This window comes from Homo sapiens, chromosome 14, assembly GCF_000001405.40.
Source record: "Homo sapiens chromosome 14, GRCh38.p14 Primary Assembly".
NCBI lineage: Eukaryota > Metazoa > Chordata > Mammalia > Primates > Hominidae > Homo > Homo sapiens.
Window position 1 is genome coordinate 26,349,146 of NC_000014.9, and position 72,089 is coordinate 26,421,234.

The 72,089-nt window shown below is 37.9% G+C and overlaps 1 long non-coding RNA gene across 3 annotated transcripts, besides 1 other annotated feature; it reads right to left on the minus strand.

The window, feature by feature from the left end:
* Positions 1 to 33,088: 33,088 nt before the first annotated feature.
* On the minus strand, positions 33,089 to 48,179 carry LOC105370418 (uncharacterized). Of its 3 annotated transcripts, XR_001750673.1 has the most exons (5): positions 48,008 to 48,179; positions 44,436 to 45,943; positions 42,377 to 42,548; positions 36,345 to 36,612; positions 33,089 to 33,323 (listed from the first exon to the last, which is right to left on the minus strand). It is a non-coding gene; the product is annotated as an uncharacterized LOC105370418 (long non-coding RNA). The 3 variants fall into 3 exon arrangements; XR_943640.2 differs by lacking the exon at positions 44,436 to 45,943; XR_001750674.1 differs by lacking the exon at positions 36,345 to 36,612.
* Positions 45,121 to 45,814: an enhancer, noted in NCBI's record as "NANOG hESC enhancer chr14:26863472-26864165 (GRCh37/hg19 assembly coordinates)". NCBI's record gives its function as "activates a minimal SCP1, AML or CMV promoter by ChIP-STARR-seq in naive H9 embryonic stem cells {active_cell/tissue: H9 hESC(naive)}" and the evidence as "EXISTENCE:reporter gene assay evidence [ECO:0000049][PMID:30033119]".
* Positions 48,180 to 72,089: the final 23,910 nt, after the last annotated feature.

Below are 72,089 nucleotides of genomic sequence, written 5' to 3' on the forward strand. Positions count from 1 at the left end.
CTTTATACATTTACCCAGTCTCAGATATTCCTTTATAGCAACTCAAATGAACTAACACACCTTCTTAGTGTGATTATGGCTTTTCAAGTACCGGTTGCCTCCCTCAAATGCCTTCAAACAGTTGTTTATAATATCTTTTTCTGATGTTCTAATTGCTCTCATTGCAAATTTTTGTTTGATTCCAGATACTTTTTCACGGTTACATATGCAAGTCCAAAGTCTGAACTTCTCAGAACCTCCACCTTCTTACATCATTTATTTTTCCAGCGTTATCTCCCACTACTTCTAATATCATATGTAAAAAATGCAGAACACATTTGTCATGTAATTTCAGTACTAAAAGAGCATATCCTCTGACACAAGTGTCTTTTTCTCCAGATGAAGAAACAGAGACTCCAAAAGATCAAGTGTCTTTTCTCAGACCACGTAGCAGAGTTGATACCAGAGCCCAAGTTTACTTCCTCCTGCATACAAGCAAGCAGAACAAGGCAAAGAGCAAAGCAGAAGAACCCAGAATGGCAAACTTATCTTCATGTTTCATGTAAAGAAATATTCCAACTCCTTTTCCCAGTGAATAAGACTTATTGCCTCTAAAATACACTTCTTACTGACACCACATTTCTCTCCTAGCATAAACTATGACATTTTTCCCAAATTATTAATTATAACTGTCATTTCTGAGCCCAGAGCCAGAGATAATCATACTGCTGAAAACCAAGCTGGTTCTTATACTAAAAATGAAGAAATGTGGGAAAACATCTATAAATCACCCTCCAACCTATTTTAGTCAAAAAGAAACCTGTGTATCTCATAGTTGAAAGTCAAACTTATAGGATTACAAGCAGAACCATCATCTAATTTATTGTCTAAATGGGACACCTTTTGAGAGTGATGGAGAAAGCTATTTATAATTACTCTACAACAAGAACCATAAACCGATACTAGTCTGGGCACCCTAGCTATCAGATAATTTATTTCTGAATCACAAAAACAGTCCTTCTCTAATATTTTCTTAAGAATCCAATCACTTTCATATGTGAAAAAATTCATTGCTAGAGAATGCATTTTAAAAAAATTAACAGACTTTAACTTTTAGAGTAATTTTAGGTTTATAGAAAAACTAGCACAAAGTACAGGGTTCCTATATGCCCCCTGATCCACTCCTCCCCATTTTCCCTTATTATTCACACCTTGCACTGGTGTAGTACATCTGTCATTATTGATGAGCTAATATTGATACATTATTATTAACTAAAATCCATAGTTTACATTAGGATTCATTCTGTGGTGTATATTCTATAGGTTTTATCAAATGTGTAATGACAGGTATCCACTGTTACAGTATCATACAGAAGAATGTCACTGCCCTAAATATCCTCTGTGCTCTGCCTATTGGTCCCTCCCTCCCGCCAAACTGCTGGCAATCACTGGTATCTTTAGTGTCTCTATTATAGTTTTGTAAAGAATGGCACATGGTTGAAATCATACAGTATGTATGTAGCCTTTTCATACTGGCTTCTTTCCAGTCATTTGTTTTTTAAATTTCAAATCCTTATTGTTAAGTAAGAACACAACATTATGAAGAAAGAAGTGATTATTTTAAATATACCATACGATTTAAAGACTCCTGTGCAAGAGCCGGGCACGGTGGCTCACGCCTGTAATCCCAGCACTTTGGGAGGCTGAGGCGGGCGGATCACAAGGTCAGGAGTTCGAGACCAGCCTGGCCAACGTGGTGAAACCTCATCTCTACTAAAAACACAAAAATTAGCCAGGTGTGGTGGTGGGCGCCTGTAATCCCAGCTACTCAGGAGGCTGAGGCAGGAGAATTGCTTGAAACCAGAAGGCGGAGGTTGCAGTGAGCCAAAGAGATTGTGCCACTGCACTCCAGCCTGGTCAACAAGAGCGAAACACTGCCTCAAAAAAAAAAAAAAGAAAATAAAAAGAAATTCTTGTGCAATAATATAGGGAGAAAGGAGAGGTTTCTTAAAAAGAAAGTATAAAAACCAAGGCTCCTAGAGGGAAAATTTGATAAATACTACTTTTAAATTAGAAACATTCGTAAGACAAATAAAGTAAAAAGACCAGCCACAAAGTAGAAAATATTTTTAAAACTTATATGTAAAAGAAGATTGTAATCCAGAATATAAAATTGCTTCTATATTTTTAAAAGACAAGTAACCCAATAGAAAAAATATGGCAAAAGTTTAAAGAAACAGAAAAAAAAACCTGACTTGTCAATAAAGCATTAAAACTGCTCAACCTCACAATAATCAAGGAAATAAAAATTAAACAATGAAACACCACTCCATATCCATTAGTTTCGCAGAAATACATAGGCTATTAATACTATGAAAATAAGGGTATTCGAAAATGAAAATTCGGACAAGAATGTAAATTGATACCACCATTTTGGTGAGCAATTTGAAATTATCTTATAATGCTGATGATACACACACCCTAAGACCCAGCAATTTCACATCTTAGATACCTACTTTAAAAGTCTCTCTATTGTATGCCAAAGGAGACAGAGAGAGGATATTTACTGTAGCAATGTTTGTAATAGGGAAAAAGAGTAAATACCCAAGTTGCCCTCAATTAGACAATGCAGTGTAGCTTATTCATACAATGGAATACTACATAGAACTGTAAATAAATTAAATCTTTGCATCATGATATTGAGTTGGAAAAAGCAAATTGCCAATTAAAATATGTAACATAATGCTATACACACACACATTTTTAAATAATAGTATTTGTTATACAAGGTTAATAAGCAGGGTGTAAAAACATGGGAATAATATATTACAAGTTCAGGATAATTATGGGGTGAAAGGAGGGTAAAGGAAAGAGACAGAGAGACTTAGATGAAAATATTAGACAGTACTAATTTACGTATTTAAAGATAGAGATGTGAAATGCAGAATTTCTGCATCAAATGGTAGTTCTGTTTTAAGTTCTTTGAGAAATCTCCACACTGCTTTCCACAGTGGCTGAAATAGTTTACATTCACAACAACAGTGCATAAGAATTCCCTTTTCTCTGCATCCTCACAAGTATCTTGTTTTTGACCTTTTAACAATCATTCTGACTGGTGTGAGATGGTATCCTATTGTAGTGTTGATTTGCATTTCTCTGATAATTAATGGTGTTGAGCATTTTTTTATGTTTGTTGGCCACTTGTATATCTTCTTTTTAGAAGTGTCTGTTCATGTCTTTTGCCCATTTCTTAATGGGGCTATTTGTTTATTGCTCGTTGAATTGCTTAAGTTCCTTATGGATTCTGGATTTTGGACTTTTGTAACATGCAGAGTTTCTGGATAATTTCTCCCGTTCTGTAGGTTGTCTGTTGATAGTTTATTTTTACTGTGCAGAAGCTCTTCAGTTTAATTAGGTCCCATTTGTCAATTTTTGTTTTTGTTGCAATTGCTTTTCAGAACTTATTCATAAATTTTTCCCAAGGCCCATGTCTAGAATGGTGTTTCCAAGATTTTTCTCTAGGATTCTTATAGTTTGAGATCTTATATTTAAATCTTTAATCCATCTTGAGTTAATTTTTGTATATGGTGAATGGCAGGGGTCTAGTTTCATTCTTCTTCTTTTTTTTTTTTTTTTTTTTTTTTTGAGACAAAGTCTCAGTCTGTTATCCAGGCTGGAGTGCAGTAGCACAATCTAAGCTCACTGCAAACTCCACCTCCAAGGTTCAAGTGATTCTCCTGTCTCAGTCTCCCAAGTAGCTGAGACTACAGGTGCACACTACCACACCTAGCTAATTCTTGTATTTTTAGTACAGACAGTGTTTCACTATGTTTGCCCGGCTGGTCTCAAACTCCTGACCTCAAGTGATCTGCCTGCCTCACCCTCCAAAAGTGCTGGGATTATAGGCACAAGCCACCACACCTGGGCTAGTTTCATTCTTCTGTTTATAGCTAACCAGCATTCCCAGTACTATTTATTGACTAGGAAGTCTTTTCCCCATTACTTATTTTTGTTGACTTTGTTGAAGATCAGATGGCTATAAGTGTGTGGCTTTATTTCTGGGTCCTCTATTCTGTTCTGTTGGTCCATATGCCTGTTTTTATACTGATATCATGCTGTTTTGGTTACAGTAGCCTTATATTATAAAGTCAAGTAATGTGATGCCTCCAGTTTTGTTCTTTTTGCTTAGGATTGATTTGGTGATCCAGGACCTTTTTTGGTTCCATATAGATTTTAGAATAGGTTTTTCTAATTCTGTGAAAAATGATATTGGTAGTTATCTGACAGGAATAGTATTGAATCTGTATATTGCCTTGGGCAGTGTGGCCATTTTACTGATATTGATTCCTCCAATCCATGAGCATGGAATGTTTTTGCATTTGTTTTTGTCACAGATTATTTATTTCAGCAATGTTTTGTAGTTCTCCTTGAAAAGAACTGTTACTTCCTTGGTTAGATATATTCCTAGATATTTTATATTGGGGGGCTACTGTAAGTGGGATTGCATTTTTTATTTGGCTCTCAGCTTGAACATTATTGGTGTGTAGAAACGCTACTGATTTTGTACATTGACTTTGTATCCCAAAAATTTACTAAAGTCATTTATCAGTTCCAGGAGCCTTTTGGCAGTCTTTAATGTTTTCTAAGTGTAGAAATGTATTGTCAGTGAAAAGAGATAGTTTGACTTCTTCATTTCCTATTTGAATGCCTTTTATTTCTTTCTCTTGCCTGATTGTTCTGGCAAGTACTTCCCTATGTTAAAAAGGAGCTGTGAGAGTGGGCATCCTTGTCTTGTTCCAACTCTTAAGGAGAATGGCTCCTGCTTTTGTCCATTCATTATGATGTTGGCTGTGGGGTTGTGATAGATGGGTCTTATTATTTTGAGGTATGTTCCTTCGATGCCTAGTTTGTTAAGGGTTTTTATCATGAAGGGATGTTGTATCTTATTGAAGTCTTTTTTCATGTGTATTGAGATCATCATATCATTTTCATTTTAATTGTTTATGTGGTGAATCACATCTATTGATTTGTATATGCTGAACCAACCTTGCATCCCAGAATGACGCCTACTTGACTGCAGTGAGTTAAGTTTTCACTGTACTGCTGGATTTGGTTTGCTAGTATTTTGTTGAGTATTTTTGTGTCTATCTTTAGCAGAGACATGGGCCTGTGGTTTTCTTTTTGTGTTGTGTCTTCACCGGCTTTTGGTATTAAGTGATGCTGGCTTTGTAAAATGACTCAGGGAGGTGTCACTCCTCCTCAATTTTTGGAAATAGTTTCAGTAGAATGGGTACCAGTCAGAACAGATTTGGATTCCCTCATGCTATCTTGCATACATTTCCAAGATTTTTTAACAGATAATTTAGACATTTCTAGATATTTGGAAAACAAACACAAAAGTTTTAAAAATATCTTTCCTGTGTTTAATTAGATTCTTTATATTTTAATTTAAAATAGTGCTACAAAACTTAGTTTTTGACTTTTTGTCAGATATAATTGGATTTTCATTGTTTATGTATCATAATGCATGTCATGGTATAACATTTTGGAAATATAAGTAAAAACAAATAAGAATATTAAAAGAACCTGAAATGACAGCTATACTCTGCAGTACTTCAGATTTAATGTGTGGATAAAAATGAAAGTTATAATAGGATAAATTTTTAGAGAAGAAAACTTAATTGATTCAACAGGAATCATTAAAAGAATATGTCTTTTGGCATGACATCCACTTGATTCTACCTTTTACATTTTTCTTCACCACTCCCATTCTACTGCTTGGTTCTAGTATCCTCTAGGGCAATGACCTCAAAACTAGGTGTGTGAACTCCAGGAGTTTCTATGATGAATCCCTGGGGTATGGGAAGAAAACACTATATTTAAGTTATTTTTACCTTAAAGTTAGAAAACAATTGAGCTATATTTCTATGTAATATACAAATTTGTCTTGTAACTTTTCTTAGTCTGCACTTCAGATGTTCAAATATCATGTCAGGTTGTCAAAGGAATCTTTCAGAAAGAGTGAGAGTTCTACAATATGGAGGACTGATATTATACCACATCTTTATTTACATTCAATTTTTCCTAAGCATCACAGTAATTAGTGAGTAGATTTCCACATTAAATTATTTCATTTTAACAAAATCAGCTCTCACTGGGTGACTCAGGTCACCCAGTTATCTAAGGATAACTGCAAAAAACAAAACAAAACAAAACAAGACAAAAAAAAACAAGACAAAAACCATAAACTAAGGATAATCCTGAAAATGCAAGCACAAGCAAACCTAAGCAAATGGAAGCACAAATCATCCTATGTATAGAGCAAGTTTGTTGTTAGCCACATTATGAAGTATAAACAATGAAAATCTAATCATATCTGACAAAGCTTCAGAAAGTTTTGAAATCATAAAGACCCTTCAAAATAAAGATTTCTACCCATATCTTCCCAAAGTGTGTATTATGCCTTGAAATTCTAGTTAATTATAGTAAAAAGTAGCATAACAGAAAAATATTGGTTTTTTTCAAATTCATGGCATCATTTTCTAATTTCTTTTTTCATGGTTTTATGGTATATATAGTATATTAGTACAATACATGTTCATAATTCATAACAAGCAAACATGTTTTGGGCTATGTTGAGTCAAGAGTTTTATTCTGTTGTGGTACAATCAAAAGTTTTTCAAGATGATTATACTTAATTGTGTCTCCCGCCTTACATTGTTTCAACCAATCTCCTACAGTGCAAAGAGGGTGTTTTCTCAAATCAAAATTTAACCATGTTAACTTGTTCTAAAACCTCTCCATGCTACTTTGCCATCTTCTAGACAACACATACATCTTGGGCCTAATGGGCCTAATGGGCCCTTCATAATCTGACTGCTTTCATTCTTCTAGCTATTCTATCTTCCCCACCCCACCAAGCATTCTTGGCCTTGCCCTTTTCAATTCCTGGCCTCTTCTAAATCACTCCACATTCTCTCACACTACTAAGGCCTTAGACATGAATATTCTCTCTCTTTAAATGCCTAAGAACATATCCTGTAAAACACCAGTTCAAGTATCTCCTTAGTAAAGCCTCCCTAAGTCAGAATGAGGCCTCTCTCCCCTAAGCTTCCCCTGCACTCATGTGTGCCTCTATTGGAGCATCATCACAACACCCACATTCACCATCATTTGTGGGGCACAGTCTAAGGCCAAGCAAACATTGTGCTAGATTATAAAATCTGTTCTCTTATCAAAAACAAAACAAAGACTTAACAAACTCAAGGTTACCCAGGTAATAAATGGTAGAAAACTACTCAAACTCTGATTTCTATGACCCCAAAATTCCATGCACTCCACTGTTTCTTAGCAACATGATTCCTAGTATACTCTTTTATGTTCTCCTATGTGATACCCTGAAGGTATTCATATTTGCATCATCAGTGTTTAACACAGTATCTGGCATGTGATGGGCACTCAACAGTTATTCCATTGATAAATAATTGAATGGAGGAATGAATGACTAGGGCAGTGAGAGAGTATAAGAAGTGAAAAGTGGAAAGACTTTTGAAGACTTGGTAATTTGCCTATCAGTTCTAATTTCTAATGAGTGGAAGTGAGTCTCAATTACATGGGCATAGGGAAAAATAAATATTTATTTTAATTCATATTTTTTCTTTTATTTTTAATTGATAAGAATTCTATACATTTGTGGGTATAATGTAATGTTTTGATATATGTATACATTGTGGAATGATTACATCAAGCTAATAACATATCCTCACATACTTATTTTTTTTGTAGTGAGAACATTTAAAGTCTACTCTTAACAATTTTAAATATATATTTTTAATCTATTAAAACTTTTTTATTGTGGTTTGATGCACATAGTATATTCAACAAGTATTCAGTGTACCACTGGATTAATTTTTTACATATATACACTCACACATACGGTCACTCAGGGACCCATCTTTGAGATGAAGATAATAGAAAATTTCTAATAGCTCAAAAGGCTGCCTTATACCTACTCCAAGGCAATATCCCCAAAGGTCACAAATGCTAAACTTTATTGCCACTGAATGGTTTCACCTGTTCTTGAACTTAGTACAAATGGAAACATACAGTATGTACTATTTGGTGTCTGGCTTCTTTCACTCAACATTATGTCTGTTAAATTCATCTACACTATTGCATATATCAATTGTTTGCTCTTTTTCACCTCCCAATCACCCCATTTCCCCAGCTCTAGGAAACCACTAATCTACTTAGTCCCTATAGATTTGTCTATTCTTAGCATTTGATGTAAATGAAATCACCCAATATGTCGTGCTTATGATTGTCTTCTTTTACTTAGTGTGTTTGCAAGATTCATTCATGCTGTAGCATATATCAATATATTTCTTTTTACTGCTGAAAAATATTTCATTGTTTGAATATACCACATTTTATTTATCCATTCATCAGTTAATGGGCATTTGAGTTGTTTCCACCTTTTGGCCATTAAGAATAATGTTGCAATGGAGATTGATGTAAAAGTTTCTGTTTGGAGAGTAGACATGTTTTCATTTCTCTTGGGTGTATACCTAGGAATAAAATTGCTGGATCATATGGTAAACTTTATGTTTAAGTGTTGGAGAAATTGCCAAACTGTCTTCCAAAGTACCTGCACTATTTTATATTCCCACCAGTGGAGTGTGAGAATTCCAGTTTTTCTACATCTTCACCAATGCTTGTTTTCTGTCTTTTTTATTCTAGCCATCCCAGTACGTGTGAAGTGATATCTCATTGTGTTTTTGATTTACATTTTTATGAAGGTTAATGATATTGAACATCTTTTCATGTGCTGGCTGTTCATTTTGTATCTTCTTTGGAGAAATATCTATTTAGATTACTTGCCTACTTTAAAAAAATGGGTCAACTATAGTCACCACAGCCAAGATATGGAAGCAACCTAAGCATCCATCAATAACAGATGAATGGATTGAGAAAATGTGGTATAAATGCCCACCATAGAATACTATTCAGACTTTTAAAAAGAAGGAAATTCTGTCGTTTGCAACAACATGGATAAACCTGAAGAACAACATGCTAAGTAAAATAAGTTAGGCACAGAAAGACAAACACTGCATTGTCTCACTTATATGGGGAATCTACAAAAGTCAAATTCACAAATGTATAGAGTAGAATGGTGGTTACCGGAGGGTGCTGGGGTGGAAGAAAGCGGGGCACGGGGGAGATGTTGGTGTCACAGTGTACAGTTTGAGTTAGACAGAGGATATAGGTTTTAGTGATCTATTGCATGACATGGTGACTATATTTTAATATATTTTAAATTAAGGCATCATAGAAATTAAAATTGTTGATTTGGGATGAGAATGGAAATCAAATTAAGCAGTCAATAAGTCTTTCTTGGATGCCTGTTGAACAAAAGTGGACCCAAAGCATGAGAGAAGTAATCGTCTAAAATATAGGTTTAAAAGAATTTACTGTACTTTTCTTCCTATGTCCTTCTATTCTTTTTGTATGTGTGTATTCTCTAAACAAAATGTTTGGTCAGACTTTTATAACATTAATGTAGTACTTCCCACTTACCTCGTAATTCACTATTGTTTCTCCTGTTTTTGCCTGCCAGTTCCTTTCTTATTTATTCAATTGTGGTTTGATAAAAAGGAAAACAATATCTCAGCTGTTACTGAGCTTAAAATCCGATGATTTAGTTAGTAGTAATTAAAGATAATAAAATTAAAGCCTAGTATTCTAACTGTCTTGGTCACAAAAAGAAATCTTCTTTGAGTGTTCAGAACTATGTCAATGGAACCTTTATTCTGCAACTGTACATTACTTCCTTTAACCTGATGTTCACTCAGCCACTGATTCAACAAATGTTGACTAAGTACTTATTGTGTATATAAACTACTTAGACACTAGAGAGACATCAGTGACAAAGCCCAGCTTTGCCTTGATAGGCTCTATGTTTTGATGGAAGATAGACAAAGTTTTGTCAGGGAGTCAAAATTGGGAAGTGAGCACTTTTGCCATTACTCTAAGTTTATTTTCTCCTTTTTTAAAAATTGAGTTATTTCTAACCACATTCTATTTTATGTTATTCCCATTTTCTGCTAATTACCTATTAAAAGTTTAGGTGATAACAGTTCTATCTATCCTTAATATATATTTGATTTTTAATAAAGGCGCTTATGAAATGAAAGCTACAAAAATTAGAAATGTATGCACTAATCTCTGGTCCGAGTGGATACTTTAATGTATATAGCTTGTGATTCTGTAGCTCAGATCTAAACGAGGGCTCTGCTGATATTTGTTGCAATGTGAAAGTTGGGAAGTCCCAAAGCAGAGAGGAAAATGGAGCAGAGAGGAAAATATGAAGGCTAAGGGGAAGCATTTAATTTCCCTTCTCCCCAATCCTCCCAGAATAACAATAATAAAATAAATGCTTTGGGGTACTTGGAAGTAGGGGACTCAGGGGAACAGGCCATAAACCCCCACATTTTGGGCTATGTATGTTCTTGCCAAGAGTCCAAAATAAGAATTGGCAGTGACCTAGGCCAGAGTGTAGTCAGTACATGGAGTGAGAAGCTGAGTGGAAAGGACTCCAGGTTCCCTCAAGGTAGGGAGGGTGTCGAGAAAAGGCTAAGGCCTGGCTCGGTGGCTCACTCCTGTATTCCCAGCAATTTGGGAGACCGAGGTGGGTGGATTGCTAGAATCCAGGAGTTCAAGACCAGTCTGGGCAACATGGTGAGAAATCCCGTCTCTACAAAACAATATTAAAATTAGCCAGGAGTGGCGGCATGCGCCTGTAGTCCCAGCTGCTCGGGAGGCGGAGGTGGGAGGATTGTTCGAGCCTGGGAAGTGGATGGAGGTTGCAGTGAGCGAAGATCACACCACTGCGCTTCAGCCTGGGCAACAGCAAACTCCTCTCTCAAAAAAAGAAAATAAAGGCTCAATGGCAAGAGTGGCCCTGGGAAATCACAGCTATAGACATCAGCATGTTCGTGCTGTCCCACCTTTGCTTTGAATACCAGGATCCTCCACCCACCAGCAGCTGTGCTAGCCAGCACCGGACTAAGGTTCTTTAATGAACTCAAGACCCTCCTGTGTGCCGCCGCTCTGCCCAATGAAAATCTATCTGCTCTGCATCTTATTATACCAGAATTTTCCTTAGCTTTCTTCCACATTCAGAGGATCTGGCAAACTGTCCAGAAAAAAATAAACTTGGATGATAACAAGTTATCCCATTCAGGGACATTTTCATTTGTGACGTTACAAAAAAAATCAGTCTCTGCTGAGTCAGTTCACATTAGTGTATAAAGTAAAGCACAGATGAGGGTCTTCCTCAGTTCTCAAAATGCGCTGCATTGGCAAAAATTCAGGCTTCTTATATCAAGCCAACCTTCCTCTGGAATATGATCAGTAGAAAGAGAGGAAGATAAGAGAGCAGTCAGAGTACAACCTGGAAACCAGTTCAGATGATGCCTACTGAATAACAGAGTACAATACACATATTTACAGTGTACCCATCAGAAATATTGTGCACCATCTGAAATGGTTTATCTTTCCATGAAATAAAGGGCAAACTGTACCCATTTGTCAATTTTCTGGACAAAGTTCATATGGAATCTGGTGATTATGAGTTAACTCTGTCAATTGCATTTGTATTCATGAAGGAAATTGCAGCTAAATTGGTTGCTGCAACTCCTAATCCTAAGAGCAAATATTGTTGCTAAGATGCCCACATTACCTCATTCCCACAGTCCAGAATAGATTTGGCGCATTTGCTTAGAAACAAGAACACTGCCTAGGGCAAAATTCTAGCTCAAAAGCAATCAGGTCCAGTAGATGAGGGGATCACTACAACCATAAAATAGAAAGGTCAAATTAAGTAGAACATTTCTAACCCTCACAGGAATCTTATGAAATATTATTATCCCCATTTTTCAGAGGAAGACACGGTGGTTCAAAAAGTCAACTTACTACTAATTGAACATACAACTTATTAGTTGAGTGTGTGAACTCACACATCTCCATGAGGTAGCATCACAACATCTCATCCACCTAGCTCAGGGGATAAAGCAAGATAACACAGGTAAAAACACTTGGAAAATTAAACTGCCTATACCCATGATAAGCATTATTATTATGTACAAACTTTCTTGGATGGGAATAGACATTAAAATCTTGGTCATGTGCAAAATTGTTCTTAATTTGAGAAGTTGTTCAACCCTGTTTTTAGCCCCAGGATTCTCTGCTTCTATGTATGAAGTGGGAAATGAAATATAGTCATGCAAGAGGCTATTTCTTTAATTTTCTGGATTGTCACATTCATTCAGCATGAAATTTTGTACAGAAAGTCAATTTTGGAAAGTTCCAAACTTAATTAGATCTTGCAGTTTTGTGATCTTCATTATAATTATCAAATACTGAAGAGCTAATAAAGGATCAACCTCTGGGCTGCAGAATAACCTAATATATTCATACCTCAATGACATCCTGAATTAGAACTGTGGGCTGATGAACTCCAGTGAACCAACCAGCCAACCATAGTTGGCAAATTCATATTGCAATACACAACTGAGACTTGATCAGACCAAGATGAATACATGATATGTAAAATAACCCAATAAAGTTTATCAATAATACACGGGCAATTCAGATGAGACATACACTGGTGTAGCAAGTCTAATTAAGAGCATTTCTATGATAAACTGAAGCTCTACCTTCTGCTATCATGCAATGATTCATTTGAGTTTATTGTCACAAGAAGAATGAGCAGTGAGCATCTTCCTTATTACTGGTTCTTCTTCCTATACTTGCAATTTAACCAAATAATACATATCACCCTTTTAATATTTCAAAGGATGTTTCAATACCCAGACATTTTTCTTAATGTAGATTCTGTGGAAGACAGAGTGGTGAATTCTGGATTATTTCTTTTGGTTTTTTTGTTTTTTGCTTTTTGTTTGTTTGTTTTATTTTGTCTTTTTAAAAAATTGCTGCAGATACTATTCAGAAGCCTTTCTATAACTTTTTTGGACTAGTAGTATCTTAAAAATAAATGCTACCACAACAGAGCCATGATTTTAGCAATATTAGAAACTCCATTAACTCCTTCAGGTCCTTATCACCTTGATTTAGTATCATCTCTACAATTATCTCCTAGACTTTTGCTGAAATTTAACATTTGAAAGCCAAAGAAATAACCCAGATATTGCATAGGAGAAAAATTCTAATTTAACTAAATATATTGATGTACATTGGTAGTAACTTTGATCCTAATTTTGTGGGGAACTTTAAAGATAGAAGCTGGGGAAAAACCCACAATTATTTAAAAACGTACCTCTTTTCTTTTCGAGGTATAGACTTTACATTTGGAAAAACTGTTTTATTTAAATCCCTTGCATGAGTTTCTGAGTTATGCATGCGCTAAATGCTTTTCTAACTTATTTATTCTAAAATAAGCAAACCGAATTGTTTGTAATACAGGTGAACAAAGGCCAAGCCAGAGCCAACTCCGTATTATTTTAAGCCTTTTAGGGGTAACTGAAAGGAAGAGGTAAAAATTCTTGAGGACAAGGGTCATCTCATGTTCTTTGTCTGTAAATGGATAAAGAAAGCACTGTGCCTGAACTGTTGTTTGATTCTGTGAAACAAACAGGGTTTATTTTGTGTTGCTTGCATTTGTCCATCTGTCTATTTATTGGAAGCATTCAATTTTGTTTGAGAGAATCATTTGAGAGTTGCTTGCATAAGCTAAAGAAAGAAAGAAATATTGAAAGGGCTGCTTTGAGAAACTTTGAGAAACTCCGAGCAACTCCGAGCTTTGAGAAAGTCAGATGCTGAGCACAAGCAGTATTGTTTTGGTTCCAAGAAATAATGTATGCTTCAGAGTCAGGTGGAGGAACGTTCTCCCATCTACACAAAAAATCCAGCTGTGTGTAGCACCTTGATGAGTGGCAATTTTGAAAGAAAATAATAAAGCATTCTTGGCATAGACACTGGTGATCTCATGAAAGCAATATCAGAAATGGCAAAAATAGAACTTTTGCTCTTTTGAGAGAAGATGACTTTGGCCAAGGGCAGATTTGGTAGGAGCAAAAGAACATGGCATACCTCCAAGGTGAAAGTCATAGGCTTATTATTATATAATCATAGACTGGTTTAATTATTGATTTCAAACTGGGTTTTTGGCTAGTCTTCTATTCATTTTTACTTAAATAAAAGAAAATTCTAAAAGAAAGTTAACCTATTAGGTCAAAGTAATTGTTTATCTATTTCTTCCAAAGTGTGACTTTCCAGATGTATTTAAAATGCTTTCCAGAGAATGTGCCTTCCATTTACAGTCATAAGTTGCTTAACTATAGGGATACATTCTGAGAAATGTGCTGTTAGGCTGTTTCATCATTGTGCAAATACCATAGAGTGTACTTACACAAACCTAGATGATATAGCTTACTACACATATAGGTTATGTGGTATAGCCTATTGCTATATCTAGGCTACAAACCTGCACAGAAGGTTACTGTACAGAATACTGTAGGTGATTATAACACAATGGCAAGTATTTGTGTCTCTAAACATATCTAAACATAGAAAAGGTACAGTAAAAATATGGAACTATAGTCCTATGGGACCACTGTCATATGTATAGTCTGCTGTGAACCAAAACATTGTTATTGGGGCATATGACTGTAGTTAAAGGTGTTTCACTTTTTTATGAATAGGCCATAAAAATAGTTGTTTTGTTGTATTCAGGCAAACTGATTAGCTTGCAGTTTCTTGAATTGAACTTATAATTTTGCACTCTTGCTGGAAAGAATGTTCTTCTTTACATCTGTCTATCCAAGCCAATTCTTACTTAAGATTTCAATTTGAAATTCTAACCCATTAAAAAAACTCCCAGGGCCAACTGAGGACAAAGCCCTTCTCTCTCCTCTTAACTCATTCATTTATTTGTTTGGTATATATTTACTGTGGATGACAATGTGCAACTCATCTATTAAGCACTCACTTATGCTTTTGGATTGTCAGTTATCTTGTTACGGGTCTTAACTTTGTCCCCTATGACTAGGATAAACAATCAGGAAATGGACAGCATTTTACATATCTTTTCTCTCTGGTTTAGTGCCTAGTTTCTTAAATGTAGCCGGCATTCAATACATGTATGATGGATTTGATTCAGATTCAAATCTTTAAATAAAAGAAAATGTCAACTGAATTATATTCCTTTAACAAGGGCGGAAAGACAATATCATTGATTGAATACCTGTTGTGTGCCAAGGTGTTTTTATAAATGATCTCTAATCTTTATGATCGTCCACTAAGACAGAATTTCAGTCATCCTCAATGTGTCTATAAGGAAAGAGATACTGTGAGATACTGTTAAAACATTTCTCTGGGATATTCTGCTGGTAAGTTGTAGAACTGGCTCTGAAACTCAGGCTTATCCCCTTGAAAACCAGGAGGGTATTCAAGTGGGAAAAGATTCTGCCTCTGCAGTTGTCACCCTAACAGTTTCCTTTATAGATGAGCCAAGAGACATATATCTTAATATTATTCAGAAAATGTCATATTTGTCCAGCTCCTTTTGTTCTTTCACCTTTGTGTGTTTCCTTAGCTAAGATTCTAATGAGATTTATCTTTTTTAGAAAATTGAAATCGACCAAACAAAAAACATCACTTTCAGGCTGTAATATAAAAGCTACTGGGTTAATTATTTTTATTTTAAAAAGAAAAAAGCTTTATTTAACTGCAATTACATGCTCAATAACGGAGTGTTTTTCTGTGTTGCTTTGGTGTAAATGTACTCAAGACTGCTCAAATGTATCAAAATATTGTATCTGGGTTTTAATGATTGGATTTGTTAGACTTGCTTTGATACTGCAGAAACATAGGAAAACATATGATTAAGAAGTATACATTGAAAAGAAGGAAGACACTAAACTGATTTTCAGAGTGGCTGCTGCTCGTTATATATGATAATACAGTAATAAGAGCGAGATCAAGGATAGCAAGAATCTTATCAATTCAAAATAATTGTTTATTACTTAATGATATTTTTAGTGCAGCATTTGTATAGATTTTAGTGTGTTTCTTTATAAATGATGACTTTTTAAATGATTTCTCAACTATTGCCAACAACTACAAAAGCTCCCTTACAGACTTGTGATGCCTTGAAAGCACCTAGAAGAAATGGGCTGTAACAGGAATAAACTTGGTTTAGTGGGAGAGGGAAAGTTTCTACAGTCGTTTAATCATGACATCTAAGGAGGCACAGAGAACTATGGCTCTATTCAAGTGGGTTTTGTTACTGAAGGACTAAGACTCAGTGGGTAAAACTAGAAAATATGTTTCTCAAGGTCAGTGATTCTTAAATAAGGGAAGAAGAAGGTGGCATGTTGGAATTGCCTGGGGATATTGGGGGCATTTTTCTAGCTATTCTTAGTCCTCTAGAGATTTTGGTACGCCCGCCTCCCTGCCAGTAGCTATTCATCAGTAGCTATTTATTGTCATAGTGATTCACTGTTTTTAGCCCTCTGGTACGTTAGAGATAAAAAAAATATATAGCTAATAATTGCTAGTCTAGTCACTGGGGAAATGTGTAGCAATATGGGCAGTATAGGTAGTAGCATCCACATAGCAAGAGATAATTCTGGTTTGAAGTGGGTGTATATCCTTAGTCCATCCCCTAAAGTGGAAGAATTGGCAAAGATTAATAGGACACTGGGCCAGAATGAGAGGACTCAGGCAAGGATCAGTTTTCAGCAGTTTGTTTCTCAAAAAACAGAGGGTTTTAGAGGAAAAGACCGAGGATCAGAGGCTTATACCACAGGCTTGGGACAATTTAATTTCCAGCTCACCAAGTTCTGGGAATGGCATTATAATATATTTCTGGACTTGGTTGTAGAGAAATAGATATAACTGAATTCTATAAGTTGGGGATAGCCAAGGACTGGAGAAGGCAGAAACAGAGATAAACAACATGTAGACTTCATTATGAATCATTACTATGGCAACACAAAATCTCTGGGCAGTAAAATATTATTGTAAAAATGTGTGTTAGGGAATAAAATAATGTGCGCTGTCATTGCCTCTGTGCAAAACTTCCCTGGAGGTCCCAGCCAATGCAAAAAGATAAGAAAAAAAATGGAATGATATATCAAGATTCAGAAAGAAAAGTGAAATTATTCTTTACAGACAAAATGACTTTCAATATAGAAAATCAGAGATACTCTAGAAATAAATGATTATAAATAATAAGAAAATTCAACAATGATACTAGATACAAGATAACTATACAAAGAACAACTGTGTTTCTGAATGCCAGCAACAGTCAGATAGGAAAGAAACAATAACAAGTATTCGTTCATGAGAGAAACAAAAATAATCAGCTATATAGAGAAAAATATTAACAAATAAGGTGAAAAACATGTATGGAGAAAATTAGAAACTTATATTTAAGGTTGAAAAGATAAATAAGTAAAGTTCTTCACACACATTATCATGAAGAGGTCAATATTTTCCAAACTAACCTCAACATTAACAAAAAATCCAACAAAAAATTCCAAAAAGGAATTCTACATTTCCTGAAGGGCACAGAAAAGCCAAGAAAAGTTTGAAGAAAAATAAGATATGAGACAGTTGAGGACTCTTCTATCATATGTAAAGACTTATCATAAAGTCTTAGTAATGAAGATAAGTTTGTATTGGCACAGATGTGAACAAATAAGCCAATGATACGGAGACAAACTACCCACAAACAAACTCTACTGGTATGAACAGTGCCCCATACCCCCAGCCAAATTCATGCCCACTCAGAACCAGAGAATGTAACCTTGTTCAGAAATAGTGAGCAGATGTAAATATTAATAGTTAAGTCATACTAAATTAGGGTGGGCCCTAATTCAAAGACTGGTATTCTTATCAGAAGGCCACATGAAGACATGGAGACACACAGGAAAATGGTACACGATGATGGAGGCAGACACTACAGTGATACATCTGTAAGCCAAGAATATCAAGATGGCCAGCACGACCAGAGGTTCGGATAAAGCGAGGCTCTGCCAACACCTGAATTTAGAACTTCTCACCTCCAGAACTGTAAGATTCCAGAACTGTAAGACAATTTCTGTTGTTGTAACTCACATAGTCTGTGGTAATTTTTTTTGACAGCCTTGGAAAACAAATACACAAACGCATACATTAGAAATTTATACAGGGCTGCCACATTGCATAGTTCCAAGGGATGCCATTTACATTATATTCTATGTGCTCCAGAATTGTGCCATTCATCTTGAAAATGATGTGAATGGTGCCGCTTGGAATTGTGCAGAGCAGCAGTCTTCTTTACCTAGGAGAAAAGAGGCAGAACAAATTACTGGGTAGAGGACTAATTTTTCAATGAATCATGCTGGAACTAAGGGCTAATCATGGGAAAAAAAGATAAAGTTACAACCTCATCTCGTGTCATACAAGAAAATTAATTCTAGATGGATTGATGGCCTATATAAGGAAGTAAAAACTGAGAATTACTTTTTAAGCAAAACCAACACACACACACACACACACACACACACACACACACACACACAAACCCAAAACAAGGTTTTGGTAAGATTGACTATTTTCAAATGTAAAATTTCTGTATAACAAAGGACACCATAAACAAATTAAATGTACAAGGAGCAGAAGAGGACACATTTCCATTATGTATTCTTTATGAAAAATTGATATCCAAAATATTTAACTCCTACAAATCACAAGAAAAATAAAAATAGTACAAAAGTAAAGGAACCCACAAAGTATATGAACAGGTATATGAGGAAAGCCATCATATTTATGAAAAGATTTTAACTCTGTTTGTATTTAAAGAAACACAGATTTAAATCCATGAGATTCTATTTTATACCCTGAAGATTAGGAGTAATTAAGAAGTCTGATAGGCCAGGCATGGTGGCTCACGCCTGCAATCCCAGCACTTTGGGAGGCTGAGGCGGGCAGATCACAAGGTCAGGAGATTGAGACCATCCTGGAGAACACGGTGAAACCCCATCTCTACTAAAAATACAAAAAATTAGCCGGGCATGGCGGTGTGCACCTGTAGTCCCAGCTACTCAGGAGGCTGAGGCAGAAGGATGGCGTGAACCCAGGAGGCAGAGCTTGCAGTGAGCCGAGATCGCACCACTGCACTCCAGCCTGGGCGACAGAGGGAGACTCTGTCAAAAAAAAAAAAAAAAAAAAAAAAAAGAAGTCTAATAGTAGTAATGGTTTGCAAGAATATGGACACATGAGAATTCTCATGCATTGCTAGTAGAGGTGTATAAACTGCTACCCTTTTGTAAGGCTATTTGGCAATATCTGGTAAAGTTAAAGATATCCATTCCCTATCATCCAGCAAGTCCACTTTCAATTATCAACCTTAGAGGAACTTGGACATGGGCACAAGGAATCACGCAAAGTATGTTGACCACGTGCCATTTTTAATAGGAAAATTCTGTGCATAATCTAAGTGTCTATCAGTAGGAGAATGTATAAATAAATTGCTTTATAATTATATAATTAAATATTTATGTATTCTATATGTAATCATTGTACATCTATAAATAAACTAGAACTACATTTACATTAAAAAATCTCTAAACAATAGCATGTATTTTTAAGATGTGAAAAATACCTGCTGTGTAACATCACCATGTAAAATTTTAAATCTCACAGAATAATAATAAGTATTGCAAAAATATATGTTGTTTTTGAATAAATACGTATGTTGTGATGATATAAATAGGGACTATAAGAATACAGTGGCTGGGTGCAGTGGCTCGCACCTGTAATCCCAGCACTTTGGGAGGCCGAGGCGGGCAGATCACGAAGTCAGGAGATCGAGACCATCCTGGCCAACATGGTGAAACCTCATCTCTACTAAAAATACAAAAAAATTAGCTGGGCGTGGTGGTGCATGCCTGTAATCCCAGCTACTCGGGAGGCTGAGGCAGGAGAATCACTCGAACCAAGGAGTCGGAGGTTGCAGTGAGCCGAGATCGCGCCACTGCCCTCCAGCCTGGGCAACGGAGAGGGAAATTCCATCTCAAAAAAAAAATGCAGTGTATACTAAATTCAGGATAATATTCACTTGTTGGAAGATGAGAAAGGAATGAAATGGGACACCTTAATCAAATATATAATGTTTTGATTATATTTTTAAAATCCAAAGGAAACATGACAAAATGTTAATATTTATGAACTCTGGTTTTGGGCAGTACATGGATATCTTATATATTATTTCCTAATATTTTAGTAGGCTTGAAATATGTGGTAAACAAAATAGAGACAAAGAAAGAAGAAAAAAGGGTCAAAGAGAGAGGAGAAAAGAGTTGGAGATGGGAGAGATGAAGAGGAAGAAAATGAGCATGGTCTTGGAGACAAACCACCTGCATGCTAATTGTGGCAGGCAGTGTGGTTTAGTAGAAGAAGCTTGGCAGTGTGCTCAGGTAAATTTATTTAATTCTAGCTTATTTCAACTTGGACAAGTTAACTATTTTAGGACTCTATTTACCCATCAGTAAAATGGATAGATTAAAATTTAACTGAAAGTGTCCTGTGAAGAATAAGCAGAAGGAAATATGTAAAATGCCCAGTGTTGTGCCTGCTGGGTATTGACTGAGTCTGCCATGAATAGTAAAGCCCTCTCTCTCTTCCTTAAAGCAGTGAGAAACAATAAAGTCTGCAGAAAATGTACTACCTTAACTCGCTGGATGGAATTGAATTCTTCCTTCTCATATAGCTTTTTTTTCTTCATCTCAGTAAAAGTAATTTTGAAAGGAGATTAAATGCCTTTTGCATAGAGAAAGATGCAGACTATGGAGAAAATTGTAGGGCTTCAGTTTCCACCAAAGTATCCATTAAAAGGGTAGGTGAGGAAGTTTCCATGGCTCTGCATGTAAGCCCAAGTTACTTATTTAGGGGATCATGGTTCAGGCCTTCACCCTTAGTTGTTAATGACCTTACATTGAAGTACTGAATGGAATACGCAGTAGGGTCAATTGCAGACTCAATGACAAGAATTAAAGCGCAAAGCTCCCTAATGAGATCTGTGCTTATTCCTTGTGGTTCAAGGAACACTGTGGTTAATAGTTTACAGCCTGCAGGGTCAATCCCCTTGCAGAAGCAGAGTTAACTTAGGCATTCCCTGGGCTGTATAAACAACCCTGTATGTAGCTGGAAGCTTCACCCTCCTTTCATCATGCCAGAAAATTCTTGGCATGCTGCCATGGTCTGATATTTATGGTTCTATAAGCATTTGACTCTGAAAAGTCTCTTATTCTGGAAAATGGCCACTGGTCAGTTGCTAATACACAAGTGGTAGAAGAAAAAGTCACCCTTTAAGGAAGAGAACGAAGAGAAAAGCTCATGAGAATAATAGTGTCATGTCCACCAATAGGGTAAATGTATATGTGTGTTTAATACATATGTATGAAAACCCTATATGTGTATTTCTACACAAAAAAGCTAAAATGGTAAAAGAAGTGCTTTTAAAAATTTAAAATTACCAAAAAAAAAACCCCATTTCCCTTTTATCTCTAGAAAAAGAGAAAAACTGTGGCATATGGTATTTATCAAAGTAGTGGAATAAAAGAGCCAAAACTTGTATAGGCTTCTGTCCCAGTATAAACTCACTTTCTCGAGCTCTATGGGCAGAAAGGAACCTTAAGTAGTTCTTTCATCTATGTATTTCTTCTCTGAACTAAAATGGCTTCTTGGAGCAACCAAACAATTGTTTATCCTATTTGTTAAATGGGGAAAATATTTAATAAACATTTTTAGACATAGTGTCTCCATGTCTAAAAAAAAAATTTCTGCATTTTTAAATCCATTATGACCCTTTCTAAGGATTTTTAAACTAAGTATAGAGAATCACATATCTAATAACTGAATCAGGTGTAGTGGTTACATACATTTTCTAAATGTCCTGTCTCCAAGGTAACCTGTTTTTTCCTGACAGGCTGGAGGGGCTAGAGAGAAGTGAGATGAGGGAGACAAGATGAAGTCGCATCCAAAGATGAGGTGGCCACTGGCTGATGGATCGATTCCGACAAGAATAAAACAATTCATAGAAATCAGTGTCACCGACCCGCAGATGCATCTCAGAATTGATGCCAAACACAAGGGGTGAGTTGCAAACACTGCACTGTTTCAGTAACACTAGCACCTGATAGCCAGATTAGAAACTACCTATTAAAACTGAATCATATCATTAAAAAGTCACCCAGAGACCTTCAGAATGTTCGCCTGATCTACAAAATCCAGGCAGGTGATAGAGAAATCAAAGGCATCTTGCTGGAATTTACTGTATCTTGCTATGAGTTTCTGATGTTATTCAAGGAAGAGATGGAATCTCATTTCTAGAAGCGCTTGAAAATATCCAACTTGCCTGCGCAGGAATGCTCTCACCTGGGTAGTGGCCCAGGCTCAAACAGAGCTGACTGATTATTGCAGGCCCATTCAAGGTGGAACCACCCCAAACCTGGGCCAGCCTTGTGCATTATGTGTTGCAGAGGTTAAAAAATACCAGGCAGAGGCGTCTGAATATCCAGAGCTCACAACAGAATGAAACTCAGTTATTCGCCCGATGGGGCCCAGCAATTAATGAACTTATACTTGTTGGTCCTTTTCTGCTTCTATCTCCTTCACAATGTAACACCTCATTCCTACCTGTATTACCACCAGCAGCATGAAAACACACAGCTCCCAAACTGAAGGAGCTGTAGCATCTTGAAGACATCTGGCCTGCAGAAACAGAATGCTCAATAATACCCGTTCGTGGTTACTGAGAAGTCACTACACGTTGAGCACTAGGCTACATGTTGACATTTAAGAACTATAACATCCTAATGAGTAAGTGTTAATATTCTTATTCTTATTTTAAGGTTAAGGAAACTGAGGTTAAAGAAACTAATTTATTCAAAGATATGCAATGAGTAAATGGCAGAGCTGGAAATCCAATCTTGGGAGTCTTATCTTGAAGTTCATGCTCTTAATGCCATATCCTGCTCTTAATACCATATCCTACTGCCTAAGATTAACTAAGACTTTGCCACTTGCTAGATGCAGAAACTTGGGCCAGTCATAGTCTCTCTGAATGTCAGTTTTCCATAAAATAGTATAACTATCCATTCTTTTCTCCAAAAAAATTTTACTAAGTCTCTTTGAGGCACTAGTCTAATTACTGGGATACATAATTTAACAAAAGAGGGAGGGGGAAAGGTAGAAAGATTTTTTAAAATTAGAAAAAGAAACATACAAAATAATTTTTTGGAGTGTAAAAAACAAACTATGAAGAAAATAACTAAGGGGATAGTGTAACACGGTTGTGCATGACGAGTATCAATTTAAGTGAGGTGGTCAGAGAAGCCCTCTCATGAAGGTGACATTTGACTCACTGAGACCTTAAAAATACAAATGTCCCCTGCATGTGAAGCCCATTTCTAGCAGTGGGGACATCACGTGCAAAAGCCCAAGGAAAAAGAAGAAGCAAATGTGGCAGTGTCTTCAAGCAGGGAAGTGAGGAGAATGAGGTTTGAGGGCTCTGGAGGCTAATCTGGGGAGTTTGGACTCAAGTCTATCCTATTCTATTGATTAAAAAAATATTTATCAGTCGGGTGCAGTGGCTCAGGCCTGTAATCCAAGCACTTTGGAAGGCCGAGACAGGAGGATCACTTGAGCTCAGGAGTTTAAGACCAGCCTGGGCAAGATAGGGAGACTCCATCTCCACAAAAAAAAATAAAAAAAAAAATAGCCTGGAAAGGTGGTGCATGCCTGTGGCCTAAGCTACTTGGGAAGCTGAGGTGGGAGGATTACTTGATCTAGGGAGGTTGAGGCTGCAGTGAGCTGTAATCATGCCAGCACACTGAAGCCTAGGCCTTTCTCTCTCTCTCTCTCTCTCCCCATATATATATTTATATATATGTATGTATATATAGCCTAAATTTATTGATTTGTAAGTGCAAACAAGGAAGACTAGATTCCTGTAAACAATAATGAAAAGTCTCCAATGTAGAAATCTAGCAATGTAGACATTGAGTGACGATGAGGTGTGAAAATGCTTTGGGAAAGCTAACGTTTTAGAACAGTTGTTTTGATAGGGGTGGAGGAGGTATGTGTTGTTGTTTGTTCTTGTCCCTCTCTCTTTCATTGGAGGACATACGCAAACTGAGGTGGTTAATGGTGAGTGTGCATCTTATTCCAAGAAGGAGCCTGGAAGATGTTGTGGAGCTCTAATGTCAGCTCTTAAAACCTTTGTTAATTCATTTAACAAACTTTAATTAAGTGTGTTGCAGTCACTGACACCAATTGCCCTGGTATTTTTTGCTAATGGTACCCCAGCTTTTTTTGTGACACCAAATGCTGAGCCCCAAACAGCGTGCTCAGTTCCACAATTTCCCAGACTCCTTTCCAAGTAAGGAAGATCATATGCCCGGGTTCTGGACAACAAGGTGCCTGGTACAATTTGGATATGTGGCCACCCAAATCTCATGTTGAATTGTAATCTCCAGTATTGGAGGTGGAGCCTGGTGGGAGGCAACCAGATTATGGGGGTGGTTTCTCATGAGTGGTCTAGCACCATCCTCTTGGTGCTGCCCTCACCAGAGTGAGTGAGTGCTCATGAGATTTGACTGTTTAAAACTGTGTGGCACCCTCTCCTCTCTTGCTCCTTCTGCCATGTGATGTGTGTGCTCCCCATTTGCCTTCCACCATGATTGGAAGCTTCCTGAGCCTCCCCAGAAAAAGAGGCCTCTATGCTTCCTGTATAGCCTGGAGAACGGTGAGCCAATTAAACTTATTTTCTTATAAATTATCTAGTCTCACATAATTCTTTACAGCAATGAAAGGATGGCCTAACACAGTGTCAATGGAAAAAACCTCTGAAAACAACATAGGCTTTCTGATATAAAAATGCCTTGCAGACCTTTAACTACAGGGCATGCAACTGATGGAGGCCCACAGCTGCTGTGTTCGGAAATCCATTTAGGACTTTCCTAGGAGTGTATGCATCCTTAGGTTGCTCCCAGCCAATGAACGTGGCAGGAACACTGAGGCACGCTGATTCCTGAGAGATGAGGGATTTCTCTGACAGGTGGCTCTCCTGAGGGCTCCAGGACAGTCTTGTCAAACTGGATTACAGTCTAAGATACATCCACTTGGTAGAGTTTGAATGTTTGTTCCCTCTAAAACTCATCTTAAAGTTTAAGCCCCAATGTGCTGATGTAGGTAAGTGGGGCCTAGTAAGAAGTGTCTAGGTCATTAGGGTTCTGCCTTCATACATGGTTTAATGCCTTAACCAAAGGACTTTCATGAGTGAGCTCTCTCTTGGCTCTCCCGCCCACCCCCGCCACATGAGAAACAATGTGTCTTCCATGCAGAAAATGCAGAGTTCACCAGGCCTTCACCAGACACCAAACTGGTGAATGCCTTGATGTTGGACTTCCCAGCTTCCAGAACTGTGAGCCAAGGCACTCCTGTTTATTATAAATTACACAGTCTCGAGTATTCCATCATAGCCCCACAAAACGAAGCACCACTCAGCCTTCCTCCCTTCTCTTTCGCTCAGAGTCAGATTTGCACTGTGGTCTGACAAGTCTTCCAGCCTCTCATGGTCACTTAGTGTTTTCCCTTACAGACATTTCATACTGTAATTCTTACATGTTGGATACTATCTTGGCCTCCGCTTCTCAGAGCACCTGAACTAACACAAGAAGTGTATCATTTATATAACGTTATTTTAAAACTCCCAAGGTATATTAAGTGAAAAAATCAAGGTTTAGAATAGTATGTAAAATGTGCTACCTGTTGTGCTAAAATGAAAGAAAAATGAGAATATGAATGCATGTTTGTTTTTATATGCAAATGTAATTTGGGTTTATATGTATAGGGGTGAGTTACAACAGAAACTAGAAGACAGGGAGATATATTTTAACTCTATATCTTTGTTTACATTTTTAATTTTATTGAAATGATATTACATATATGATTTTTTTAAATAAAAGATTCAATGTTGTAAGAAACAAATAGAGACTTTCTGGGTTCTGGTTGCTTTGGAACTTGTGACACATATTCTCAATAAGGCAATTTAAGAGTTAGAAAAGATTTTCTGTAAGTCATAATAAGACATCAATTATTCAACTTGGTTACTTGCTAGAGCCCTAGAGCAGCGACACTCCTTATGAAGCCGTGAAAACTATTTAACACCCTTCTAACAGGATTCTACCACCACTCACAGCACACACAGCCACATCCACAGAGACTCCATTCAGAATTCGAAACTAACATCTGAATTGATTCGTACCTAAATTTAAATTTAAAAATAGGGCTATACATCCCGATTCTAATCTACAAATTCTAAAGATGACAGGTTTATATAGCACCACGATGACCCATTGTAACTTCCACTCTAGAAGGTGGTTGTTTAATAAGGCAAAACGCTGTTTCCCATGCTTGGCACATCATTTGGAGCCGAAAGAGGAGCTTTCATCTACCCTAAACCAGCTTGCAAGATTATGATACTTATAAGAATGGAAGCCAAATTATTAATAACACTTTATTAATAGGTTCAATAAAGGCTTTATTAAAGCTTGAAAAATAGAATATATTTCAGAGGTAGACAGTTTGGAGAAAAAAAGACATTTATGATTTTCTGTGCCATTTCACACTAGGATTGATAAAAAAATTATTTGACCATGATTTGGGGAAAACATAATTTGCAGTATTGTCAAGCATAAATGTTTCAAAATTTCAAAATTTTCAGAAATCCATCCATTATATTTGGGAGAACACTGAGATAGTTTTAAGAGCAATGGTGTGGGAAATTGAGATCATACAATTTCCCTGTATTTCAAGTTTCCAAAAGTTATCTGTCATGTCTGTAAACACAAATTCTTATATTACAGAGTATATGTGTTCTGTAATGAAAATGTTATCCTCCAGAGCCCATTTCCCTACTAACTCTCATGAGAACTTGAGAGATATCTCAGGGATAGCACTGGGAGTAAGGACTATTCTTCATTGAGCTCCCATCATGTTCTAGATCTGTGTTAGGGAATTTACATGTATCATCTCTAAATTTCATGACAACCCTATGAACTAGGCATTATTTTTCCTTTTTACAGTTGAAGTTCTGAGATCCATTAACCCAGATGAGGCAGAGCAAGGACTCAGACTCAAGTTGGTCTGCCTGTGAAGCCGATGCCCTTTGCCCTCTGTGAATTCTCACAGCACAGACAAGGGGAAAGAATCTTTCACTGTAGCCTTCGCAGAGCATATGACCTGCTAATCTCGATTTGTTACATGTGTTTTATTCTCTACGTACAGAATTCACTCATCTGTCCTGAAGTTGTCCAAATAATTGTATTTCCATCCGCTCCAAATATGGATATGTGGCAGGTCTAGGAAGCCACACAGGAGAGCATTGCTCTTTCCATGACATTGAGGTCATATTTTCCAGCCAGACTGGGTCCAGTGAAGGTGAGTCTCGCTCGTTGAGGGGAGACTCCACCTTGTAGGCAAGACAGCTGAGCCTGTGTTACTGTCCAATGCTGGCCCCGTGGTACTTAAAGGGTCGGAAGTTACCCTCCAGTGAGTTTTTCTCTGCCGATACCAGGAGACATGCCATAGCAAAGCAGTTCAGCACAGGTGGGCATCACCGTGGTCCAGCTCTGGTTAATGTCCACCAGGCCTTCCAAAGAAAACTCAGTTCATATGAAAGTAATAGGAGCTCCAGAGAATTAAAAACCTCGGAATAAAATATCTTACAATTCTGTGGTCAAGTCAGGACACTGGGTACCACTTTATATTATTTATTTACTGTTTTATTAAACTATACAACACATTGCTATGTAGCAATAAAAAACACAATACCATAATACAGAAGATTTGTTCAATATGAAAAGTAAAAAACATTATTAACAATTTTTTGTATACCCTTCTATCTTGAAATGTGTAATCGTATACAAAGATATATCCTCTTTTGCCCCATGTGTGATTATACTCTTCTCATTATTCTGCATCTTGCTTTTCATGAACTGTATCTTCGAGATTTTGCACTATGTATACATAAAGATTGCACCAGGCAAGGTTGCCAGTTGTAAGCAACAGAAATCTAGCTGACTAAGGCATAATGGCATTTATGTAAAGTACCTGGGGAGCTTTCTGAATGAGATGGCGTGAGAACAACAGCTGGAGACGTCACAATGGGAAGTACTCCCAAACTTCATTCTTGAGCTGCTCTGCTAAAGGCACCACCTCTGGGTGTGGCCACTGCTGCTACTTCCTCAACTGACATGACAGTCACTGACCCCGGATGCTGCTGCCAGAAACATTGCCGCTGCTACCCCTGAAGGAAGAACAAGCTGCCACCTCTGTCACCACCCTGATGGGAATGGATTTTGTGCAGCCCTTGATACTTCACATCACAAGCTTCCAATTTAAAGTTTGTGGCAGTTCACTCTGAGTGGAAAAGTCTAAGACCTATGCCCATGTCACAGTAAAGGGAAGCTTTAAAAGTGAGTTTCCAGAATTTTCTCCTTCTATAGTAAATGTGGGCCTGACAACTAAGGCAGGAATCTTCAAATATAGTTATAGGTTCAATGTTGGGCTTCCAAATAAAAAAGGACAACCATCAAGTAAAGAGATACCATTTTTTTTAATTGGTGCATGTCATGTAGCTTTAATATGAAGTTAATCAATCCCTAATTATGACTCTAAATGGCACTTCAATAGGCATACTTGTAGACAATTTTGCAATTATCTCCACAAAATAAATTCATGGAAGTTACATTCCATGACCATCAAAGAGCATGTGCATTCTAAGTTTGATAATTATTAATAATTATTACTCATATGACTTCTAAAATATTGTTCCAGGCTGGGCATGGTGGCTCACACCTATAATCCCAGTACTTTAAGAGACCAAGGCGGGCAGATCACCTGAGGTCAGGGGTTTGAGGCCAGCATGGCCAACATGGCAAAACCCCATCTATAATAAAAATACAAAAATTAGCTGGTATGGTGGTGTGCATCTGTAATCCCAGCTACTCAGGAGGCTGAGGCAGGGTAATTGCTTGAAACTGGGAGGCAGAGGTTGCAGTGAGCCTAGATCACGCCACTGCACTCCAGCATAGGTGACAGAGTGAGACTCCGTCTCAAAAAGAATAAATAAAAAATAAAAAATAAATACTGTCCCAACACACACTCCCATGTAGCAGTGTGGAAGGGAACCTCACGCAGCATAACCTGGTCAATACTGAATTAAATGGGTTAATTTTTGCCAATCTGATAGACAGAAAGAAACTTGCTGCTCCAAATTCAATTGCTTGAATTATAGAGTAGGATTGAGTATCTGTTTTTCATATCTCCATTATTTTCTATTAACCACTTTGCTATACTTTAATATGAGACTCCATTGCCTATTCCTAAACAGCTGACTTATTATGATGCAGGACAGGAAAGCCTGAAAATTGGGGCCTAGCCCAGGAGGGTTCTCGGATTTACCCAGGAAAACATTCAAGGGCAAGCCGGTGGTATTAGGCAGCAAGTTTTTATTCAACAGTACCGCTCCTTGCAGAGCAGGGCTAACTCACAGGCAGTGCGCCCAGAGTCAGCAACATATGGGTTCTTGGCAATCGCATTTATACTCTAGTAAACCTACTTTCAATTACATGCAAATTAAGGAACAGGTCAGTGCAAATTGAGGGATTGGTCATTTAGCACTATCTTGGAAAGGGATGGCAACTTCTAGGTCATCTTTATGGAAAGGGGTGGTAACTTCTGGGTCATTGCCATGGAAAGGAGTGGTAACTTCTGGGTAGTCGCTGTGGCATTTGTAAACTGTCATGGCACTGGTGGGAGTGTCTCATGCTAATGAGCAATGAGGGCAGGTAGAGATAAACTTCATCACCATCTGCTGGTTCCTGCTGGTTTCTTCACTTTATCCTGCCTGGACAAGATCCTGTTTTGGTCAGCAGAGTCGTGACCAGAAAATATGTCCTGCTGGTCTCCTACCTCAGTTAGACTTAATTTCTATCCTGAAACTGCATTCCATCATTGGGAAGCTGCCAAGTTGCTACCTTCAAGTCCCACAAAAGGACACAGAGCTTTACTGGTGAAGGTCTTTCCCCAGATAATTATTTTAAGTCAGTGTCTCCAAGGACATATTGATTTAACATCAGGGACTATTTGTATATGTTAAAGCCCAGGTAAGTGGAGAATAGTTGGGGAAAGAAGGAACATGATCCTTCTTTTGCTGAGTCCAATATTTAATACTACAATGACAGTAGTCCTGCCCAAAAGGAACGGCCTCTTTCATAGAATCCCTTCATCAACCATCACAATTTTATTTCCTTCCAACCTCCTCTTGAAGTGGGGAGATTTAGAAACCCAAGTCCCAGCCATTCAATAGCAATATCTATAATTTAGCATTTTTCATCATGTGCTTTGGCATCAACAAAACATTTAACGTTGGGCAAATGGGAAGAGATGACTTGGCTTGCTTAAAGTGGAATAGTGTTTGCAACACACATAAAAACATCCAGACTGGATGAGCACAGATCATACATGGGTGTGCCTCAATTTTGCCCCACCCCCCTCTGGCCAGCAACATGAACGTCACCTGACAACTAGACCCCACTCTAGACCTGTGGAGTTCAAACCAACTCAATAGTCCCACAGACAGCTTTTTGTTTTTGTTTTTCGGATAAACATAGAAATTGACCCTTCTGGTCTTAAAGCCTGAATCTCACATTTGTTTATCTAAGTTCCTTCCTCAAGAAAGATCTCTCAAGCTTCACCAAAAAAAGGATCAAAGAACTGAATTTCACCAGATCATGGCATCCAGACAATAAGATGTCAGATCCCTCATTCCTCATGATTGTTTCCTTGTTCCTCCCTAGTTCCTGTTTCCTTACACATTGCTACATTCCTTCCCTCCTATATAAACCCCAGTTTTATTTGGTTAGGGAGATGAATTTGAGACTGAGCTCCCATTGCTTCTGCTGCAACACCCAAGTAAAGCCTTCTTTCTTGGCAAACTGGTCATCTTAGTCATTGGCTTTCTGTGTAGTGAGCAGCTGGAACTAGAAGACCTAGACTTATCCTCTGGTGTTTCTGCAACAGAATCAGAAACTTAGGATGGGGTATGGGTCCTGGCAATCTACTTCGGGGAGGCTTTCAGATAATTCTAATGCAGGTTACAGTTTGAGAACTGGGCAGTGTAAAGAAAGCTGTGACGGTCCAGCTTTTATCCTTTATCTGGCAGTCCCTGTCAACATTTCTTCTCTCAGGAGAAGACATTAGAGGAGAATTTGCTGCCCCACAAAACAGTCACAGGTAATCCTAGATTCCTTAGATAACCTGTCCTATTCAGGAGTCATGGAAAACTGCTAAAGCAAATATCTAGAGCAAATTTTACTTTCAGCCAATCTTTTTAAATTTTTGCTGTGATTTTAACTCTGTCATATCTAATGTAAGAAAGGAGCATTGCGGCCTTCTATGCTTACACATAATAGACACAACTGTGTCCATCAGTAAAATCACCACCTACAGAGCATAGCTGGCCAAGGGAAGTGAAGGATCTGCCTTGATTAAGTTTGCTCACTGTGTTGCCACTATATTTCTGGACTCCCCCTTATCACAGTGTGACATCCATTTGCACACCACATTTTTCCAGTGACTGAAAAGTGATCACTGCAGCTTGGCATCCTGCACTGCAATACAATCATTTATTTCTCACAGCACTTTATCCTGGACATTCCCATTGAGCATAAAGCCTTTGAAGTCTATGGTGCATATAATTCATCTGACAGTGGATTGGATTGGAGTCCTTCTAAATAAAGCCCAAGCCTGAGGAGGCATCAAAATTTCTCTTCCATAATTGGCAAGTGCTATTATGCTACTGGGCTATTAAAAAAAAAAAAAAGACATTTACTTGGCCACATATTTTATTGACTTTTGCTATAATAAATTTTTCTTTACTTTTGAAGATTTTTTTTTATGTCTCAAAATTTCCATCTGCCCTAAGCTCTCAAACTTCGCCTCAGTTTGTATTTAGCAATACGCCCACTGAGAAAACAAGGAAATGTTTGTAAGAATTTCCTTAGGCTTTTTGACCTATGAGGATTGCTTTGGTTTCCCCTGAGCTTTTCTATCTAATTTGTGTAAATCCTTTTTAAATTGGGTTCATTTACTTAATGTTAGATGTTTGCAATGACTTACTAAAGCTAATTTCAGAAGGCGGGTGGTTCTGGGAGAGACTGGCTTCTCCAAATGGACCTATGAGAAAGAGAGGGGACAGGAGGGAAATTTGGAAACACAGAGACCAAGGACTTGAATTTATCACAGCCCTAATGTGGCAAGTACTGAAATAGTTACAATAACAACCCTTAGCTTTCAACTTCTTCCCCTTTATAGACCCTAAGATAAGATATGAAACATTCTGCCTGTGTCACTATTTTTAACTCCGTGTTACAATATAAGTAAATCTGGCTTAAGAAACACCTGGGGTAATTCAATAATAAAGCAGGACACAGAAGATGCTAACAGTTGGCACTAGGGCATAAAAACATAGAGAATATAAAATGTAATAGCGATTGCAAAATGTAATACAATTGCATGAAAATGCAATTAAGTCAGGTTGGATAAATAGCTTCCAGGATATAATAGCAAGAAGAGAGAGTTCATTTCAATGAAGTGAAAATGGCAAAAAACTGAATAAATAATTTAAAGCTGGAAATGAAAAAATTCCGCGTGGAGTTTAGAAGACAATTGAGCTCATCTGACCTTGTGCAAGTCAGTTAACCTCCTGGGGCCTCGCTTTCCTTATTAGGAGAAGGAGGAAACAGGAGGGAGCATTAGAATTAGACTACTAATCTCAAAAGTCTATTCGAGTTCTCTCCCTCTCCCCTCTGTTCCTCCCATTCTCCTCCCAGCCACCTACCCCAGGCTTCCAAGTGAGTGGTAACATAGGGCATCAATACATTAGTGGCTGTAGAAAAGAAAATGCATATACACAAACTGTAAATTTGGGTTTCATGCAAAGCAATGATTTTTATACCCTCAGATTATTTGTCATTCTTTATAAAAACAAAAGATAAGAATAAATGCCTGCAATGGTTGAATTTCCCTGTTTTCATCTTTTTCTGGCTACAGTTTTCCCTTATCTGGGGTTACAAAAAGGCATACTGATAAAACAGCCCATGTGGATAATGCCATGCTGAGGTTCCAGGCTCAATCATTCTCTCCACTTTTCTTCCCATCTGGTGTTTTTCTTTCACCTGATCCTCCAGGGTAGAGAAGTTAGCTGGGTGCTAATCAGTAGGTAGAGAAAAGAGAAGCATGTGTTATTGCAAAATGGATGGATCATGGATCATGGGTCAATCAAGCAAGGACTCTAGTGAGAGCTGTTAGAGAGTTAAGTCATTTAACCATGAAGACATACAGAAAGAAAACAATGCCTTCATGCGACATGTAGACACCAGTCAATCACAGAGACCAAAGGGGAATGTTTTGTTTATCATACTTATTTATAAATTCCTGGGATCTTGAGAAAAACCAAAGAGGTATTTCTAATTTCCATGTTTGGCTTTGGGTTTCTTGGCCTGCAGTATAATATAAGTAGTAAACTCTGTGTTCTTCCTTGTCAGCTGAGGATGCATATCCCACCCTTCTCCACTTCAAGTCATTTATCAGGAAACATGAATGTTAAAAAGGATGATGGGGCCGGGTGTGGTGGCTCACGCCTGTAATTCTAGCACTTCGGGAGGCCGAGGCGGGCAGATCACTTGAGCTCAGGAGTTTGAGACCAGCCTGGCCAACATGGCGAAACCCTGTCTCTACTAAAAATACAAAAATTAGCCAAGTGTGGTGACGCATGTCTGTAATCCCATCTACTCAGGTGGCTGAGGCATGAGAACCTTTGAACCCAGGAAGTAGAGGTGGCAGTGAGCTATCACACCACTGCACTCCAGAGTGACTTTGTCTCAAAAAAAAAACAAAAAAAGGATCTTTGTAAATGAAAATTATTGACCACGACCATTAGTTTAATGATCAAATTTATGATTGGAAATGAATCTGTTAGTTATATGATGATTATAATGGTGGACTGTTTAACAGCATTAATAATTTCTCCTTAGTAGGAGACAAACAGAGGATGCACTGGTAATTTAAGTCACTATAACACTACAGCAAAGAGATTAGATGTTGGACTCTGTAGTGAGACTACCTGGGATCCACCACTTCCCAGATATATGACCTTAGGCAAGGTATCTCTCTGGGTATTAGTGTCCTCAAATGTAAACACTGAGATAGAAATGTCAATAGCAACAGCTATCTCATAGGTTTACCCTGGATTAAATGAGCTACTATAGGTCAAGTATGGGAAACAGTCCTGGAACACAGTAAGTACTGTATGTGAGCAATTACTGTGAGAAAGAGGCTTTAGGAGGAACCACTGACAGCAATAACAATGGTCTTTATCTTAATTTCAAGGCACAGATAGCCTTGAATTATGTGTAAAAGTCAGAATTGCAGAGTGTCTATGTCTAGTATTCTGTTTTCCTACACAAATACTCCCTGCCTCAGTTAGATTATTTGAAAAGGAATTTGAAAAGGATCCCTATGAGTGTATGCTATGTGCTGTAGTTGGTGTTTTTTTTTTTTTTTTTTTTTTTGAGACGGAGTCTCGCTCTGTCGCCCAGGCCGGACTGCGGACTGCAGTGGCGCAATCTCGGCTCACTGCAAGCTCCGCTTCCCGGGTTCACGCCATTCTCCTGCCTCAGCCTCCCCAGTAGCTGGGACTACAGGCGCCCGCCACCGCGCCCGGCTAATTTTTTGTATTTTTAGTAGAGACGGGGTTTCACCTTGTTAGCCAGGATGGTCTCGATCTCCTGACCTCATGATCCACCCGCCTCGGCCTCCCAAAGTGCTGGGATTACAGGCGTGAGCCACCGCGCCCGGCCTGTAGTTGGTGTTTTGTTTGTGGGAGCAAGATAGAGAAGTTATCACATACTTCCAGCAGAGGAAACTTGGGCTTGTTTAATTATTTCAGGATAACATTTTTTTAAAAGTCAGGTTATCAAAAACAATGAGTTAATCTTACAGGAATACATGGCAAAATGTAGCTCCGGAAGCAGTCTAGCTTTAGAAAACCAGAGTGAATAAAGAGTAGAATTCTTATTCAGAATGGAACAGCAGTCCATAAGTCTTTTTTTTCTCATGACTCAGCTCCTCTGACTCCAACATCTCTTTCTACTTTTTCCAACTACTATTTGGTAACCTTAAGTATTTCTTGTACTCAAACTCTTCCAAAAGGATCTAACTGGTTCAGTTAGGTTTTGTTTTTATTTGTTGCTTTGTTTTTGTAGGAATTAATGGATCCACTGAGCAAAAGACCCCAAGCCAATGTCTTCATAAATTCTCATCTAGTCCATTCATAGTCTTCAACTGAAGAAGCAACCCTGGTCTAATCAGTTGTGTTCAGTGTGTTAAGTGTCTTGCAGAATGAAGCATGGTAAGCCATACCCAATAAATGGTTTCTTGGTTGCATTGTTTAGAAACAATGAATTTAAACCAATTGTCCCATCAAATAACCATTTGGACTCACAGCAATTCAGTTAACCTTTGGGGGCTTTAATTTCCTCACCTATGATGTCAGGAGAGTGGCCTGAATAACATGTAATATTCTTTATAACTCTAAAATGTTATGATCCATTTGCTCCCTTAAATTCCCTTTTACTAAATGGTTAATGCTTTGAAAATAAACATTCTTTAGCTTGTGTGCTTTTAACATTTTTTCTCTCTTCAAAGATTTATATTTCCTTTATATTTAGCATATGTAAAAGCAAATATTGTAGTATGAGTTTGCTCAGTATACCCAATAAACTAAAAACCAGGGTCAATCTCAAATCTTACCAGGTAAATATCCAATTGGGTTTCTACTGTCATTGTCCCAATCTTATTATTTCCTTTTCTGTTGTTATCAGAAGGAAAGGGTGGACATTCCAGAAATGGAATCCCCTCTATTTTTCCATTAAGGATTTCCCTAAGAATCTCTTTCATGTCAAGTATTCTCAGGGTTCCATGAAAACAAAAGTATTTCCTCCACTCAAATAGAAGGATTTGACTGAAGTTGACAGGAAAGAGTGCAAGGATCAATCAGAAATGTTTACCATAATAACACTATGAAGGAGTTGTGACATTTCAACTGTATAACTGCTAATGTGACTTTGGGTCATTGAAAATACATTAGTGAGAACAGGCGAGGTCATGCTAAGTTAACAAGCAACACTATGATCAACAACAAAGGTTGATTTCTTGCTCAAGCTACATACCTCATCATAGATCAACAAGGAGGCTTTGCATATCATTATCATTTAGTCACCCAGGCTAACAGAGTAGCTCCCACTGCAAACATCACTGTGTAGTATGCCAAAGAACACAGCAAGACTTGGAGGTCTTGGGCAATCAATTAAATGCTCAGCCCTAAGTTGACACATATCATTTTCCTTTACGATGCCTCGTCCAGAACTAGTCCCATGGCCCCTACATCCACAAGGGAGCCAGGAGGTGAAATAAACTCTGTATTTAGGAAGTCGAGAGCTGGAAATAATCAGAGAGCAGTACTGATGAGTACTCTAGAATATTACCTTAAAGATAATATTTAGATAATACTTTCCTGGAGGTATCTAAAATTTAGGGTCACTGGAAGTCCTATCCTTATGCCTAGGAGACTTTCTTTGTATTAAATAAACCAGTGCTGAAGAGAACAAGGTCTTGGGCTCTAACCCTTTAAAAATCATTTGTGTTTATCTTCATACTATCATGGCCATGGCTAGAAGCCCTCTTTAAACAATCCAGACAACCTGAAAAAGACAGACTGAAGCCAGATGGTGATAGATTGTCTTCAACGAGTATCACGAATAGAAACATGGCACCAACACTTGATCCACAACTGCAAAAGTATTATCCAGTTTGCATTCTTCATACAATGCACAGCACATTTGAATCACCCCACTTTTGGAATAAATCCATGCAAAAATGCATTAGGAATAAAAGGTGTTACCTTAGTAGGCATCATTACTTTGATATTCCACACATTTTATAAGCAAACATTTATATTTTGAAAATGGAAAAGAAATAAGATATGCAACCACTTTTTCTGAGCTATCATCAATTATAAGAAAATACTGAGATTCCCTGCACTTTGGGAGGCCGAGGCAGGCGGATCATGAGGTCAGGAGATCGAGACCATCCTGGCTAACACGGTGAAACCCCGTCTCTACTAAAAATACAAAAAATTAGCTGGGAGCAGTGGCAGGCGCCTGTAGTCCCAGCTACTCGGGAGGCTGAGGCAGGAGAATGGCGTGAACCCAGGAGGCGGAGCTTGCAGTGAGCCGAGATCGCGCCACTGCACTCCAGCCTGGGCGACAGAGCGAGACTCCGTCTCAAAAAAAAAAAAAAAAAAAAGTACTGAAATATTGTTCACCTTCTGTGTTTAACCCACAACTCACAAGCACCCAAATATTTGTTGTTTCATTCAGGGTTGAAAGTGTAGAAAGTGAAGGACACTCATTTTACTGGGGTGAGCAGGTATATGCAACCCTACCTCTCAAGGCTGAGGAAGCTGAGGGGTCAAAGAAAGAGGCTGACAAATCCAGTTTTCTGAGAAAGAAAATATTTAATAGGGACTAATGAACTGAAGCAATGTCTCAAGTGGCTGCGGAGAGTAGATCCCTGCACCCACTCTCCAGAAATATTCTTTATATAGCAAGCTTTTAGGGTAAAGACATGAATAGCTGATTATGTCTCAAACTGTTTTGCTGAAACATGATCACTAGGGATGATAAAGATAAACATCTTTATGAGGGTATCTGTGTTAAGGGTATTGTTTCTTTATGAGGGGTAATCTGTGCTATAGGCATTATTTAAAGACCTTGCTGCAAGAACATCTATCCAGGAGTCAAACATCAGTCATCATGGTGATTTTGTTTCAAGATGGCATTACTCTTGCCATGCAACATGCTGTTTTCCTATGCCCAAGAAAGATATTCAATTAACATGATCAATATAGACATTCATAGCAGATATTTCACATTTTTAAAATCTACATTGTGATCTCAATTATCTGGATTAATTTTCCTAATTAATTGCAACTATAGATTAATTGCTCTTTTTTTTTCATTTTGTATGGCCTTAATGAAATGTGAGTCTAGTTAAAGTGCAAATTTCTTTTCTTTGTAAGGAAATGGTCCAGGCTAGAAGGGAAACACATTTGTAGCTAACTTCAATGGCTTGTCTTTAGAATTCCCTATACTTTATCTGGAAAGTCCTCCTTTCCTTGAATTCTAGTGGGACACTTGGCATTCCAACTGGCTGCAGGGAGAGGTGGTTTCTGATAGGGAGTATTGAGCTCTTTACACTCTCTTGTCATCTTCAACTCCAACTTCAACTTCAACTCTTGTCAACTCCAACATGCAGCTGGAGACAGAAACTAAAGGTCTCTTCCAAGGTTGAAAGCAACCTTGCTCTTTGCTCCAAAAAGGGATACTACTTCTATTTTCCAATGATGTTCACTATACAAACATCCTTGAAAGTATAATTCAGAAAAAGGCAGTGTACCTCTGCTCACAAGTCATGCAGACATGTGAGAGATTTATGGATAATTATCTCTCAATACTATTTCTTAGAAGAATTTAGATCTAAATATCCTTGGAGAAAGACGACATCAACTTATCTGCATCAAGCTACTGTTGTCCAATTTTAAACGGGCATTTACATTTTATTCTTTTTCTAAATCCTCTCTGTCTTAGGAAAATCTAGATTATGCTGCAATAATGAACAACCTCTAAAATCTCAGAAGTTTAATGAAAAACATTTTAGTTTCACTCACACCATTCTATATAAGGCTATTTTATACTGTCGCTCAAATAGATAGAATTTTACTTTCTTATAGATGCACTATGTACAGCACTGTCTCCTCAATGGCCCTGGCATCAGAAGACAGAAAGACTCATACATGGACTTTTCACTGCCTTATCCTGAAAATGACATAGGTCATATTTTATTAGCCAGTGCTGGTTACATGGTCAGATCTAATGTAAAGGTGCTGGGAATATAGGAAGGCTAATGGAATACTGAGTAAGCATTCCTCTCTCAGACACACTTTATTTGGACTTCCCACCATTCTTCCATTTTGTGTTTTTAGGAACAATGCTAATCCACTTCTTGACTTAGATTACCAGATCTGTTTTGTCTAGATTCAAAGGAATCTTTCTGATGATATATTCCCTCAGTCCTCTAGAACGTGAAATCAGAAACCTATAGCCCTGCCTTTATAACATTAAGTGGGCTTTGTCATTCTTTGCACAGGCAAAACGTACTTTCCACCAAGGTGAAAGAAAGGTTGCCCATTCGATATCTAAGTTGCTTATTGGTTTAATTGATTGTGGCTGTTATTGGGCTTCAGAAATAGATTACAAAAGAAACATACCAGGACTTTGGGAGTCCTTAGAGTGATGGAGGGAGAGGACACAGGTAAGCCAAAACCTGTAAAACAACGGTGTATGGTATTTGCTGTGATTTAGGTATGCACAGGGTATTTGGAAAGCTCAGAGGAAGAGGCACTTAATCTAGATCAGGGGCTTCCGAGAAAACTTTCTGATTTTTTAGGGAATACTTGAATTGACATTTGAAGGACACATAATAGCTAAACTTATTTTTTTAAGTGAAAGTGGCTGGAAAATCGTTCTAGAAATAGATAACAATTTGCCCAAGGACAGAAACATGAAAGATCATGGCTCTGTTTTTAAAACAATGTGAACTATTAAAGGATTTTAAGTACAATGAGATTTTTGTATTATAAAGATCATTCTGACAGCAAATTAAGGGATTGGAAGGAAGTGAGACTGAGTCTGTAGCAGTGTCAGGAGGCTTTCACAATATCCCAGACAATAGTGCAAGTATAGATAGAAAGGAGGAAATTGATGTGTATGATGGTAAGTAGATAGAATATCAGAATGTGATAATTAAGTGGACATTGGGAATGAGAAAGAGAGAAGGCTCAAGTGTAACTCCAAAACTTCATAGTTATATGGAAAAATATAAATTTTAGGATGAAAATAAAGTTTATCCTTTGATTGGCAGCTGCGGAACATAATGGTATACATTCTGATCTGAAGTTCAGCGGAAGCCATGGATACAGACAGAGGAAATTACCCTGGGAAAGGGAGATGAAAGGAGAGAGGGGAGAGGTCAGCAACATGACAACATCCTGAGAAGAGCCACAACATAAGTGTGCCTCTGTTAATAGGATATGCAAGCTTTGTGTCTACCTATGTGTTGAACAATGTGAGCTTTAAAGAGAAAACAAAATCACCAGAACAATTTCAAAATGCTTTGCCTCACCGACTTTCACCTTCTAAGCACATTCAACATAAATTCAGTGATGAAGAAAATCACAGATTTAAAGTAAGTGGCAAATTGAAAGCATGTGTTAGTCACCAGCAAACACTAAATATGTTTTACACTTCCAAATCTCTTGTCTTCACTGGTGCACTGCTGAAATAATCATGATAAACCTCACAAAACTCCCAGGAGGTAGGAAATGAACGTGGCAGTACTTGGTGGCATCCTTGTAAATAAGAACAGATGCTCATCCATCCACAAAACCATTTTGTGCCAGACTGCCTTAGGTCATGGGGTGGTTGAACAAAGGAAATCCCAGTCTTCTACCTGTCCCAGCTCAATGAGATTGGCATTAGATGTAACTGCTGTTGAACCAACTGGAGTCAGGAAATCTTTCACATAGAGCAACACTTTGGAATATTAGAAACTTGCCAAGGAGCTCAAAGCACATCTGAGTCATTGATTCACTAACTCCCAGGCAGTCCTTGTGGAACAGGAAATGGCTTTGCATACAATTTTAGAAGAGCTGAAACCTTAAAGTCAGCAAATTAGTGGCCAAGCCCAAATCCCAGTAAAGTCCTTTTTTTACTAAACCCAAACACTTGGCACTATCGCCTAAGTACATAAGGAGGTCTTGGAGGATGCATCCCTTGGAAACTCCCTCAGTGAGCTCAGTTATATCTCCAGTTTGCTTGGTACAGAGCCATTTTGACTCACCACCTAAAAGCTGTAGGGAGGAGAGGTGGCCCAGCCTCCACTCTACTCCTGTTTCTTGTCATCCTCTCAAGAACTGCTGCTACTCCTTTCAGCCTGGTTCCAAGCCAGAGACCCTGCTGTTTTTATTGGAGGCAGAAAATGAGTAAGGAAGAGTGATAATTCCCTTCAACAAGTACCCTGGGACATTCACTTGTTGCTTTGGCATGGTACCTCATGACATTTTGAGCTGCTACTTCATTAAAACGGGAATTTTGATTACACTGCCCTGCCTCCTAGGCATATTATGTGCTTCTTTAAAGACTAATCTAAAGGCATTTGGGCTCAATGGCTTCATATAGTTTACAAGTTTTGATAAAAGTTTGATAAAAATATGTCTTTCAAAAAAAAATCACTTCTCCTTTAAAAACAGGAGAGTGGAAATCACAGCAGTCATTATCTGTTTCTACTCAGGGCTGAATTGTTCTTCTGAGAATCTCTTCCATTGTGCTTTTAAATATTGTATTATGCGACATCAAATCCTGTTTTAATGCAACATATTGATTCTCTTATAGGCTAGGGTATTATCGTCTTAAACAGATTCAAAGTAAATGATTAAACATAGCTTATGCCATTGCAGTCGCCAGCAATTTAACATCCTCTTCTGACTGGCATGTTTAGTGGCTGGCTGCTCAAGTGGTGAAGGATAGAACCTTTTACACTGATGGCTGTGAAATGAAAGTCAAAGACAATGTAAAGCCTCTCATTGCCCCCTTTCCATAAAATAACTAACACATATTAATTGTAAAAATACAGTAGGCTTAGTTCCTTTAGGACAGGAGGCTTATTTCTCCACTATTGGTATAGCTAGAAAAGAAAAGAGGAGAAGGTAAAAACACTCTGCTTTATTCATTGAACTTTTGAACAATAGCTAGGGCTAAGCTGGTGTCTGGCAACCTGCAACATGTTTGTGCTCAAAGCATACCTTTTCAGTTGTTTTAGAAAGCACAGCTCTGTGGGAAAGCATTTTGGTAAGAATCAAATTTCCTTACCAGTGTCATAAATGTGTAAAATTGAGCCAGTGTTTGTATCATAGAAAAATGCTAAATGGAGAAGATTTGGGAGGGAAGAAGAGATCAGAGTGCTGCTCAGTTGCTTATATGGAAAGTATGACCTAAACCAGCCCTTGTGTGAATGACACTGTCACCTGTCCTACAAAATCCAAAATGAGCTCCCTAAGGTACTGGGATAATTGGAGACTACTTACCCAAGATAGATCCTTGGGAGCCAGCTGTGCAATGGGGCTGGGTTTCAGCTCTCTTCAAGCTGGTCACTCCTGGGACATGAATGTCTCTCAGATTTCCAAGGAGGTGAATAGTGGAGGAAGGAGTAGGATCAAGGGCATACAGGTTTTAAAACTTGAAAGCCAGAAGACATCACTACATAGAAGGCAAAGAGCATGTTGGAAAGAGACTTTTTACTCATGGCAGAAAGATGCATCTTTTTTACCCTTTCAGAATTATCCTAAAGTGGGTATCCTAGGAGGGGCTGCTCCCAAAGGGTGCACAGTGTCCCTTCTATTAATGACTCTTGATATGTCCTCTGACTTGTTTTCTCAGTTTACATTTGAAAACATAATGTATTGATTAGTTGTGACTTGGCCACAGTAACTCATTTTGTCCTTGGTAGTGCTAAGGTCAGACTCCAAGCTGAACTTCCAGTGAGCTTCCCATTTCACTGACATTTCCATTTCAGCCCTTTACTCTTTGGCTGAAAGCCAATCTCTTTTTATCAAAATACACAGCCCATTTTAGATATTTCAAAACAAACATGATCACAAAGTAACCTGAAAGGTGAAGTGAAAGAGGTAATAAATAGTTCCAAAAGGGTTATTTCTGAATTAGCAGGAGATTAAGAATTGGGGGAAGAGAAGAAAGCAGCCAAACATCTCTAAGAAAAGGGATATGCCCTTCCGTGGACAGAGTGAGGTGGGATGGAGGAGTTGTCCATCCTTGAGAGTAGAATATCCCCCTAGGTGGTCAGAGGTGGGGTTTGTGACAGAGGGAGGAGAACAGCCAGAAAGGAGCTGACAAGTGTCAGCCCAACACAATTGATTTTCTGATGAAATGAGGCTTTCCTACTGTAAGATGTGTATATTTTTGTTTAGTGGGCATTTGGGATGAGAGCTCTAAGGAAGAAAGAGGAAGTGATATCCTGGAATAAGCATTCTGGAGAAGCATGGCTAGGTTTAGACAAAGGCTATCGGCTTTAAAAAATAGATTGTATTATTATTCAGGGACAGTGAGGCCAACAGATCAGAGGACTACTGCCATTGAAAAGATTATTACTCCAAGTTCCTATGGGGGGTGGGGCACATCATGCCACCCAGGGTCGCACTGGGAAGCACCGGGGTCAGTCAGGAGGCAGAGGAAATGAAGGCCAAGTATGGGCACAAGCCTCAACTGTCGTTTCCCTAGGAAGGAATGGGCCGAGCGGGGTAAGCTGGTTTAGGATTGCATAGCCTGAATAATTTGCATGGGCTCTGGAGCATAGGGACTTCTCCAGTGTTCTTGTTGGCTCTGGGATGATTAAAGGAAGGGAATAGTGGCAAGAGTATAAAAGCCTGATAAAGTAGGCGGTGGGCTGCTGGGTCCTAGATTGGTTAGTTTGCATATGAAAGGCGGCTAAGGAGTGAGTTTTTTGCTATGTCTAGAAATTGACTTGCCCTAGGAGGGTCAATCTCTCCAGGATCCACAAGTCCCAGGAGTCAAAGCCTCAGAGATACAGAAAATAAAAGTGTGATTAATACACTATCCAAGGGTGATGTCCCCACATTAGAGAAGGAAAGAGACTCCTTCCTTGGTATGATATTGATATCATACCAATAAGTGGTATCCTTGTGAAAAGAAAGTGCTGTATCTAATTAGATATGTTTTGAGAGGTGATAGTGTCCAGGAGAGTGAGGACAATCCTGGGAGTGAAGATGTTGTCCTGGGTAGGGTAGGAGTGGTCATCTGCAGGAGAATGTCCCACAAAGAAGTGGCATGGACACTCTGCTGAGGGCTCCAAATGCAGAGGGAAATTGACCCAAAATAGGAAATGATAAATGGCATGACAGATGAAATCATAGCTCTTTCAAATGGAAAGTAGCCTCCTCCTACAAATAATATTCTTGAATCTGTGGCCTGAAACAACTGGAGGATCACCATTCCTTTTTTTTTTTTTTTTTTTTTTTTTTTTTGTCTGGTGTTACAACCAGAGAAACAGTGGTTTCAATTGGTTGGGAAAGGCAGCATCTACACGGAGAGCACAGCAGGCCTGTTTACCTCTCAGCTTGTGCTGTTGGGTTTACAGCAATATTTTCTGCATCTTAGTCAAAGAATTTTACTTGTCCAGTGTTGAGCTGTTAGAGGAAAATTGATTTGTCTATTTATTTTTAGCAATATTATAAAAACAAGCTGGGGAGAGGGCTGTTCATTCTCTCAACCCCACCTTTCTCAATACATTTCTCAAATAGCACACTCCCTGGGAGGGTCTATGACAACAGAATCCCTCCAGATTTAAATCTAGACCTGAACACTTGAAACCAGGCATGTGATATTGGAAAAGTGGCTTTCAACCACCTTGTGAATGAGAAGCGGCAGCCAGCAAAATGCAACCATGAATCTACTCCCAAATCATGAAAGCTGTTGACTTCCTCATTTATTATGTTAGTGGCTCAGGGGAAAATAAAAACTGCACAGTGATTTGCAGTCAAATTTCTACTGCACTACTGGAAGTTACAATGGTGTAAGGTGGGGGGAGTTTTCAGCTCTGATGTTCTAGTAGAGCTGAGTGAAGGGAGAGGCAGGCTGAAGGACTTTGAGTCCTGGTCCATTCATCTCAATTTTCCTAACTGAACAACCCACTCCCCGACTAGAAAAGTCCTCTCCTTAACTGGGCTATAGCTACAGTCTACAGATAATGCAGCCACTGGATACTAAAAGCCACTAGGTGGCATTTGTGATTTATTACTTTGGAAGCTGAGATTTTTAAAATATCTCTGCTGATCCTTTGCTTAGACTGAACAAGACATTTAACATTCCTAAGCATTTCATTCAAGAAATGCATAGTTGGTTCTCTTTATCAAGCTCAAAAGGGATGGGGGAGGCGCAGTGACTGGCTTGAGAAGTTGAATTTCAGATCATCTACATTCTTTTGCAGGTCCTCTGTGACCTCACACCATCAGCTTACATAAGTAATTACTTGTCTACAATTAAGCTGTAAATAATGCAATCACTCCATTCTTGTCCCATCACTCCAGTCCCAACCACAACAAATAGTGCTAATCACATACTTATTCAAGTGTGTAATTATTCACAGTTAAACTTCTGTCACTTTCACCCTGTTTGGAAACAGCAGAACACAACCTGTAATTAGCAAATGTGGCTCCAGGCACTTTTGCTTGGGAGTACGCCAGGGATTCAGCACCTAGGCACTCCTTTGATCTGGAAGCTGGCAAGGCGCCTCACCCTGAGGCCAGAGTGCTATCAGCACTCTGCAAGTCACTGAGATCAATGAATATGTCAAAGGCATCTATCCCAAATCACATATTACTTCCCTCTCTCACTGTGGTTTCTGCCTTCGGTATATATTTCATAGACTTTCCTTTTCTTTTTGAACCCTTTGACTTCAGTTTAAAGGGTTACCAGAAAGGTCTCCAAGCCCCTGTGTTTTCAACTCTGGTTAAAAATGAAAGTCCCAGAAGTCCTGATTGATGATCCTTGTTCTTTCTTAACTCTGCAGTTTTCTTGAACACAGCACAATGGAGGAGGAATGGCCTTTGCTACCTCACCTGGACCACAAGGAAGAAGGAAACCAAAGACTTTAGCCCAACCCTGTGTGAACCACTTCCCCTCAGTCCCCAGCTAAACCACCCTGCATGAGTACTCTAGTTGCAAAGGAGACCAGGTAAACTTCTGATGTTTTGTAGTACATCCGTTATATTTCATCAGAGCAACAACTCAGCAGCACACATCCTTCCCGGGGAGAGGTAATAGTGTCCTCCTGGGTGGAAAGCAGGATTCAGTAGCCAACTTCTTTCCACAGAGGAAGGCCATAGTCCTTGAGCTATGAGGTAGTTCTTTTCATAAAAATATATTGGGCCCACAGAAAAGAATAGTGAGCCATAAAGGCCCAGTATGTACAACCATGAATTAGATTTTTATTTGCATGTCATATTAAGAATTACAATTTGTTTGTTTGAGGAAAGGTTATTCTACCTTCATTAAGACCTCCGACGGCAATTACCTAATGAAAACAAGTTCTCATATCTAGCTAGTTTAATGTCTTCCTTTTCTGATATATCCAATTAAGACAGAGCTTTTTCACTTCAACCAAATGTGAATATGCCTCACAGTAGAAGGGTAAACAGAACTGTTCTTTGTATATAAACATTAGTTAGCTTTTGGTTCTAACCATAACAAAACCAGTTTTTGAAATAATATTTAGAGGTCTCGAAGAGAAGAACAGCTATGCAAGCTTCTCCATCAAAGAAGATTGTCCTCAGAATAGAAAGCTTCCCAGGGTAGAAGGTAAAGTGTGAGCAATATAGGGATGCTCCCTGGCCAACTAACTTAACCAAATGAGCCAAATTAGCCCTGGCAAACAGTGCAGTGACAGATGTGTGAGCCAGATTGCCAAGATGTTTTTATTTTATAATTTTTTAAGATGAAATGCTATGACTGCTTCTATGTGAGCAAAGTGGAGCAGTGCTGAGTAGTATCTGGTGATTTTGATTAATACAGACTGACAAGCAATCTGGAGGATTAGTTAAAAAACAAACCAAAACAGACTTCTATTTTCTCCAACAGCAATGATCTTCAACACAGTTTCACTGATAATAATACTGATGATTTTTTAATTTTTTTAATTGACAGATAAAACTGTCTGTATTTACCAGGTACAATATGATGTTCTGATTTTTAAATCTCCACTTAATTTAGCCCATTTGAACAAGCAGGACTCTGTTTTTTAAAACTAATTTTTGAAAGATCTTAATATGCAGTCCACTAACATAACAAGATGGCAAAAACCACCTGCACTGCTGGCTTGGAAGATGGGTGAAAAGTTGCTTCACCTGCACTGCCCTGTCTGCCTTCCCGAGACTGAAAAACTTTTAAAAAACTCCTTTCCCTCCTGACTTCAGGGCACAATATGACATTTAGTCAGAAACTGCATGTAGATCTATATGTGTATATAATCTATATTTATATATTTATATCTATATCTGTCTACCTACTTACCTACCTGTATATCGTTGGACAACTAGAACCCAAAAAGTCATATTCAGCCCCAAATATAACACAGTGTTAATCAATCCACTTCCTGCCATGCCCAATCTCGCCACCTTGGCCAGGGCTACTGTCATTTGTCATCTGGCACTGGTCTCTCTAACTCTCATTGAACTCTCGCATTCCTTTTTTTTTTTTTAGACTGAGTTTTGCTCTTGTTGCCCAGGCTGGAGTGCAATGGCATGAACCTCAGCTCACTGTAACCTCTGCCTCCCAGGTTCAAGCAATTCTCCTGCCTCAGCCTCCCAAGTAGCTGGGATTACAGGCGTGCACCACCATGCCTGGCTAATTTTTTGTATTTTTAGAAGAGATAGGATTTCACCACATTGGTCAGGCTGGTCTCGAACTCCTGACCTCAGGTGATCCAGCCGCCTTGGCCTCCCAAAGTTCTGGCATTATAGGCATGAGCCACTGCACCCAGCTTCACGTTCCTTTCAGGGCATTCTCCTCACAGCAGGGACACTGATTTTAAAATATAAATCTGATCATGTCACACTTTGGTTTAAATGTCTCCAGTGCTTTCCATTGCACTTAGAATACACCTTGCCATGACTTACAAGGCCCACCTGATCTTGTATCTGCCAGTTCGGTTCCCCATTCCTGGGCCAGCTTCACTAGTCTTTCCGTTGTTGAGGTATGCCCAGAATTGTACACACCTTGTGTCTTCACCTTGGGTTGCTCTTCCCTGAGCTCTACCAACAGCCTCAGCTTACATGTCTGGCCCTTTGTGGCTGCCCTACCTAGAATAGGTGGTCCCTTCTATACCTTCAGTCTCAGCCGTGTGACTGATTCTTTTATGACACAAATCACCATTGGTAACCAGTCTATTTGCTCATTATATATTGGTACCTACTAGAATGTAAGTTCCTTCTAGCAAAGTAATGATCTTATTCACTACTGGATCTCCAGTGCCCATTCCAATACCCACTCTATAGCTGATGCCCCCAAAATTATTTGTTAAACAAATGAATAAATAGAATATAATCAATCAAAAGGCTAAAGAATGCAATGTGGAAACTGCCTTGTGAGAGTTCTTTGAGTAATTGCAAGTAAATAAAGGCAGTGAGTAACACTTTTCCCGTACATTTTATTTTGAAAAATTTCGAACATACTCATGAAATAATTTTATATGAATACCCTTCAGATTCAGCCATTAGCATTTTATTGTGCTTGCTTTATCACATATCTGTCTATCCATCCCTCTTTCTATATTTTAATCTGCCTGATTTGGGGTGCCTTTCAAAGCAAATTGCAGACAGTTGCATATTATTAACTAGAATTTAGTATTTGTTAAATTTTTTCTTTTGATTTATAGTTTACATATAATGAAATGCATAAATTTGTGCATAAAGAAAATTTTCACTAATTTTTTCTGAATGCACACAGCTTTGTAGCCCAAATTTCTATCCAGATCAGAACAGTATCTATGCCCTTTAATAGTTGATCTTCAACTCCAACCGTTATAATTTTTTTCTACCAGAAATTAGCTTTACTTACTCTAGAATTTCATATGAATGGAATCATGCAGTATATATTCTTTTGTTTATGGCTTCTTTCACATAAATATAATGTTTCTGAGATTCATTTGTGTTGCTGCATATATTAGCTATTAATTTATTTTTACTGCTGAGTAGTATTTCATGTGTGAATATACTATAGTTTGTTTATTCATTCTTCTTTTGACAGATGTCTAATTTATTCCCACTTTTGAGCTATTATGAATAAAGCTTCCATGATCACTCATAAACAAGAATTTTTGTGAAGATAGTTTTCCTTTCTTTTGCATGAATACCTAAGAAAGGAATCATGAGTTATAGGTAATATTCAGTTATAAGGCATATGCTTAGTTTTATAAGAAACTTCCAAAAATTTTTCCAAAGTGATTGCACAATTTTATTTTCCCATCAACAATGTATGAGTTCCATTACAATCTTGATAACACTTAGTGTTATCGATCTTTTTAATTTTAGCCATATTCATGGATGTTAAAGTGGTATCTCATTGTGGCTTTAATTTGCATTTCCCTGATGACTAATGATATTAAGTACTTTTTAATGTGCTTATTGGCCACTTGCTATGTTTCATTTTGCAAAATGTTTGTTCAAATATTTTCTTTATTTTCTATTGAGTTGTTGGTGTTTTTATTATTGAGTTGTGTGATTTCTCTTTTCTTCTGTTGCCCAGGCTGGAATGCAGTGGCAAGCATAGCTCCTGGTAACCTCAAACTCCTGGGCTCCAGCCATCCTCCTCCAGCTTCAGCCTGCCAAGTAGCTGGGACTACAGATGCACCACCACACTCAGCAAATTTTTAAATTTTTTGTAGAGACAGGGTCTCACTGTGTTGCCCAGGCTGATCTCAAACTCCTGGCCTCAAGCAATCCTCACACCTTGGCATCCCAAAGTGTTGGGATTGTAGGTGTGAACCACCACACTCAGCCTGATTCCCTTATATACCCTGTCTCTGGTATATTTTTCCCCAGTCTGTGGCTTACCTTTCGTTTTCCTAAGTGAGCTTTTTGATGAACAGAAGTTTTTAATTTTGTTGTAGTCAAATTAATCAACTTCTTGTGGTTATTGCTTTATATGACCTAAGAAACCTTCCCATATCCCCAATTCCTGAAGATAGTCTTCTGTATTTTTCTCTAAATGATCTTATCTTTAGATACACTCCACCTTGAATTAATTTTTGTATATGGTGTAATGTAGGCATGGAGGTTTTTGTTTATTTGTTTTGTTTTATATGGATATCTAATTGTTCCAGCAACATTTGTTAAAAAGACTTTCCTTTCCCAGATGCCTTATTTTGGCATCTTCATCAAAAATCAAATGACTAAGTGTGGTTTGATTTCTAGGCTGTCTATTACATTCTTTTGATTTATATGTTGATCCTGATGTCAGTACTATTCTTGACTAATATAGCTTTATAGTAAATCTTAAAATCAGACAATTTAAGTCCTTTGACTTTGCTCTTTTTTTCCAAGACTGCTTTGATTATTACAGGTGGTTTGCATTTCCATATCAATTCTGGAGTCAGCTTGTCAATTTCTACAAAAATTCTGCAGGGATTTTGATTGGGATTACATTAAATTGGGGATAGCACTTTGATGCAATTTTAAGTGTTCTGAAAGGCATCCCCTAACCAGTCCTCTCTTGCTCATTGAAGGGTCCCATCAGATTCCCCTTAAAAGGTTATTTGGATTAAAATGTGTAATTGGGTTTCTCCTACTATAAACAATAACTGGTATTTTAAAATGTACTTAAAGGGCTTTACATTCATAATATTATTTAATCCACATGCAAAACCAAACCCTATGAGTGATAATTTATTTCTTCCAAATTACACATGAGATGCCTGAGGCCCAAGGAGTTTAAATAATTTGCCCAAGTTCAGACAGCTAGGAGGGAGAATTTGAATTCAGATGCCTCCTACCCTGAAGATTAAATGTCCCAGGAAACGGATTTTATTATCCTTTATTGTCCATTATCATATGAGTGCGGGGGTTTGTATCACCTGGGATCCATATACTAAAGGACAGGTAAATGAAACAAGGTCCTTCTGTGACATTGAAAGAAGCAATGACCTTCACAGAGGGAGCCTGTGCGAATTTACCTTTGGATACCCAGGGTCAGAGGACACCACTGAGGACCAGAAACTAGAGTGATAGGGACACTGAAGGCAAAGAGCCTCTCTCCCAATTTGGCCTGCAGAGGCCCTGACTGGAGGATGACCGTCTAAAAACAGCTTGTTCTAATGCCTTTAGCTGCCTGAGAATATTTCTGTCTTGAGAAACTCACATGCGATACACTTGGCAATAGCTTCAGGGCACTGATTCCTCCTCCTTCCCTCAGATGAGCTCAGGGCAGCAAAGAGAACATAGAGATTCACAAATGAGCTTTCTTTGTAGGGCACTGTCTGCTTTGAGATTCTTCATTAAATCTTTTTCACAAATAAATTGCCCAAAGTCCATGGGGAATATTTCCATCTTTTAATCATATACAGTTTGAATTGACTCTAGAATTGCAGTGTATGTGGCAGGGCTGGTTGGAGGGCCTGGACAGGGGCTGGGGAGCTTCAGAAGCCCAGCCCTTGCAATCTCTTTTGAATGTAAGTAACAAAAGGAGGCCCCAAAGGGAGCAATTGGAGTGAGCCTATATTTTGTAATGTGTTTAGCACCCATTGTGGCTGGATTTTTAAAACCGTGAAAGTTAATTATGCATCTTACCTATTGGTTTAATATTGATTCCAGAAGTGAAATCTTGGGGTTCAACTTTCCTCACACTGGCTGGTGAGCCATGCTAGATTAATAGTTTAAATAAAATGTCAAGTATCGGATTGCCATGGAAACATTAATACAAAGTGGACCCAGTGGCACTTTGTGCTGTAGAATTACAATGATATGAATTACCTCGGTCTCCAGACACCTTCCGAAATGGCCAGGGCTGCATCCCTGAAATATGGGTCATTCAAGCACAAAGGAAGAAATGGTATGGACTGCTCCTACTCAGTCATGTTCCCATGCACACAGCTATAAGCTGGGCAAATGCCAGTTTCTTTTAAAAGACAGACGCAGGTAATGCAGGCAGATGTTGCTGTGATATGGTTCTCCCTTCTCGTGGAAAAACCAGTGAGAATGGGATGCCAGCTTTAGTGGTCTTCAGTCCTGGGGGAGGGGAGAGTGTGTCAAGAGTGTGTCAGTCACCCAGGGGTTAGAGCTCAGGAAGGCGCAGCATGCACTTTGGGGCGTGCTCCAGGACCTCTCTATGAAACACGTGTTCCAACTGCCTCCCCCAGCCTGATTAGCAGAGCACTGCTGATTATGTTATGCAAATGATAGGAGATGGATTTCACATTTCCCCCAGCCAGGCTTTGCACAGCTTTGCATTTATTATTCCCCTTTAAAAATACGGAGTCCTCAGAGAAGGGGAACGGCTCGTTTTTATTTGATCGCCAGCAGAGTTGGCACAGACCTGTCAAGCAATCATCCTGGGCTGTGATCTGCAAAGCTGCCCTTTGTTGTTCAATTCCCCCCACCCCCCAGATTGTTTACAAGACACGCAGAGACATCTGCATGCCTCAAAACAAGTTATTTCCTGATTCGGCACAACTTGTCAGCCTGGGTGATGAAAATGTTACAGCATTTGCTGACAAGCCATCAGATAAACCTGGAGTTACGTCCCCAGCACCTTGTCCTCATTCACAGCTCAGGATGGTAAACATTAGCAGGTCCTGGTTCTAGATGATTGTGCAATCAGCCATCTGCCCCTTAGCACTTCTAATAGTGCTTTCTACTCAATGGTGTTTGTCCATCACCAGAAAAACAGTGACTAGATTTCTCTCTGTTTGGAAATAGGAGGATTATGCTTGTGTTTGCTGCATTCCCAATAAGGTCTAGAAATCAAGGTTGGGTCTCTTGAATTTTAGATAAAAGTCTTGAGTGTCTTCAATTTAAATATTTCTATGCCCCATGTCGTAGTAAGATGTTTCCTTCCATTCCTTCTGTATATGTGAAAGTCAAGAAAACATAGTATAGCTTTCTATTAGCCTTTCTTCTCTCCACCTCTCTTCCTCCCCATTGATTCTGCCCCCACCTCCCACCCCAGGGAGGAAGTAATATAATTTGTATAAAATGATCCACTGGAAATTAATGTGGCAGAGATTAGCTGACATATCCAACTCCCCCTCCAGAAGAATTTATATGATGATTTCTCCTGATTTACAAGACACAGCCTAGCAACAGTATGAGCTCATCGAAGTGGGGAAAAATGGCTGCTTGTCACAACTTGGTAAGAGCTCCACAGATCTTTGTCAAATGGAAATAAAACTCTGTAGCTCTAGAAAGGTGTATTAAATCAGAGATTCATAATTCAGCTTTGCAAATAGCTACTCGCCACCTACCTCTGGTGAATCACAACTCTTTCCAGACATGTGGCATAGAATACCGACATATATATATATATATATATATATATATATATATATATATATACACACACACATACACATCATATATATATAGGCACACATGCACATCATATATATATATATATACACATACACATATATACTTGCACATACATGAGAAGTGGATGTTATCTTCATTTTTTAGATGGAAAAAACAAGACAGAGAAAGTTTGTATGACTGTTTGGGTTGTAATGTAATGTAACGTAGTCGGAATTCAAATACAGGTTTATGTTGATTCAGTCCATGGTTTATACACCAGTGAGAAAACTTGTAGTTTCCAGTGGCAGCGAACCCAATGCAAGTTGATGTATACAATAGAGGGAATTGGTTGTCTCCCATAACTGAAAAAGCCAGAGGTTGGCTTCACTGGAAGCTTGCTCCAGCAGTTTAAATGATAGTGCAAAGGCATAATTTCTTAGTCTATCTACACTTATGTTTCTTAAAGGAGGTTTATCCTCAGGTTCCACACTGTGGCAAAGCAGCTCTTTCTCTCCCAGCAGGATGCCACAGTGCTTCCCCGGTGGTTCTGAATGGTACATCTTCAACATGCCAACCAGAAAAGAAAGACTGATTTTTAACTCCCAGAGAAGAGGAAGCTCCTCTTTCTTAGAAATATCTTCTATTAAGTCGTAGAATCTGATACAATTACATTCCCATCCTTGAACCAGTCCCTTGGTTAGAGGAAATGGGCCAATCAAGGCTGACATCTAAAATTAGAGGTGAGAATGCCACAGAAACCAAATGGCTAAGAATGAAGAAGAGAGATACTGTCCCTCAATGCTTGTCCAAAACAACAATAGAAAGACAAAAAAACAAGTGTTTCCTCTTTACCCTTCTAATATGTGATAGAGACAATGAAGCAAAAGACATCTATACAATGGACTTAAGAGCACATATAAAGCACATTCAAACATGGAAAGTAAAAAAGAGCAGAGAAAGACCACTGAAGGAGTTCTTTTGGTTAGATAAGAAACAAACAAAGGCAAAGTTCCAATATAGAAAGTTTAAGTAGTTTTATTGTTGTCGGTAGTGGGTGGTTGTTTTGTTTTTCGCAGGAAATAGCTAAGAGCTGTAAGGAAAAGCTGAAGTGCAAAAGTGGAGAAATCAATCATCTCAGGGATAGAATATACATGCTCTTTGCTGTTAGAGAAGTAAGAGAAATGATTTTGATGAGGCTAAGTGATATATTCTGAAAAGCTGAACAATCTAGGCTTTCTAATTATATGAAATATCAAACTGCTGCAGATTTTGAACTGAAAATTAACATGTTAAAAATGTTCTGGTTGAGGAAGTTTTTCTATTCTATTCTGCATTACATGGCTAGAGTGGAGAAGTGATCAATTGTAAGGAGAAGGTAAGTGGAAGGAAGGCGAGTCAGTGCCTGGGAGGTGAGGTCATTCTCTGCAAAAACACGTGTTAGGCACATTCCACACCACGAGTCAGGCTGTATGCTAGGCTCAATACTAGGAGAGAGACACAAAGATGAATTAGAAATAGACTCTCCTCACAGAGCTCACAGTCTGTAAGTGGAGGTAAATGTGTAGATATCAATCACAATCCAACATTGTAGGTAGTATATGAAGAGAAGGGAAAAATACCATGGGGTTCACATGAACAACAGACTCAACTAGAGAAATTAAAGGAGTCTCCACTTGAGCTCGGTCATATAGAAGTACAATAGCCTAAATTAGCATGACGGTCTTGGAATATAAATAGTGGGTCATAGCTCAGCTGTTATGTTGCAGGGGATGCAAGTTGATGAAAGACAGAAAGGGACAGAGAGAAAGGAAAGAAAGAAGGAAGCAAAAAAGGAAGGAAGGATAGAAGGAAGGAAGGAGAGTGAGGAGGAATGGAGGAAGGATGGATGGAAGGAAAGGAAGGAAGAAAATACAATTGCCTTCTTACTTGGTTGCATTTGTTTGTTCTGTGGTTAAATAGTCCAGGCCTTCCACTTTTCCTTTTTCAAACTTTCAGTAGACCTGGCCTTAAAATGTCATCAATGATAGCAGAAAATGAGAATAAATGAACTAACATTTTCATTTAAAGTTAGCAAGAGAATGTGGTTGGTTAGGGTTAATGTAATGGAATTAGTTTGTACACATTTCCTATCTTTCTGCCCTTAACCTATGTTATATGGTAATTTTTAATATAATTTATGATATCACCTAGAATAAAGGGACGTTTTTTAAAAACTGAAACATTGAGTTGGGACTAGAGATGAAAAACACAAACCAATTAATAATATTATTTTTCCACTAATTGATACTTTGGCAGGACATGAATGTATGCATGTTAGAGAAAGGGAAGATGACAGGCTGTTGTTTTAACCTTGTAGAATAAAATCATTATAAAGAAACAACTTCAGACATTAGTGATTTCAACTGAGAATTTTTCTCTGCTGTGATTGAGAAACGTTACCCTGTCAGAAATTTCAGAAAGTGAATGAGAGGTGAGGACTAGAGGACCAGTAACAATTTTGCCTAAACCGGAGATGTGTCATTCCCTAGCTCTGGAGTTTCTTGTATTCCTATAAATATTCACTCACTGTGAGGTGTAACTAAGCGACATATACACTGTATTTATGTCCTACTCAACCCGTCACTTACTAATATAGCAGTCAAGCAGTGCCAGATTATACTGTTTCCTCTTGCACTTTATGGCTGGCATCGCAAACTTTCTGTTCTCTTCCGTCCACAACTCGTTTTTGTTCAATTGTTCATTGAAGTAGGCTCCCCTTGAAATTTGGAAGAAATTAAATGTTATATTTGCATTCATACCCAATTAATTAATCATGATTAATGTTCCTACAATGAATACAAAATGAATTAATCATGATTAGTAACATACTGAAATGTGAAGCTTAGAATCTGATTTTTCCCACTTGGTATGTAATGTACAAACCTTGGAAGGGTGTCCATAGATTTCAGCTTCTTTGTCCTTTCTTCTGTTTTTGTGACTGTTCTAGGTCATTGACCAAGGTTTGTGGATAAGAGTGTTCATAAATAAAAGTGGATAGTGATCATACTCCTCCTGGGATTCAGGAGCAAAACCCTTATACAGATGGTAATCATAAGCCTTTAGACCAAGAATTGGTGTACTCTGGCCCATGAGTCAGGTATAGCCTGCTGCCTTTCTTTGTTTGTCATTTGTGTATTGTCTATGGCTGCTTAGATGCTACTATTGCAGAGTAGAATAGTTGTAACAGAGAGATACCATATGGCACAAAGCCAAAAATACTTATCTGGTTCTTTACCAGCTACATATTGGCCAATCCCTGCTTTATTTAAATGGGCATAGTAGAACAGATATCTCATTTATGATTTTTTAAATTACCTTAACTCTTTGAGGGTAAGGACACTTAAGTGGTTCTAAATGAAATGTCCTAGAAGACAGTGATTCTAAATTTGCCTACCGTGCCAGGCACAGTGTCCAGCACAGTGCTTGGCACTTAACACACCCCTTCTAGGGGAGTGAATGAATAAATGAATGGATAAATGTATACTCCATAGTGCTTGAGCATGGACTTTATCCCACTTTAATGCCTAATTTTATACCTATGAAATAGGGAGAATTTGTTGTTGTTATGTAAAACATTTTTTGAGATTAGACACAATTATATAAAATATTATACAGTTCTACAGGATTTACTTTTGCATTTTAGTTATTCAGCAAACGCATGTAGGGACAATAATGTGCTAAGCATATGTGCTTTGCAAATATTAATTTATTTAATTCTCATGCAACCCTTGGCTATAGAGTTTCAGATGAGAATAATAAAGCACAGAGAAGGGAAGTGGCTGGGTCAAGGTCACACAGGTACTAAGTTTGGACCTCATTGCAAATGGCCCCATCAAGAATGATATGTTAGTGTTTTGTGTCTCCAAGTCTCCAAAAGTACATATGAATCCAGCATGTCCTTTTTATAACATGGCCTAAACTGGTCAACAGATATCCTTTGGAAAAATATATGTAATCCTTCAAGAAATATATTATATCCTATTAATTCTTGAGATGAAGATTTCAAGATTAAATAAGTAGAATTTCAGACGCTTATTCAATCTATCCATTTGATTCACTTTTAAATCAGTTCGAAGGGCATAAATAAATGAAGGAAACATAAAAATATGGGATTCCCTATATCAGCCAGTTCTCAATTTCAAGCAGCAGTAAGCAACAAAATTAATGAGGAAAAACAATTTCCTAGAAGGATAGTAGGTGGTTCACAGACTTGACCCCTGAAAAACCAGGCTCCAATAATGAGTGGGAACAAAGGGAGTCTGAGCATCAGGGGATGAACTAATCTCTGAGCATGATAGCTGTCCAGGTGGGGAACACTACTCAGGATTCTATGATTACTGGCCATGTTCCATTTCCCTAATTCACTTATAGGAAGGTAGCCATTTGTTATAAATATTTTCTGAATTGTCTATGTATTTTTGCATCACTACCTCAAGATTTAAAGACCTAGATAGGTGAAAGTTGCATTTCTTAGCTGCCCAGCGGGTGAAGAGCAAACATAACTGCTTTTCTATCACCAAGCTTCACTGAGGATATCTCAAAAACGAGAAGTATTTAGATACTGGGGAGCCAGCACATACACACAGGCACATGCATATATGTACATATACAGACACATATACAACCATATAGATAGGGATATCACTAACAAGCCTCACCCCTACTATTTGGCTGTCTGTATTTTTCTCTATTAATACAATAATTTTCAAAAGAATGTTCCTTTCTCTAGTTCTCTTGTCAATAACTAAAAAATGAAATTTTTAAAATGATGATTACAATTTCAACAAGTTTTTTTTGTTTGTTTGTTTATGTGGCAGGAAGTTGGGATTTTGGAATAAACTTTAAGCCATTATTTTTAACACAGAGAAAGTATGTTAACTTTATATGGGTTAATCATAAGTTAATGGGAATCTACAATTACTCCTAAAGTGGTTCTTTATATGCAGAGAAAAAATCTGCACTTATCACTTACTTTACTGGGAGCAAATGTTCAATCAGTATCAAATATTTAAAAGCAAGGAGCTAAACAAGGGAACTCATGGATGTGCTAAAAGTATAATTCATACTGTTGGTGAAGAATTAAAACCTGCAGTTCAAATTTGCATCTCGTTCAACTTTTTGTGTTTGTAATTGGATTATATGTCATTATTTCTTCTTTCATTCATTCAAGAAAAATTCATTGAGCTTATTCTAAGTGCCAAGTAATGTGCATATAGGGGACCTACTAACGGCCACATTCTGGAAGCAGAAAGCACTGTCCTTTGGGAAATTATAATCTACCTAACTTTGGTAGACTCTCATCTGTCAAGATTTTTATTCTACTTCTTAAGTGAGTACAATGAAAGATTTTCTAAATCAAACAAAGTGTTTTATAGAACGCTATCTTGTTTCATTCAAATAACCCCAAAATATGATAGATTGATAGAATAATGGTTGCTAATAAATCACGCCCTTTGCAATGTTTGTTGTCACTCCTCTCATCAAGAATGTTATCATTTTCCCACCTATTAAATTTGGGCTGGACATGTGAGTTTTGTTGACCTGAAAGTGGCAGAAATGATGATGTACAAATTCTGAAATCTAGGTCTTAACAAGCCTTGCTGCTTCCTCGTTCATTATCTTGGAACTCTGAGATGATACCAGATGACAAGGTGGCCCAGTTTACCCCATTGGAGAATGGATAGCCACTTGGAGGACAATTGGGTGGCCCAGCAACAGCCAGGGGCCAACTGAAAGACTTGTGAGGGATGTCATCTGGGACCTCCATCCCCGGCCAAGCTGTCAGATGATTGTAGCAATGTGAGTGATCCCAGGTATGATCAGCAGAATGGCTCACCCAAACCTCAGAATTGTGTAAAATAATAAAACGTTGATGCTTTAAGTTACTAAGTATATAGACGGTTTGTTTGCTAAGCAGCAGTGGACAATTGGAATAGGAGGTATTTATTAAATATCCGTTTCCACTAAATTCACTATTCTTGGATTCAGCTTCTCTAATCAGATCCAATTTCTTTATATTCATCTATAATTGGCCATTTCCTCAAGTTGGTTAGAATTTACTTACCTGATGAAATTAAATATTTCCGATGAGGATTATACTGGAAACACTTTGGTTTTCTCTTTGTATGTTTACCCTTTTTTCTTGGAAAATAATCATGAATTTTTACATAGTCACAATAATGGAAATTTAGAGAAAAAATTACACATTCATTTTTCATAATTACCTAGAGTCGTAATTCCAGGGAAGTAAGGATACAGGCAGAAAGAAATGTCAACAACACCTTTGGATGGCATGACTGTAACTTCAAATGTGACTTGAACACTTGGGAGTCTCTGTGCCATGCCCTGTTTTTAATGACATGAAGGCTGCTTGTGTATTCCATGTTTATACCTTCCACAGCATAGATTACAAATACCCACAAAGAACTCAGATTTTAATAAAAGGCACAAAGCTTTGTTTAACAAAGAAGTGGTTTTATGACCTGCTAAATGAGTTGCATAATAATCACACACTTATAAAAACAAAAGAAAAAATTAAAAATACACAAACACAAAAACACTTTCTACATGTAAGCCCCCCTTATCCCCCCATATATATGCAACAAAATTAATCATATTATATATATGATATATTATATGATATATATGATATAATATATATGATATATATCATATATATGATATAATATATATGATATATATCATATATATGATATAATATATATGATATATATCATATATATGATATATATCATATATATCATATATATGATATTATATATGATATATATCATATATGATATAATATATGATATATGTGATATATCATATATCATATATATGATATATATATCATATATCATATGATATATATGATATAATATATATGTTATATATATATACTCATGCTCAGGAAATCCCAGTTAACGCTGTCCTGGTCTTCAAAACAGCCAAACAAAACTGGTTTCTGGGACAGTATCTCCAGCCCTTTCCCACCCGAGTTTGCACCTGAAGTAAATCTGTGCATTCCGGACTACTTGGAAGAGTGGGCATGAGCATAAGAAATCACTATGATTATCTTTTTCCATGCTGAAGGAAAGACTATTTTGCTCTCTGTAGGTAAACCATTGGAGGCTTATTTCCTGAAATGCTCCTTATGTCCTCTTTTCGTTTTGGAGCAGAACCACTGTCACCTTCTGATCTGCATTGGAACATCTACACAAACTCCAGTACCATGAGACAGCGAACATGTTAAGTGTGTTCCTTCCTGTCATCTACATGAGGGAAGCCAAAAATAGCAATTTTTCCCCTGCACTCTTGTCTGACAGGTAAAAGCTTATTAAACAGTGCCTCAAATTGTCTCATGGAAATTAGGCTCATTTTTCTAAAATTGAAAAGATCCACCCAATCTTGCCTTATTACACAGCAAGTTGATAGGCATATTGAGATCACACTTTGTCTTTTCCAGCAAGAGGAAAACTCAAGGTTTATCACTTTTTCAGCTAGAGATTATTAGAAATATGCAGAACAGTTAAAATAATTTTAAAGTTATGATATAAAAAAAGAATATAAATTTCAAGCATGATCTTCTAGAATTCAAATTGTTGACTTGAACTGCATCTCAGCATTTAATACATCCAGCTTCAAGGTAAATACTGTTAAGCAAGCTTGAACTAAGCTTAGCAGAGTTTAACATGCTCAGTTATATTTGCTTAAGAAGAATTATTTCTAGCTCTTCTTACAGATATATATTTGCTACAACTCTTTAGAGCTTTGCTTCTCAGTGCAAGTCCTATGCCTCAAATAAAGTGCTCATTATCTGGATAGGCAGGAGTTGCTGGGGCCTTTACTATCAGGATAACTGGGCAAATATTTTATCTCAGTAATCTGCATGAATCACATTTAATAGGATGAGTTCATCTTTCAAAATCCACTGTATTTGTGATAAACAATAGCTTGCTGAATGTATCCAAGCAACAGCAACATATTCACCATATGTATCAAAATGACCAGAAGGAAATATTTAAGCTATCTTCAAGTACATAATACTTCATTTTATAGATACCATTGACCAGATATTTTCCATCTTCTCTATGAGTAGTGTAGCATGCAATGGGCTTATACTCTAGTAAAGGAATTCAAGTTAGACTTTCCTCTTGATAACAAGTTGCTGGGGATTAGAAATAGCCAATAAGGGAAACTGTATGCAATGGGATGTAAAATGTTGTCTTTCTCTTTCTGTCTCTTTCTCATCTGTCTGTGTCTATCATGTACTTATTTGTTTATTTAACCTTATTGCTCAACATTTATCAAAAATTCAGAGAAAGACATTACTTAGGAAGAACTGCTTGTAGAATGTGAAGTTCATTATGAAAAAATTATTCATTCCTCCAGATTATCCAGTTTTTCTTTCTGGTCAAACATGACCTGGAAAGAGCTAGGTACTGGAGCATGTGCAGTTGCCACCACCTCCACCTCCGTAGAATGTTTTAACTAAATTATACTTTGATGTGGTGCTATCACACTGCATAAGAAATTGGTCTCATAGCAATCCCTACTGCAAGGATGCTATTGAGATTGTTTTCTACTGTACACATTCTACTCTTTATGAGGACCCATGAGAGGAATGAATTCCAGGTCTTACTAAACATGATAGTTCTACCTTCTACAGTGATTGGTATTTGTTGACTGGACATAGTGATTGTGTAATTGAAAGGTTTCCCATTTTATGGTGATGCCTGGAAAACTTAGATCCAATTTTGTGATACATGTGTGTGTATATATTATAAATACATTTAAGCAAACTTTCCAGCTTATTTTATTATCTCCATCCATGTTATTCTTTATTTTTCCTCCATGGTTTTAAGTTGTGCCATTTTGTTATAATAATATTAAATAAAATAATAACAACTTTTACTTATTGTGTGCTTATTACCTGCCAGAATACCTGCTAAGAGCTCTTTATATAACACCTAATTTATTAATAATTCTTATAAAATGCTCATAATAATTACCTATTTGTTATATATTAGGGGATAAAAAGCACATTTTAGTATTTCCTTGATCTGTTAGTGGATAAATTGAGATTTCTTTAAATATATTCTCTCAATAACAGAAAACCTGTGAAAAACAGAGTCTAGGTGCCAATCACTGCAATTGTGCTTTATGTGTGTTATCTTAATTAAAATCAGGAAACGTGTATGTCATAGTTACTATGATAAGTACTATTAAGTGTCAGTACTACTTATTTATGATATGGACTATTATTATCCTTGTTATACTGATGAGGAAACATGCACAGAGATGTTAAGTTGCTGTTGATGAAGAGTCAAACTCTGTAAAATATTTGAAGAGATTTATTCTGAGCCAAATAAGAGTGAACATGGCCTGTGACACATCCCCAGGAGATCATGAGAACACGTGACCAAGGTGGTTGGGCTACAGCTTGGTTTTATACATTTTAGGGAGACATAATACATCAATCAATACATGTAAGATGTACATTGGTTTGGTCAGGAAAGCCAGGGCAGGAAAGGTTCGGGGTCTTCCAGGTCATAAGTGAATTCAAAGATTTTCTGATTGGTAATTGGTTGAAAGAGTTTCTCTTAAGACCTGGAATCAACAGAAGGGAGTATATGGTTTAAGATAAGGGGTTGTGGAAACCAAAGCTCTTATTATGCAGATGAAGCCTCTCGGTAGCAGGCTTCAGAGATAATAGGTTGTAAATGTTTCTTATCAAACTTAAAAAGGTGTCAGACTCAATTAATTCTCCACTGGATCAGGAAAAAGACCTGGTAAAGGAAGGAGATTCTCTACAGAATGTAGATTTTCCCCACAAGAGACAGCTTTGCTTGGCCATTTCAAAATATGTCAAAGAAGTATATTTTGAAGTAAAATACTTTGATATTTTTTAGGGCCTGCCCTCTGTCATGTGATGCTACACTAGAATTAGGTTGGAATTTGGTATCTTCTTGCTACCAAGAGTCTGCTTTGTTTTAATGTTAGTGCTGGTCAGTGGTGGCTAACCAGGTTGAATTCCAAAGGGAAGTGAGTATAATGAGGCACGTCGGTGGCCCCCTTCCCGTCAGGGCCTGCACTAGTGTTTCAGGTTGACTTTGGAATGCTCTTGGCTAAGAGGAGTGGTCCATCCAGTTGGTTGGGGGACTTAGAATTTTATTTTGGTTTACACTTTCCAAGATCCAAAGCCAGTGTAGAGCTGAAATGTGAACCCAGGTAGTTTAACTCCAGACTCCAGGAAGGTAAACATGACATCATCCTGCTAGAATTTTATAAATCCATGTGAGCCACCTTAAACTCATCCTGGAACAGGTAGGGGGTAATCATATCTCCATGCCTACATACCGACATCTACATACATATACCTATCTGCCATTTTTATCTCTTCTTATATGGAAGTGATCTTGTTCAGTGCTAAGGTGAAAAGAGTTTCTCTACATAAAGGAATAGGTAGTTCTGCCTGAAGTCTGGGTAAAGAGCTAGATGACTCTTAAAAGTTCTTTTCTGCCCCAATTCAACTGGGTTAAATGCTCCTTCAGGACGGAGACTATACAGATGCGATTTGAGCAGTAATAAGCCTGAACTGCTCTTTTCTGACTCGTTAGTGTCCCTCCGCTTTTCATGAGTCCCAGAGCTGGACAACTTTCGTGTTCCTGGTGTGCCTCTTCGTTAAACAAGAATGACTTCATTTCCTTTATAATGAACTCTGCTCTGCTCTTAGACCACACCCACTGGTGGCTTAACCATGTAATGGCGGCTGGCTGTGAACAGCTCTGTTGTCAGGTTCTGAACTTTTACACTAGGGATGGGGCTTTTAGCCCAATAATGCACTGAGGCACGGAGCCTAGTTCTTGTTAACCTGCTAGAGAATGGCGTGTGTAGGATTCTGTGCTTCAAATCTAGGCCATGTCAACAGGGTGACGCAAATTAATAAAAGGTGAATTAATGAGTACTTTTGGTTGCAAGTAAGCCCCAACTAGGTTAAGACAAAAATAAAAATAAATAAATAAATCCACCAATATCATAGAATGCCCAAATAAATGAACTTGGGTTTTTGGTGATTCCATGCCAGGACTCTTCTGCCTTTCTTACAAACTTACCAGATACTCAGCAAACCACAATGAGTCCAGAGTCTCTTATCAAAAGATGGAGACAGGCTTTTGTTTTGTGTTGCTTTATTTTGTTTATTTGTATGAGAAATAAAATGGAAATTAATTTATCAAGACAATAGTTGAACTTTGAGGATGCAAATACTTACTAGACTAGAAATAGATTCTTTAGAGGTACACAATTATAATTTTATTCTAGTAGTATAGAATTTGCCATATCCCAAATAAACTGTTTAATTAGCTTTTGGTGGATATTTCCTTTCTATCATCTACATGAGATACAGTCAGGAAATGTCTTTGAAGTGGTCAGTATTTCAAATTATTGGAGAGGTGGCTCTTCTGGAAAATCAGTAATTCTCTTCAAGCATTGGCTTCTCCATTACATGGGAAAGTCAAGGAGTGCATGTCCTGCCAGCACCCAGGCTGCATTCTTTCCAAGGCACTGATGTAGGACTATATTAACTGGGGCCACGTGCTTTACAATAGTAAGGACAAAGTATTGTTCCTTCTCACACTGTCCTTTGTGAGTAATTGATAACTGCCTTGTTTTATGCAGTTATGCACCACATAAAAGCTTACAGGATCATATTGGGATAACTATTTACCATGAAGGGCAATACAGTATATGTTATGTGCTAGGTAAACACAGGGACTATGGACACAGACTGCCTGAGTTCCTCTCTTAGTTCTACTGCTAACTGTGATCTTGGCAAGTTTTGTAAGCCCTCTATGCTTCTATTTTCTCCTAAGTACTCACCCCCAAAGATAAAACACTTAAATCTGTGTAACATGCATAAATTATTTATAAGTGTAATAAGTGCCACATACATATTAGCTGTCACTACCACCAGTAAGTCTTTACACAAATACCCTTTGAACATTGGCCTCATTCCCATTCTCACTGCTTTTACCTCCTGCAGATCCTCATCACCTCACCCAACAGTCTATGATAATTGACTCCAAACTGGTCTCTCCATTCCTCCTCCTTTTGAATCAGTCTTCCATACAGATTTCTTCTTAATACTTCTAACATACCACTTTCCACTGCTTTCAATCAAAAATCATTTTCTCCAGGGTAAAGTTTGCTTTTCTTTACCTGACATTTAAGATCCTCTACAATATCCCCCTGCCCCTTTGCCAACTTATATTTGCAACAATTTCTTCATGTCACTGCACCATGTGGGTGGCTGTGTCTTTTGTGGTAGAGATAGAGTGGAGATACAGGGGGACTACCTGAAAGGAAGAGGTACAATGGATATTCATAATTTCTACTTAATAAGTCAAGGCTTCTGAGGTTGCTCTAAGCAAGACCTGGATTAATGTTGAAACTTAAGGCTGGACCACTCCTGTGGAATCCAGGAAGTCTCTGTGGATGGTGAGGTCACAGTCATTTCTGTGACTTGTACACTGCTCTTGAACTACCTTGGATTGTAAAATGCTGGACTGAATGGCATGTGATCAGTCAGCAGCTTTACCAAATGCTTTCTTACTCAGTAAAAGGGAACCACATTAGCTGCCATTGTAACTGTCCTGTACATAACCTTAACATCATACAATGCATAGTTTTAAGAAATATTAAACAGGAATGAAAGCAAGCAATGCATTCTTAATGGGTTTACAATATCTCTCATCCTTACTCCTTTTTCACTTTGGCTATCTGAAGACGAATTTTTTTTTTGTCTTCTAGTTAAGCAGAATGGATTCATTTCTAACTCTGCACTCTGCTATATCTTCTGATGGAATTTGTGCATTGCAAGAGGCAAAGTTATTGATACTATATTGATCTCATTTCTCATCTGCAAAGTGTATATATGAGTGTTGTGTATTGAATCTCTGTGTGTGTTTTGGTTACGTTTTAGAAATTTTTATAGTTGGCAGGGGCTCCTCTCTATGCTTCTTGCTTGTCTTATTCTGCTCCCCATGAAACTGATCAGGTTGCCAAGTTCTTCCTGACATCAAAGCAGGCTCCAGGCTCAGATGATCTCTGTGGGATGCAGAGGAAGAGGAGAAATAGCTTTTTTCCCACTCTTTCCCGGAGAACACTTCTCTGACCGAGTTCTGAGTAAATTCTAGGGCTTATTTGACAGATTTTTTTTTTCTTTCTCTTGCTGGGCAAGCTCCTAGTGAAGTCAAATATTGCAGCTGACGTCAATCGGCTTGTGTCCAGGTGCTGGACTATGCTGGGCAGAATCTCAGGGCAACAGATCCATCCCCCTTGGATCTTGATTTTTATAGTTCCGTTTTGCATGATGTTCTTTCAAATAGCAATAAAAATGGTAAACAGATTACAAAACACAAGCCACCCATGCGTACATTCCTTTCTCCTGAACTGAAATGAATACAACGCCAACCCTAACAAAGGTTAATTAATAGCACAGCAGAGATTCTTATTTAAAAAAAAATTCCTTCTTCCCACAGGCTGCAGAACTAGGCTCTTGCCAGTCCTGTGTGTTCCTTAGCCACAAATTTATTTGTACTTATTCTTCACATCTGTGCCAAGACTCTTGATTCCCTACAAACTTTCCATGTGGAGACACACGTAAGTGTGAGGCTGATAAAACTGTGAAGTGGGTATCCTTAACTTTCAGGTGCAGGATTTCTCCACATTTTGATACATTCTTACGTGTTTTGGATTTCTCCATTATTTTGCCCTAGAACCCACTGGGACCATGCTGTTTCCTGGTTTTACAGGCTCACCAGTGAAAAACAACAAGGCTTTATGCCTTGTTTTTTGTGAAGAGATGTTTTCTGTGAAGAGATGTTGTTTATCACATCTCTTCACAATCACCAAAATATGTACTACTTATCATTCCCACAGATCCTCACAAACTGATGTGTCATCATTGGTGATGAGTTTGTGTTTAAGGAGAGTTACCTAGGGAAATGTCTATATATGAGGCAGTTTATGGACTGGAGAGACATTTCTGGCTCCTAGTGTTGAGTAGGGGACACACTTAAACATACACAGACAGAAAGGTGAGGTTTGGGCTTAACGTAATCCATGTACATACACATACACACACAGTGAGCAAGGTAACCTAGACCCTTGCAGGATTTTGACTCCCTGAGAGAGCAATCAGCATTTATGTGAAGTGCAGGCATGACCTTTGTGTGTTTTCATATTTCAAGTGGAAATAGGGAGCCCACTATTTTTGGAAACTCTGCTTAGAATCTCCATCATGGACCTTCTCCTGGACTACACTGTTGTGATGACTTGACCCTGAAATAGAAATGTGACCTTTATACTCAGCAGACTCTCTGGTGTCTATTTCTTGATATTAACAGTTGCTGGTCAATGATGCTTTACAATATAGTAAATGCCTTTAAGTGATATCATCACATGGTTTTAGAATTTTAAAGGATCTCAAGGACCACCGATTCAGCCTGTTTATTCTATAGCTGAGAGACCTACGACCCAGTTCGTGGGAAATCTGAGCCTGGAACCAAGACCTCTTTACTCCTCATACCACAATCATTTATTTAAAAAAATTATTGAATGCAACCCAGAATTTTTATAAGACCCTCCAATTATTTTTTAATCCTGTGATAAGAAAGTTCTGGGCAATTTAATGTTGCAAAATTCACTAATTTATTTCTCTTAAATGTTTTGAAACATATTAGAATATAGTATGAGTGAAATAAAGCAAAGCAATGAAGTAAATTACTGCAGTTGACAACAGGAGTGTAATCATGCCCATTACAAATTCATTGTTAATGCTTTACCCTTGCTCTTTCAGATGTGCCATTGCCAGCACATGCATAAAACTGAAAAACTGCCTTAATCTTTCCAACATGAACTGAATGTGTAAAACTAACTAGACACTATGCAATGCAGTTCAACTTTTATGGGAGAAATAACGTACATAATTACCATTAGTCCTAAAAGCTTAAGATCTTCCTCTTTGCTAACTTTATATTGTACCCTATCCCCAAACCAATTCTGCTCCCATTAGGCTACTTTCCTCACTGTACTATATCCATGTCTAGTGCTGAGATCTGGGTGTGTGGTTTTGCTCAAACTGTTGTTTTTCTAACCCTAAGTTCCATGTTCCACCAAGTTCAAGCTCAAATCGTACTTCCCCCCATTAATTCTTTTCTCTGACAATTAAGCCTTCCTTTCATTTAACTCACACTCTTGAGAACATACAATTTATACCTTGACATTTTATCCATAATTATATCCAATCTAATATAATTTGCTTATTTATGTTCATGTTCATTTAGCTAAAATTTGCACTTAGATTGTGAAAATTTTCATGCAGAGATTATGTGTCTTCTCTTTTCTCATAATACCCAACACTATGGTGCAAAAAAGCGTACCCAAAACTAGTTGTTTTTGATTAGCCTATGATTAAATAAGGGCTTATGTGACAGGATGCACAAACTTTGCTACTCAAAGTGTGGTCCATGGGCCAGCAGTTCCCTAGGAACTTCTTAGAAATGCAGAATCTCAGGTTCTATTCTAGGCCTGCTGATTAAAAAAAATCCAGTGATGTGTAAAGTTTGACAGGCAATAGCTTGAGGGAGAGGGACTTTGGTGCGTCCAGACGCTGAGTTCTGGCCTACATGATGTGAGCATCAAGTTTTCCTGTGCAAAGAGGAAGGTGTTTCCTTGACATTTGTAATCATCAACTCCGTAGAGAATTTGGTGAAAGCTTTGAACCTTCTTTCAAAAAAATGAACGTAAAGTCATAATATTTTACACATAATTTATGAGCTTAAAGGATACTTTAAGCCTATAAAGAGATCATTTATTTTTCTCCTGGAGTACCTTGTTATGTGTTGTGTATTTACCATTGAAAAACAAGAGAGATCTAATTGGCCTTTCTGCAAGAGGATAGTCTTTGGTTTTTGTATTATGTTTTGGATGGGTAATAATAACCACATGTAATGTTGCTCCTGTAGGTGAGGTGGCAGGTATTGTGTGTATAAGCTAATTTATCCATGAAAGAGGCCTTCATATGGTAGATTTTATTCATCTCAGTAACACAGTATGCTTTGATTTAAGCAATCACGACTGTCTTTCTAGCTAATTGTGTACTTAATTTAAAAAAAAGTATCTCTTTCTTTCTCTTTCTTTTAATCCAAGCAAATAATCATACTTTCTTTTCATGTATTTTTAAAAAGTCCTTGGGGTGATGATCTGAATTGCTCTTAATTATCAATTAAATTTTCCCCAAGTAGATTGTTAAAAGTTTAGATGATCCCAATTAGTGAGAACCTCACTCTAACAGCAAGAGTGAAGTTGGTTATTTAAAGTTTTCTTTATCATGTGAAAAGAAAGGCTCAGATAGCTCAGATCAATGTTAAATGGGAATGATGGAAATAAATGCTAAAAATAACAGACATAAAAAAGTATGACCAGTGAAGTCAAAGAAGTGGACCTTCAGTTTAAGTTTTTCCAGATACTAACAATATTCATTTGAAAATATTATGCCCCTGTTTATCCTAAAGGGAGTTCCAAATTAATGTCTGCATTGGTATTTTAAAACTGTATTATTTTATATTCTTTACTAGTGCTTTTTTTCTTGGAAAAGATACCCACACCTGTATTTAAAGGCAACTTATATTTGCCAAAGCAGCAACACGTGAAATTGAGGTTATGCTATTATAACTATTTGGACAAGGTATCTGTGAGCACACTCAGAAGACACACAGCCCAATACTCCTCTATCAGTGAAATCTTAAAAGCAGTGTGCAAGAAAACGTGGATAACTTAAAAGTACTCAGAACTCCTTAGAATAGATTATGACTCAGGAACAAACCAATAGTTTAGTAGTTCAAAAAAGAGAGCTCTCACTAGCGTGAATCAAGTATTGGAGAGAAGAGTTATACGCTGGCACCAAGAGCTGGCTCATAACAATGAGGTATACCAGATCACCTCTTTTGTTATGAATCTCCAAAGCAAGTTTTAGGCCATTTCACATTCTTTGTTACAGAGATACTGGGTGTGCATCAGGGCTGAAAGGAATCAGGACTGAATTCCACTACATTTGATTCAATGTATAGTGATAGGTACACTTCCTGGTCAATGAGGAAAAGGAGAGTTAAGAAAAGAAAGGGTCAGGAGTTGGTACAATGAAAAAACATTCTCTATCCTTAAGAATTTTGCTCTCTAGTTGGGGAAACAAACACATCCACATTGCGATTAAATAACTGGTAGCATTTAAAGATGGTAATCCTTGGTAGACTGATGAAAGCAAAGAAAGGAAGTTGCATTTTTTTTTTAAATCATGTATGCCTTTATTTCTTATTCTCACCCTATTGCACTAGCTAGAGGTCTATATTTTGATAAGGATAAAAATCTTATTAAAGAAGTGAATCTCTATACCGTATCACTCATAGGTTAGCAGGGGCTAAGATATAATTGGAACAGCTGATTTTCATGGAGCCCCTGAAATCATGTCACTCAGGCAATCACCTCTTCAGTAGTGGAGGCCTTGGTAAAACGATCAAGACTGAAAGTCAGATCGGCAACTTGGGATATGAATGTCCATAGTGATTTTTGAGATAATTTTGAAAAAGCTCAACCAACACTGGCCTTGGTGAAATACAGAATCAGATGAAGTTTAAATTTGGTGTGTTCTCAAAGACAGTCCTGCTTTAAAATATGGTTAGAACAATTGGAAGGAGAGGTGAAGAAAGATATGTGTTGAAAACCTTCTTTTTGTTATTTTTATTCTTTCTTCTTAATTTTCTCATCCTCTTTGTGGATCAGGAAGGACTTTTATATGTGAAATCTAAGACAGACAAACCTCATTTTTGTTACTTTTTCCTTAGTGGAAAGAGTTGCAGAGTGTCACGTTCGGGTGCTTAGGAAAACATCTGGATTTAGTCTCAGGAGTGGCATATTCATGGACACATAGAGGGGAACAAGACACACTAGGGCCTATCAGAGGGTGGAGGGTGGGAGAAGAGAGAGATCAGGAAAAATAGCTAATGGGGTATTAGGCTTAGTATCTGGTTGATGAAATAATCTGCACAACAAACTCCTACAACACAGGTTTACTCATGTAACAAACCTTCGCAGATACCCTTATACTTAACGTAAAAGTTAAAAAAAAAAAGAGAGAGAGAAAATTTAAAAAAGAGTGGGATAATGTGACATGACTTGTTTGAGACAAGGTCATTTTTCCTCATTTGTATCATAGCAGCTTGAAGGTAGTTCTAGGACAAAATCAAAAGAATATGATCACTTGATTTCCCACTCAGTCTTCAGTGGACCCTTAGACTCCCAAAACAGAATTATGTTTCAAGAAAAAAAAAGCCCTCACTTTCTCTAATCTGCACAATAACTTTCTAAACATCATGGAAAATAAAGTGAGATTTGCAGAGAGTAATGACAACAGTGATGATGGTGATGATAATTACTATGATGACAATAATGCTTAGTACTTTAAGGTCAACATCAGATAAGATAGCGCTCATTCAGATGTATTTGTTCCTATTCAAACAGCCAAGCCAGGCACAGTGGCTCATGCCTGTAATTCCAGCATTTTGGGAGGCTGAGATGAGAGAATTGCTTGAGCTCAGGAGTTCAA